The 55,036-nt window shown below is 38.2% G+C and overlaps 1 protein-coding gene across 1 annotated transcript; it reads left to right on the plus strand.

Moving 5' to 3' along the window:
• The first annotated feature begins 19,161 nt into the window (after positions 1–19,161).
• LOC113028238 (melanopsin-A-like) lies at positions 19,162–52,498 on the plus strand. The gene is made up of 11 exons (XM_026178350.1): positions 19,162–19,587; positions 25,998–26,134; positions 26,272–26,405; positions 31,867–32,070; positions 34,106–34,277; positions 34,511–34,672; positions 35,419–35,526; positions 38,305–38,476; positions 38,572–38,760; positions 43,755–43,826; positions 49,822–52,498. The coding sequence occupies exons 1-11, from the start codon at positions 19,465–19,467 to the stop codon at positions 50,020–50,022; spliced, it is 1,674 nt and encodes a 557-aa protein (XP_026034135.1). The 5' UTR covers positions 19,162–19,464; the 3' UTR covers positions 50,023–52,498.
• Positions 52,499–55,036: the final 2,538 nt, after the last annotated feature.

Genomic DNA, 55,036 nt, shown 5'->3' on the forward strand with positions numbered 1-55,036 from the left:
AGAAAATTTGAAGTTTGTGGTAAACTTTCAGCAATAAACAAAAGTTTTACTATGATTATTACTCGTTGTGTTCTCAGACAATATTAAACATATTCAGTGACTGATGTTTATTGGATAAAGCAGCAAAAATGAGAAAAAAAAGCAGTCGAAAAACAGGAATTACGCAATTCTTGAAGTGCCAAGTAGCACCATATTTCAGTTTAAAGAGGTGAAGCATAACTAAGGCTGCCAGTGTAACTGATAATTAATTTGCATATGTGGCCCCGATGAGTGTGTTTGATTGCTCTTATTGTTCATGCCACCTGTGAAGCCTCTCAACCCACCTACAACTACATTTACATGACTGAACTAGAGCAGAGGTGGTGGCACAGAGCAAGGGGAAGCACGCTGAAGTGTCTTTGCCCATTTGCTCTGTGAGTCTGAACGTGGGGAATAGCAGCAGTGAGCTATTATCCACACCTGGACTTTCCTTTCTATTGCAAGACAAAGCGTGAAAAATGTGAAAGCCTCCAGGCAGATGTTTGCATCATTGTAGCTCTGTAGCACCGCTGTAGATTAGATGCAAATTAATAATTTAAAGTTGCTAGAGAACAAAGAAGCCATTAATAGAGCTATTATAAGAGAGAAGCATGGCACTTAAAGAATCCTAAACAGAAATGTGTAACGAATGCCAGTTCTAGATATAGCCATGGGTGACAGCTCATCTAAACCTATTCTAACCCCCCAACGTAACGTTTGACTGGGTGGAAAGTCTACATCTGTCATGGTCTCCGTGCCTGCCCGGTCGGCCCCACAAGGCTACATTTGCTGTTTCGGTTCTCTCCCTCTCTGCCTGGGCGGAGCTCACTGTGGGCTCCCGCCCTTGGCCCACACACCTGACAACAATCACCTGTCATCACCGGGAGCACTATTTGAGGCTGGAACACAGATCCTCTCGTCGCTGGATGATTGTACTACTGACGTTAGTGTTCTCACAGCTCCTGTGGACTTGTGCTTCGTGATTTGTGATTAGTTTGTGACTTCCCTTCTCTTCTGCTTCAGACCTTCCCCCCCGGACCTGCGACCTCCCTGCCGTGTGAACGTGTGTGAGTGTGGGCAAGAAGAAATGAGCGAGTGTGAGAGAGCTACCCTGTGATTCCCTGGAGTTTTGGATTCCCTTCACTGTATATATATTGCACTGGAACTGTAAATAAACTGCATTTTGGAGACATCTAACCGCTCTGCGTTTGAGTCCCTATAACCAGATCGTGACAACATCCAAACTCTAAAGTATCCCACTAGCTCAGTCTTAATGAGATCTGAAGTACAAGCTGTGTCTCTCGGAGCATGCAAAGGTGTTCAGCTATGAGCAGAGAGAAATGCAACAAGTAAAATACCTGCACAGTCCCACTACTTTTATATATCTTAAAACAAACAACAGAATTAGAATGAAACAACGGAATTTGAATGAAAACAACGGAATTAGAATGTATAGAACAGAGTTTGAATGAAAGCAACAGAATTCTAAAACAAACAATAGAATTTGAATAAAAAGAGTGGAATTAGAATGAAAACAACAGCAATTGAATGAAAACAACAGAATCTAAATGAAATGAACGGAATTAGAATGAAATGACTAGAATTTGAATGAAAACAACGAAATTGGAATGAACAGACCAGAATTTGAATCAAAACAATGGAAATAGAATGAAAAGAACAGAATTTGAATGAAAACAACAGAATTTGAATGAAAACAATGGAAGTTTAAAACAAACAACAAAATTTGAACGAAAACAACGGAATTAGAATGAAAACAACGGAATTTGAATGAAAACAACGGAATTAGAATGTACAGAACAGAGTTTGAATGAAAGCAACAGAATTCTAAAACAAACAATAGAATTTGAAGAAAAAGAGTAGAATTAGAATGAAAACAACAGCATTTCAATGAAAACAACAGAATCTAAATGAAATGAACGGAATTAGAATGAAATGACTAGAATTTGAATGAAAACAACGGAATTGGAATGAACAGACCAGAATTTGAATGAAAACAACGGAATTTGAAAGCAAACAACGGAATTTGAATGAAAACAACGGAATTAGAATGTACAGGGGTCCGTTCTTCGTACCTCGCTATAAGTTAGCTGGATCGTTCGGTTCTCCGAAGCCCATCCGGGACTTGCTGTCATAGCAACAGATCCGTAAGCGTAAACCTGCTTGGGAGCAGGCTTACTTTATGTAAACAGGATTAGATCGCGGCCACTCAGGTATGTCCGCTTCATTTATACGAAAGCAACAGCGATATTTTACCACTGTTTTTCCATAAGTAAATATTATCAATGTAACTAAAGATAATGCAGTACTTGATTCTTTTATTGATTTCATACAGATACATACTGGTCATTTCCTAAAAAAAGGGAAATGTACTATTAATCATTCTATTTCATGTATTTGATTCTTTCAGATGTAATTCATATTTTAGAGTTGTAATAGTAAATTACTTCATGTAATCAAGATGAGAGACCACGGCTATAAAAGCGAAAGTGGATTTGGGAAGTCTGTCGCAGCCATGTCCTGTCCGTATACGTGAGCCACCCATTGCGGAAGGTGCAAGATTGATAAGGAGAGTTTTCAGAATTCAGCGTATATTGCGGGATACACAGGATCCTTTAGCTCAGCGCGACAGTGTGCTCATAGAGAGATATCGATTTTCCCGTGAGGGTATTATTTACTTAACCAACTTGTTGGCGAGGGGGTGCAGGACCACCACCTGTCTTTTTTTGCCCTGCCCTTTTCTTGGTTGCTGTTATAAACAAACAAAGAGATTATTTCAGGGTCTCTTTTCAAGAGACTAAAAGCAATATAAGTGATAAATATTACCATTCTGTAGAATATTCTTATATTGCACTTTTACTTGTTCCCATGTTCTAGTGGGTCCTGTTGTGGCTCTAATGTGAAAGAGGATATAATGTAATATAATATAATATGATATAATGTAATATAATATAATAAATTTACCCTACCGCCTACTGGTGTTGGCCAGAGGGGCCGATGGCGTGATATGGCAGCCTCGCTTCTGTCAGTCTGCCCCAGGGCAGCTGTGGCTACAACCGTAGCTGCTTCCACCAGTGTGTGAATGTGAGAGTGAATGAATAGTGGCATTGTAAAGCGCTTTGGGTGCCTTGAAAAGCGCTATGTAAATCCAATCCATTATTATTATTATTATTAAATTACTTACGAGTTTAATTTGTCAGCACCTTTCTGCCAGCCCTCTCTCCTTGCTTTTGGAGCCTTTGCAGTGTTCCCTTGCGTTTTCATTAAACTCTGAAACTCCTGAAATCCCTCAATCAAGAGTTCTTGCTCTGCTGCCGAAAAATACTGAGCGCGCTCCTTCGACATTTTCGCCGACCAATCACAGGGTTGCCAATCAATATTTATACTATCGATGCGTAGCCCCTGTTAAGCCACCCAGTGATCTCACATTACTTCATCCAGCTATACTAATCGTCAACAACAGGTGTGTTCGGAGAACCGGAATAGCGAGCTCAAAGTTGGCGCGATGATTTGATCTTGGATGTGTCAGTTGATCTTGGATGTAGTAAGCGAGGTACGAAGAACGGACCCCAGAACAGAGTTTGAATGAAAGCAACAGAATTCTAAAACAAACAATAGAATTTGAAGAAAAAGAGTAGAATTAGAATGAAAACAACGGCATTTGAATGAAAACAACAGAATCTCAATGAAAGGAACGGAATTAGAATGAAATGAATAGAATTTGAATGAAAACAACGAAATTGGAATGAACAGACCAGAATTTGAATGAAAACAATGGAATTAGAATGAAAAGAACAGAATTTGAATGAAAACAGAATTTGAATGAAAACAACAGAATTTGATCAAAAACAACGGAATTTGCATGAAAACAATGGAATTTGAACGAAAACAACAGAATTTGAATGAAAACAACGGAATTTGAAAACAAACAACAGAATTTGAATGAAAACAACGGAATTAGAATGTATAGAACAGAGTTTGAATGAAAGCAACAGAATTCTAAAACAAACAATAGAATTTGAATAAAAAGAGTAGAATTAGAATGAAAACAACAGCATTTGAATGAAAACAACGGAATTTCAATGAAAACAATGGAAGTTTAAAACAAACAACAGAATTAGAATGAAAACAATGGAATTAGAATGAAAAGAACAGAATTTGAATGAAAACAACGGAATTTGAATGAAAACAACGTAATTTGAATGAAAACAACGAAATTAGAATGTACAGAACAGAGTTTGAATGAAAACAACGGAATTAGAATGTATAGAACAGAGTTTGAATGAAAACAACAGAATTCTAAAACAAACAAAAGAATTTGAATAAAAAGAGTAGAATTAGAATGAAAAAAAAGTATTTGAAAGAAAACAACGGAATTTCAATGAACAGAATAGAATTTGAGAACAAACAATGGAATTTGAATGAAAACAACAGAATTTGGATGAACAGAACAGAATTTGATCAAAAACCAAAGAATTTGAACGAAAACAACGGAATTAGAATGAAAACAACGGAATTTGAAAACAAACAACAGAATTTGAATGAAAACAACGGAATTAGAATGTATAGAACAGAGTTTGAATGAAGGCAACAGAATTCCAAAAAAACAACAACAATAGAATTTGAAGAAAAAGAGTAGAATTAGAAGGAAAACAACAGAATTAGAAAGAAAACAACAGAATTAAAATGAAAACAACGGAAATTGAATGGACAGACCAGAATTTGAATCAAAACAATGGAATTAGAATGAAAAGAACAAAATTAGAATGAAAACAAAAGAATTTGCATGAAAACAATGGAAGTTTAAAACAAACAACAGAATTAGAATGAAAACAAAGGAATTAAAATGAAAACGATGGAATTTGAATGAAAACAACAGAATTTGAGAACAAACAATGGAATTTGAATGAAAACAATGGAATTCGAATGAAAACAACAGAATTTGAGAACAAACAATGGAATTTGAATGAAAACAATGGAATTTGAATGAAAACAACAGAATTTGAATGAAAACAACGGAATTAGAATGAAATGAATAGAATTTGAATGAAAACAACGGAATTAGAATGTATAGAACAGAGTTTGAATGAAGGCAACAGAATTCTAAAGCAAACAATAGAATTTGAATAAAAAGAGTAGAATTAGAATGAAATGAATAGAATTTGAATGAAAACAACAGAATTTGAATGAACAGACCAGAATTTGAATCAAAACAATGGAATTAGAATGAAAAGACCAGAATTTGGATGAAAACAACGGAATATAAAATGAAAACAATGGAAGTTTAAAACAAACAACAGAATTAGAACGAAAACAACGGAATTAAAATGAAAACGACGGAATTTGAATGAAAACAACAGAATTTGAATGAAAACAGAATTTGAACAAAAACAATGGAATTAGAATGAAAACAATGGAATTTGAAAACAAACAACGGAATTTGAAAACAAACAACGGAATTAGAATGTACAGAACAGAGTTTGAATGAAAGCAACAGAATTCTAAAACAAACAATAGAATTTGAAGTAAAAGAGTAGAATTAGAATTAAAACAACAGCATTTGAATGAAAACAACAGAATTTGAATGAACAAACGGAATTAGAATGAACAGAACAGAATTTGAATGAAAACAACGGAATTTGAATGAAAACAACGGAAGTTTAAAACAAACAAAAGAATTAGAATGAAAACAACGGAATTAAAATGAAAACGACGGAATTTGAATGAAAACAACAGAATTTGAGAACAAATAATGGAATTTGAATGAAAACAACAGAATTTGAGAACAAACAATGGAATTTGAATGAAAACAATGGAATTTGAATGAAAACAACAGAATTTGGATGAACAGAACAGAATTTGATCAAAAACCAAAGAATTTGAACGAAAACAACGGAATTAGAATGAAAACAACGGAATTTGAAAACAAACAACAGAATTTGAATGAAAACAACGGAATTAGAATGTATAGAACAGAGTTTGAATGAAGGCAACAGAATTCCAAAAAAACAACAACAATAGAATTTGAAGAAAGGCAAGGCAAGGCAAGGCAAGGCAAGTTTATTTGTATAGCACAATTCAACAACAAGGTGATTCAAAGTGCTTTACAGAGACATTAGAAACAAGAACAAATAAAAAGCATGATTTAAAATTTAAAAAGAGTAGAATTAGAAGGGAAACAACAGAATTAGAAAGAAAACAACAGAATTAAAATGAAAACAACGGAAATTGAATGGACAGACCAGAATTTGAATCAAAACAACGGAATTAGAATGAAAAGAACAAAATTAGAATGAAAACAAAAGAATTTGCATGAAAACAATGGAAGTTTAAAACAAACAACAGAATTAGAATGAAAACAAAGGAATTAAAATGAAAACGATGGAATTTGAATGAAAACAACAGAATTTGAGAACAAACAATGGAATTTGAATGAAAACAACGGAATTTGAATGAAAACAACAGAATTTGAGAACAAACACAGGAATTTGAATTAAAACAATGGAATTTGAATGAAAACAACAGAATTTGAGAACAGACAATGGAATATGCATGAAAACAACGGAATTTGAATGAAAACAACAGAATTTGAATGAAAACAACGAAATTAGAATGAAATGAATAGAATTTGAATGAAAACAACGGAATTAGAATGTATAGAACAGAGTTTGAATGAAGGCAACAGAATTCTAAAGCAAACAATAGAATTTGAATAAAAAGAGTAGAATTAGAATGAAATGAATAGAATTTGAATGAAAACAACAGAATTTGAATGAACAGACCAGAATTTGAATCAAAACAATGGAATTAGAATGAAAAGACCAGAATTTGGATGAAAACAACGGAATTTGAATGAAAACAATGGAAGTTTAAAACAAACAACAGAATTAGAACGAAAACAACGGAATTAAAATGAAAACGACGGAATTTGAATGAAAACAACAGAATTTGAATGAAAACAGAATTTGAACAAAAACAATGGAATTAGAATGAAAACAACGGAATTTGAAAAAAAACAACGGAATTTGAAAACAAACAACGGAATTAGAATGTACAGAACAGAGTTTGAATGAAAGCAACAGAATTCTAAAACAAACAATAGAATTTGAAGTAAAAGAGTAGAATTAGAATTAAAACAACAGCATTTGAATGAAAACAACAGAATTTGAATGAACAAACAGAATTAGAATGAACAGAACAGAATTTGAATGAAAACAACGGAATTTGAATGAAAACAATGGAAGTTTAAAACAAACAAAAGAATTAGAATGAAAACAACGGAATTAGAATCAAAACGATGGAATTTGAATGAAAACAACAGAATTTGAGAACAAACAATGGAATTTGAATGAAAACAACAGAATTTGAGAACAAACAATGGAATTTGAATTAAAACAATGAAATTTGAATGAAAACAACAGAATTGGAATGAAAAGAACAGAATGTGATCAAAAGCCAAAGAATTTGCATGAAAACAACAGAATTTGAACGAAAACAACAGAATTAGAATTAACACAATAGAATTTGAAAACAAACAACGGAATTTGAATAAAAAGAGTAGAATTAGAATGAAAACAAAAGCATTTGAATGAAAACAACCGAATTTCAATAAAAAGAATGGAATTAGAATGAAATGAATAGAATTTGAATGAAAAGAACGGAATTAGAATGAACAGAACAGAATTTGAATCAAAACAATGGAAGTTGAATGAAAACAACAGAATTTGAATCAAAACAATGGAATCTTAAAACAAACAACAGAATTAGAATGAAAACAGCGGAATTTGAATGAAAACAACGGAATTAGAATGTACAGAACAGAATTTAAATCAAAACAACAGAATTTAAATGAAAACAACAGAAGTTTAACACTAGGTTTACTAACCTGCGCTGCTTGACTACAGCACAGTGCTGTGCATAAAAGCAGACTGACCCAGATGGGAGAATCATTTCTTATTCGCATTTCTGAAAAATGCACATCAGGATGGCCTCCGTATCACTGCCACGCAGGAAGAACCTCTCCGCGCAACAGGCTTTGGCCTTGCTTCAGGAAATGCATGAAGCAGATTCTGATGGAGGAGAGGTTTCATTTGTCCAGCAGGCCACTGATACCTCCTCAGAAGAATCTGAAAAGGAGACGGAACAAGAACCCAACATGCCACCACAGAAGAGGCCCCGTGGTACTGGGAAGCCCAGCAAAAGACGGCAAAAGACGGCACTGTGTGGGTTGAAGAGGACATTGGAATGCCCAGTGCAGTAGCAAATCGTTTGTGCTTCACTGCGCAACCTGGACCCACAGAGTCTGCTAAGGTTTGTCACAGCCATAGTAGATATGATATTGATATAAACCCATTTAGAGTGAGATTCATGTAAATTTACCATTCTCTATTTGTTTATCTTCCGACAGCGTAAGATTACAAGTGTGCTCCAAAGCTTCCTTTGCCTGTTAGATGTGGGAATGCTGCAGACCATCAGAGAGTGCACGGTACATCAAGCCCGCAGAACAGAGCCGGACTGGAATTTGTCAGTTCATGAACTGATGGCATTCATTTCAATCCTGTTTGTAAGAGCAATCATGTGTCCTGTTGGTGCCATTGTGGATTGCTGGTCAGAAGGATTTCTGGTGCCAGTAATCAAAGAGACAATGCCCCGAGATAGATTCATTTCAATTATGCAACACCTTCGATTTGATGACAGGGACACGCGGGCAGAACGGGTGAAAACAGACAAATTTGCGGCGATCTCCGACATCTGGACAAGCTTCAACGAGAACTGTGCTAAGAGTTTCACTCAAGGAGAACACATGACCATAGATGAACAGCTGTTCCCTACCAAGGTTCGTTGTCCATTCACACAGTATGTTGCAACCAAGCCAGACAAATTTGGGATCAAGTTCTGGATGGCCATGGATTTGGACACCAAATATGTCTGCAGTGCATCTCCTTACTTGGGAAAGGACCCCAGTCTTCAGAGGGGAGAGAGGCTGGCAGAGAACGTGGTCATGAAACTGATGGAGCCCTTTTTGGATGATGGGAGAAACGTCACAACGGACAATTTCTTTACTTCACTGTTACTGTCGCACAGACTGCTGCAGCGCAAAACAACGTTACTGGGCACGGTGAATAAAGTCCGGCGTGAACTTCCTCAACTTACAAAAGATACTGCAAAGCGAGAGGTATTCTCCACTTCAGTGCTTAGAAGTGGCGGTGTCTCCTTGACAATTTATGCACCTAAAAAAAACAAAACTGTGTGTGTTCTAAGTTCCATGCACCAAGACGTGATGATCGGTGACGGCAAAAAGAGGAAACCCAACACGATAACAGACTATAACCACATGAAGGTATGTGAATTTGTGTACAATTTTACACCAGTGCCACAATGTTTTCTGATGTGTGCTATACAGGCCTATAGAAAAAAATAGATACTCATGACTCTCTCTCTCTGCTTTTACAGTGTGGTGTAGACGTGTTGGACCAAATGGCATAAGAGCAGCAACACGCAGGTGGCCAGTAGCGGTTTTCTACAATATGCTGGACCTGGCGGCGGTGAATGCCTACATTTTGTACAAGGCATGTACAGGGTGGACAGGCAAAAGAAGAATGTTTCTGAGTCTTCAAGCTCAGCAACTTCGTTGCCGATTCATGCAGCACAAGGAAATATTAGCACAGAGGCAGGCTGTTGAAGCTGCTGCAGCTGCTGTGCCAGGGACTATAAAGACAACGCAGTGCCAGGTGCAAAAGAGCTGCAACAGGAATCGCAGCAGGTTTACCTGTGCAACATGTCAGAAATTCACCTGTGCCAAATGCAGGGATGATGGACACTGGGTCTGCAAACGCTGTAAAGTTTGAAACACTTTGAAATAAAACAGACTTGTGTACCCATATATTGTGAATGTGTGTCTTTTGTATGTAGGTTGTAACACAGAGGTTTGGCCTGCCTTGGATCTTAGTAAAGTAAGTAAGTAAGTAAGTAAAATTTATTTATATAGCGCTTTTCACAGATAAAAATCACAAAGTGCTTTACAACACAGAAAATAGGAATATAAAAACAATATAACAGTAAATAAAACAATGTAAAACAATAAAACTATAAAAACAGCATAAGAAGAAATTAATCAAATGCTTTTCTAAATAAAAATGTCTTCAGCTGTTTCTTAAAAGAATCAATGGAGTCCGTGCAGCGAAGAGACAGTGGGAGAGAATTCCACAACCGTGGTGCCACAGTCTGAAAGGCCCGATCACCACGAGTTTTAAAACGAGTGCGCGGTACCACCAGCAGTCTCTGATCTAATGACCTTAAAGCCCGAGAAGATGTATGTGGTTTCAGCAGGTCAGATAAATATTGAGGAGCCTGACCATGCAGGGCCCTAAAGGTTAGAACTAAAATTTTAAAATGAAACCTAAAATTTACAGGCAACCAGTGAAGGGAGGCCAAGACTGGAGTGATATGCGAACAAATGCCAATGTTGCACAAACACACACACACACACACACACACACACACACACACACACACACACACACACACACACACACACACACACACACACACACACACACACAGCAAATCTGCATTTATTTGTCCCACAAGTGGAAAATCTGCATTGTCATTGCAAAAAAGTGGACAGTGCAAGACAAAAGCAGCTAAATAAAAACTGTACAAAGAGCACGGTATAGAAAGTGCACTATACAAACAATCTGGAAACATAAATATGGACACGTGTATTCAAAAATATTGGTGTGTGGATACACACACACACACACACACATCTATATCTACATATATATATATATATATCCATCCATCCATCCATTCGCTTCCGCTTATCCTTTTCAGTGTCGCGGGGGGCGCTGGAGCCTATCCCAGCTGTCATGGGGCGAGAGGCGGGGTACACCCTGGACAGGTCGCCAGTCTGTCGCTGGGCCAACACACAGGGACAGACAACCATTCGCACTCACATTAACTTGCACATTCACACCTAGTGGCAATTTGGATTAATCAATTAACCTATCCCCACAAGCTGCATGTCTTTGGACGGTGGGAGGAAGCCGGAGTACCCGGAGGGAACCCACGCAAACACGGGGAGAACATGCAAACTCCACACAGAAAGACCCCGGCCTGATGTTGGAATTGAACTCAGGACCTTCTTGCTGTGTGGCAACAGTGCTAACCACCGTGCTGCTATATATATATATGTATATATATATATACACATGCATATACACATGCATATTATGTAAGGTGTGGCTATATAAATATATGTACAACTCTGTGTATATGTGTTTATGGACAGGCATGCAATGTAGTGACAAGGATTGACAAGAACTAACATGGTGCAGTGTACGCTGTGAAAATCTCAGCGGGGTGCCAAGAGGTGTTAGGGTCGGGGGGAATTTACGCAAATTTGCGCAGGCTAGTAAATCTAGTAGTAGGGACTTGCACCAGGGAAAAAAGGCTCAGTAATTCTAGTGTTAAATAGCTTGTACTTTGTTTAGAGATTTTTGTTGACATCCTGAATTTCTGTGTAGCTTTGGTTGAACTGTTGTGGCAGCTTTTCTGCTGATTAGATGATGTCCTCGCTTTTTCTGTCTCACTTTCATTTGTTTGAGTTAACATGTAATGATGTAATGGTCACTGGGTCTGCAAAATTTTCCCTCAATTACATAATTTCTGACTAGCTAAAGGTCACTGAAAGAGTGCCTACTGCTGCTGCTCTGTGCATCTATTAACTTTTCAGTTAGATAAGTGTTATGATGATGAATTGTTCTTAATAATATTCTTGTATAGTATTATGGTAGGACATCAATCGAGCAACCTGTAGGTTACTTAGACAGCTGCTCTAACCTAAACTGCCCACCTAATTATTAAACTGCGCACCCACATACCCACACCCACACATGATCTAGATCTGACCCTGTGCATAATGGTAAAGATGGCGACTGTCCTACCCCTGCCCTCAAACAGCCAATCAGAAGCCAAAGTGGGAAACATATGAGCCATACTTTTTGTTACACTGATGCACATACACAGTAAAAGGTCATAGCAATTTGACTTGTGGATGGTTGATATATATAATAATGAAGTCAACTGTATTTTGTTTATTTCACGTAATGTATCCATGCCTTGAATTAGCACGGCATTTGTTTTGTGTGAGGCTTGAGGGACACTTATCATTGCTGGTGCTCATTACAGTGTAATGTATATGTAGTGTAATTCTTGCATGTGTACCAGGATATTAAAGGTTCTTAAATTTCATTTGTTGGCAGAGTTAGCGTTGATAAATGCAAAGAGATTTTATGTCCTCGTGACCAATGATATTAAACTAAATAATATTTGGATAGGGGCTTTTTAAATAACTGACATGTGAGGCTTTATTTTTTCTATCAGGATTTTGCTCTATAAAAGGTAAATTAACTGGTAGTTATATAGCACTTTTCTACTCAAGTATTCAAAGCATTTTAAACCACATGTCTTGTTTCCAACATTCACACTTAAAAGAATTCACACACCCAGAGAGATTTTCTAAATATCAGTCATTTTAGATCTCTCGTTTCAAATGACACCAAGCTCAGGTGTGACCTTAGACTTGGGCACTTTCAACACACCTGACTGCAGTTTTGTGTCGGTTGCTGTCTTCTGAGTTTGTAAACAAGCGCCGACGTCTCAGAGCTGTAATTTCTTTCCTCTTGAATCGAGAAAAGAAATTATTTCCCATGGAATCAATTTAGCAGGTCCAACAGGGAACAGGGAGGAAGGGTTCTCTTCCATAACCCTCGAAATATCAAGCACTGGGTTTGAACAACATGTCAAGAAGCAGCCAGAATTTGGCTCGGTTATGTTTGACAGAAGTGGCTCGTTGTCCTCTGTGGTTCTCCCTCCTCAGCACTGCAATAAACATTTTTCATTTCTCCATCTGGAGGCTCCTCTGTTGGACAGAAACAGATGAGAGCATCTAGTAATCAAACTGTCAGGCCAGTGTTGCACAAAAGCCCCATCGTACAATATGTTGAACTAAATGGCCCACATGATCATTGGTCATCCTATCGGGTCTCTTGTCACACACTATAAACAAGAGATCTTTAGGACCTTATACACATACTCCTCTGCGCTTTTCATTGCTTCTGTTCTATCTTAATACACTGGCAGTTTGTGTATCTCTATTTATCATGTATTCCTCCCTAATCTATAGCTGTTTAAATTTTCAATGCATCTCAATCCTTTTACAGAAAATCTTTATTTTACTTTAACCAGTGTTTAACTGCCCCTTAGAGACAACAAAGACTCAGTTTGGAGGAAGTATCCTTGCCGTTTTTCAAGGAGATAGATCTTTAATGCTTTTCCTTTTATCCATCTGACGTCTGTATACTAACAGACTTCAGACTTACTGTGCACCATCAAAATGAGGACCCAAACCTGGTGTCAGCAGGTGAGGCAGACAAAGGGAACTTTAATGGCACTTAAAACAAAGTGGGAGCAAAAAATGGTTCAGAAAATTGGCAAAAAACCCAACTGAAGACTAACTACAGTTTATCCAACAAAAAGATGAAACACAGAAAAGGGACTTTACTAAAGGAAGCAAAAACAAAGTCAAAAGGAGGTATGGATGGAGATGTGAATAGCAGCTGGTGAACAGACAGACTGTCAAAGCAAGCAGGATTATAAATATGGTCTAAGAACAAAAAGGACACAGATAAAAACTAATTAGAGTGTAGCAACCAATTATAAAAAGCAGGAAGGAAACAAAGATGGGAAATAAACCCATTGGAGACCACATATATTCTATGGTGTGTATAGTCCAATTGTTGCTGTGAATTGTATAAATAAAGCTGATTGGCAGTTATTAGCTAACAAGTCTTGCCACACTGAAGTCATCTTGATGAAGCCTCTGGGCAGTTATTTTGAAGCTGCTGTCTCCAGAACCATAATTGTAAGCTACAGCTACAAAACTGAAGGTCAAGTCTGATAAAGAAATGGTTTTTGGTGATTTTTCCCCAGAATAAGGTTTAAAAAGCCCTTTTTCCCCAACACTTAAAATTCTTCCTTTTAAGATGTACCATTAAGAGAGGACTCAAAAGCAGCATGCAGAGGAAGGCTAAAGTGATAACAAAGAAATAAACTTTCTATAGCTTCAGTAGAAAAAGAATACAGTAAGAATAAAATGCAAAGTTAAGTAAAAAGCAGTTTTGTCCAGCTCAAAATGAACTATAGACTAAAATCTTTTTTTAACCTTCAGATCTGTAAAGGGTCATGCTAGATTTTACTATTGTAATGCACTGTGTACTGTTGTCAGTCAATTGTCTCTTGCTCGTATACAATTAGTTGAAAATGCTGCTGACAAATTATTATAAATATAGCTTTAGGAAACTGCTGATCTCTGGAACTGTGGTTGGGAAATAGGTTGCTGTTGTTTTATTTTATGTAAATATTGAGAATGTGTGTAGCATCAATCTCTAGTAAATGTAAACTCCAGATGTGACGAGGAAGAGCTGACTTTAAATGACGCAATCATTGGGGAACAATTTGTGATTGTGAATGAGCGCTCTTTACCGGTTTCACACTACGGATAATCCTCCATCATAAAACATCATACGGCCGAAATTGACTTACTTTTTAATTCAGAATGACCCAGAATGAGTGAGTGACCCCATAAACTCACCAGAAAAGTGTTCAAGGAATTCAAGAGAGGTGTTTTACGCATGGACTGTAGACATGCGACCACTGTGCATGTGATGCTAACTTGTCTGCCATTTTGAAAATGCAACAATCATGGTGATTGTTGCAAGTGGGGTAAAGCGAATAAGATCCCAGTAACACAGGCATAGAAACCGGTCTGCAACCATCTGGCAACCACCAGTCATCATAAAGGAACAAATGAGTACTCTATGACTGATTGCAAGTGGAGATTTATGGCAGTCGCTGGGAAAATGATTGCTAAAGTCACAGTTGTACAAGCTTGCAAACCAGACCGTAAGCCCCTGGCAGCCACCTGGCTCTAGGAAAAATGTGTATTCACTGGTTGGCAAAACCTCCTTGGTCACAAGCATGTTATTGAAGTTGTAGTTTGAATGAAAGAGGCAGATTGTCTACAAACACTGTCTAGTTCCTCTCAGAGCTGCAGTGAAAAATGTGACACTAACACATGGAGACCGCTTCGTTTGTTAAAAGTTGCGCCCTTTGAAATATTTAGAATTTTCAAAAGGCATTGAATTTACTTTGAAGGCAATCTTTCTCCATTTATGTTATACTCTTCCAATCTGTACTACTGCTCAGCTAGTAGTTAGCTAGCATTTGCTGGCAACCAAACTTGGAGGTATTTTGGTGAAGATCTTTTTTGTGTCCAATTTCATCCTGCAAGAACCAACCTCCACAAACTGCCGCCAACCACTTGGGGAACACATAAGGAACCAGCCTTAAGTGGGATTAGAATAACTTTGGTGATTAGAATATTCTTTCTCGTGCTTACGACATAAAGGTATTTTTTATCTTTAACTATTTTTAATCATTTTTCATACAAGAAAGAGAAAGTGAACCTTGAACCAGGGTAATAAACACCCTTTTTGACTTACTATGAAATGAAATAAGGTCATTGCTACAAGCTCATTTTTATCCATCTATTTTCCGCCGCTTATCCAGGTTTGGCTGTGGGGGCACCAGTTAATCTAGTTGTTCCCAAGCTAGGCAAGAGACATGATCTCTCCAGTGAGTCCTGGGTCTTCCCTGGGGCTTCCCCCTGAAGGACATCCTTAAACAACTTATCTAGCAGATGTCCAAGAGGAATCCAAATCAGATGCTCAAACCACTTCAACTGACTCACTATGATCTGGAGGAGCAGTGGCTCTGCTCCAAGTCCCTCGAATGACCAAGCTCCTCCCCCTATTTCTAATGGACAGCCCAGCCACCTTTCAAAATAAATTAATTTATACTTGTATCTGTGACCCCATTCTTTCAGTCACTACCTAGAGCTTGTGATTATAGGTGAGGGTAGGAACATAGCTCAGCCATTGAATTGATAGCTTTGTATTTACGCTCAGCTCTCTCTTTACCACAGCAAATCAGTAAAGCGTCACTCCTGATGTTGCACCAGTCCATTTGTCAATCTGATGCTCCATTCTCTCCTCACTCATGAACAAGACCACAAGATATTTAAACTCATTCACTTGGTGTAGTAACTCGTCCCAGACTCAGAGTGGACATTTCAGCCTTTTCCACACGAGAGCCTTGGTCAAGGTGAAAGTGCAGATTCTCATTGCTTGAGCCACTCCTGTGCAAGCTGGAAGCTACCACCTGATCAAGGTCGAGCTAAGGATGAACCTCTTTGCCACTGAGCACTTTTTTAACTAATCAGTCATGCCCCATGTCCTTAGACTCTGCTTCCATTACAGAATGGATGACAGTGGGACTGAGGAGATCCTGGAAGTGTTACTTCCACTGCCTGACTATATCCTCAGTTGAGGGCAGCAGAATCCCACTACCACTGTATAGAGTATGAGTAGAGTGTCACTTCACCCTCTTGATTTTTCTAATGTTTTATGAGAATCTTTTTGAGGCTAGCCAAAAGTCTTATTCCATGGTCTCACCAAACTCCTCCCACACCTGTGTTTTTGCATCAGCCACTGCCAGACTTGCACTCTACTGGGAGCACCTGTCAGCAGCCATTGGAGTCTCACGGGCTACCCAACCCTAACAAGTCTCATTTTTTACCTCCAGTGTCTACTATCTGGTTCTAAGATTACCGCCACAAAAGGCACCACCAACCTTGAAGCCACAACTCTTGCAGCCATCTCAGCAATGGAGGTGGGGAACATGGCACACTCAGACTTAGTGTCCCCAGTCTCCATGGCGGTATCTGCCAGTGGTTCCCAGTGCACCATCACTATATGTGTGGGTACGCCAATGCTGTCCAGCAAATTGCTTTGATTTAGCATCACTCTTTGTCTTGCCCCCCACTCAGGACCAGTTTGCCTTGAAAGACCCTATAAAGGCCAAATAACAGCAGAGCTCCTTGGATTACTGGAATGCACAAACCCCTCTATCACGATAAGGTTGTAATTCATTGAGGGAGCTTATGTTTATACTTTAGCTTATTGTTGCACTAGCAGTTAAATTATTTGTGTTTGCTTATTTGCAATGTACTGAGTTAGGTTTACTTTCACTGGATGCTGCCTAATAGGATTTTGTGGTTGTCGAAACTGATATATTGTTTATTTACATGTAAAACAACAAGCAAATATGTAATATATGCAATATCCTGGATACAATGGGTTGCCTGATCTAAAACCAGGTCATTTTAATGTAACCTAATTATTTTTGCATGTGAGGAGCCTAATGGATGACGTGGAGAAAGAATAACCTGTATAACCTGAGCAGGACTGAGCAAGAGAGGGAGGAAGGGCAAGGATCATGCCACACAGAGCGGTACTGTTTAGTCCTGTGTATTAAATGTGTTATTTGTATAATGCTACTGTTGTGTGAGTCCAGACCCACATTCTGATCCTCTTAATATCAGCCAGTACTCTGAATCATGGGACCAACGATTCTGTGGGTGTTACAGCAGCCAGAGGGCCTCAAATACACTCTCATAAATACACACGGTACACATAAAATCAAAATAAACAGCAAGTATGCAGGAAGGATGAGTTTATTTGTTAGAAAGTTCAGTGCAAAGTCTAGAAGACAGAAGTAAAATGTTTAAACATCTTGAAACCCTAAACTTGTATGTTGTATGAATGTGTGTGGACACTTGGTTGCAAAGAAAGATACAGAAATGTATAAAGCATGATGCCCTCAAGCCACAGACGTCCGACCCGAGAGAGGTGGTAGATACTCTTCACATACAAGATTGTGGTATAACAGAGGGGAGTTAACGTAAGTAGGGTTAAGACAGTTAAAAGGGCACTTATGGTGTATTATAGAGCATTAAAGGGCTTTAGTAAGTATTTTCAACATGTTATTGTTGAGAAGTAAAGACCGCAGCAAAGACAGTTATATAAATGTTAAAATGGGTTACAGGGGAAGGATTTAGTCTGCCTTAATGTGCTAAAAAAAAATTAAAAACAAGTCCAAAGGCAAAAAGGGCAGTTGAGGTAAAGAGAACAAAGGGAGGAAGAAACTATTTACAGAGATCAAGACTGGTTTAAATGGTATTTAGGCATTTTAATGTTATACTTTGTGTGAATGCACCTACTTTTGGAGCTACCCTCAAATGGCCAATGGATAAACTTCAGCTTTTGGGGCTTCCGCACTGGCTTCATCTTTCAGCTCAAGACTTGAACAACAACTCTTTTAGTAACATTAGTAAAATAAAACAAAAAAATATAGCTTTATAGCAAAATAAAGCTAAAAGGCTTCAATGAAGAGACTTTGAAGCAACTGCAGAGCAAGCCTCCAATCGCTTTCTTTATAAAATTGCAATTTACAAATATTTCTTGAAACAATGATCTGTAAGTCATAGCTAAGTAGGCTAATGATAGCAATACACCTCCTTAGTTCACTATTTCCCAAGTGCACAGGAATGTGCTTACAGGAAACCAACCAGCCAGTAAATCCAAACAATTCCAAGTGTGATTCACAGTAGGATTGGACACAAAAATGAGAAGATTAAGAGGCAGTCCCAAAATCTCTTTAAGTCATCATATTTCTTTAATACTTCATTTTTGTGTGTTTTTTTTACTTCACTTCCTTTACAAGTACAACATTAGAATGAAAATCTAACAAGATCAACTCAAATACATTTTTCTTTTCCTCATCGATTAATGTATCCCTTCATTCTTTAGTGTTTGCAATTGGGTCATTCACAATGAATCATTTCTCAGCAACGCAATAAATACAGATTTTTACTTAATGTTACCTAAATGCATGTATTTTGCGAGCTGTAGCTAGCCAACATAAAACTTGGTTCTCCCCAACAAGAAAAGCAATAAATGACCATTCAACGCCATATGTGGAGGAGGCAGCTAACAATCTAGTGAATAATTCTTCTTTTTGTTTTTTCTTACTTTAACTCTTACCAGTAGGAACGACATATAATAATTCCAACCCAGGAGGGAGTAGGAAGAGAAGCTGTGCAAACAGGCAAATCTGGAGAAACACTACTTCACTCATTCCTCGAAGTTAAATAAACAAACAAAAACTAAAGCCCGCTTGTGTTCCTGTACATATGCAGACCCACTGACACACTCCGAGGCAATCCCGGGAAGGGATTGGGCGAGACACACGCACAGATAGAGAGAGAGCAGGTCTTTCCCACCCTATCAACAGCTGCTGTACTAACAGCACATTTCTGTTAGAGTGGGATATGAAAGCAGGGTAGGAATAATGACTGGCCACTTAGACTCTTAGACCACCTCATATATAGAATCAGCAGTTGACAATTCCACTTTATCACACACACACATCTTTATTTTTTCCATTAACCACCTTGGATCTTTAATGGATTCTAAGCTCCTAATTGGACCGGTGTTCCCGACACCGGACCCGACTTCCCGTACACCCTGGAATATCACCTCCATCAGCCCTCGCCGGCCCATGGAGCTTTCATCGATGGCTACAACTGTAAGTATCGCGCTACAACTCTTGATTTCTCCTTTCTTGTTTAAATGACTATCCCTCGACTGTACTGGAGAGCCCCTGCGCGTTGCATCGATGCGTAAAGGAGGCGAAAATGTGAACCAACCCACCCAAATGGGGGAAAAAACGGGCAAAGGAACTCGCTATTTTTTTCATTCAGAAAACGTGAGATGTTTGAGAGTGAGAGTGCGCGAGGTGTCACCTCTCTGTGAATGAATGAATCGCGGGATCCTCCCCATGCATGCGTATCTGCGCTCTGTTCATTCAGCGCGGGACCTGAATGAAAGCAGGAGCGCAGCGCAAATCCCGTCATCACCGGTGGTTCTCTGGCTTGCTCCGCTGAGGCTGTAAAGAGATGCTGTGGGTGTATTTAGGGTTTAACTTCTGTGGTGAGAGCGCGAATCAATTTTAACCTGCTCCTCGTGTAGTTTTCTTATAATAGTCCTCATATACCAGTTTGCAGGGACATCATCCACTTAATAATTAATAACAGTTCTTTAATATTCCAGGTGACTTAACGTAACTTTACTGGGGTTTTTTTTGTTTTTTTTGTAAATTCTGTCCGCACAGAGGCACATGGAAACAAACCGATAAGTGATTTTAATTGTTTTCTTGTAATTGCTTTAGAAATTTGTTTTAAAGTCGTCCACACCTCTGTTACCTTATTTACAGTTATTTTCAAGCTGGAAAGCATTACCCAGCCTCAAGTATATATCAGATTCTATTTCTCTTTGTCTCCCTCTCTGATTCAGAGTAGGATTAGTTTACCCACCGCATCCAAAAAATCCCTTTAAACAGATCTGTAGCATCGTGATCGTCTAGACGATCTGTGTGTACTGAATATAGAACACAAGATACTGTTTAACTTTGCCCCACATGAGCCCATTTTGACCTTGACTAAGAATGATTTATAAAAGGAGATTTAAAGATGTACTGAGAAACACATGGGTGAAGTGATACACTGGATGTAGTTCAACAAGTGGGAATGGTATAGTTTGGATTCTGAATTTGAAGCTCAGACTTGCAGCCTTTAACCACTGTATTTATGTGGTCTGGTGTTCACGGGAGTGCTGGGAAAAGCTGATAACAGAGCCGTGCCTGGGGGTAGCTTCTGGAGAAACAGATGGGATCTTCTACTCCGGATAAAAACGTGGTTTTCATTTTGATCTTCCTCTCTAGGATTCTCTTTTCGTCTTTCCACTGTTTGTGGCATTTTGTTAATTATCTATCTAATCCGCAATCTCTACAAGGACATAAGCCAGTTTAAAATGTCCATGTGTGTTAGTGCGCATGGATGCACATACATTTGAGCACAGCTCGTGTGAGTGCTGATATGATACGTGCATGTGGCTTTGTGTCTTAAAAAGGAGACTATGATAGAGCATGAGTGAGTGGGTGGCCTTTTGTAATCGTGTTTTGATACCTGGTAAACACAAGAGTTTGCCTCTGAAGACGCAGAGAACCTTTTCTCTGCCAACATGCTGATAGGCTGATTAACAACTTGCTCTTGAGGTGTGGCAGATTCAGTGAGCAGATAATCAGCTGAGCAGTTACTGCAGCATTTATCAATCCCGTTAAGCCTCAGAACAACTGAAGGAAAAAAGGCTATTACCACTTAAAAGAGATAGAATAGGCTGCTGGATTGCTGTTACTGATTATTTGTTTATGTTTGCATTCAGTAGATATGGGAGTGACAGGACATGATTAAAGTTAAGTCAACTAAGCCCTAGAATAAATCCAGAATATGAGGTTTTAATTGTGCAAATATACAACCTTAACATATTTTTTAAAAACTGGATGGACGTTCCTTGCAGCAGCCTGTTGGTCAGTTGTGGTTGTGAATGTCCAACACACATCAGTGCACTAACATCAACACAAAACAAAATCCAATAACTAATTTTCTTAGATGATCTTTTATTAATTCCTGACAACCAGATTTCACCCAGATATTTTACTCACAGAAAAAATCTTTTAAGGGATTATGCCAATATTGTTTTTCTGAACTGCTAAACAAAAGCATCAAAGGCGCTTGATTAAAGATGAACTTATAGTATTGAACTGACTATAAGATCCTCTTTAAATATAAGAGATGGTTCCTATTTCCTAATATGTGTAGAAGTCTATAGCTCACTGATATCTGAGTGGCTACAGAATTGTTTTTAATAAAAACATAGAATCTCCTGCAGTTATGTTTATCATATATGGCTGCATCAGAAGGATGTTGATTTAATAATTTTTGCACACAGATTCATCAGTGCCTGTGCATGTGTGTGGGGAAGATACTGAGCTTGAAAACTCTTTATGTTTACAGATATTTAAGAGGGACCTACAGTGCTTTTTCTTATTTTCGTCAGTACTGACTGTTACAACTTCACATTTTCAAATTAAACAAATCTTCAAAATTGAGGTTAGCATTTGTAAGTAATCGGTGTGAGCCAAAAGCTCATGCTTCAGAGCTCAGTTTTTTCTACTCTTCGCTCATTGTCAAAGAGAGGGGATATCCCTAATATGGTCATCTGGAGCACACAGCTCTGTCTGTGAGCACAGCAGCTCCACCCACCTGCTGTTCAAACATTTTGTTTGTATGGAGCGCCCAATCAGAATAAAACAAATACTGATATAAATATGAGCATCTATGTTCTTCTTATTTTTATTATTATTAAAAACAAAAGAAATGTCTTAATTTCATTCAGATTCAACTCCTATAATTTTTCTTCTTCGTGTTCCTCTTCTTCGATGTCTCTCACAATCTCATATATCCCTTATCTTAATTTTATGCTTCACTTCATTTATTTTTCTTTGCCTGTCTTATCTCACTGTTCATTAAACAGTCACTAGACCACTACATTTGTATTAGCTGTTTTTCAGCGATGAGGAAAAACTCAGCGATGCTGGTGCGTCTGGCTTTAGTATGCGTTCACAGACATATTAACTATCAAGAGTATAAAGATAACATTTTAGTCTGTAAGTCTCGTAGGAAAATGCATAGAGGACGAGGAGCCTTCCGTGCTATGCAGCTCGCTGTTTCCTTCCTTCCTCGTCGTCATGTGATCGGCATTAATCTGGTCCTAAGCTGCTCAAACTGGGAGAATGGTGACATCAGAGGACATCAGAGGGAAAGAAAGGAGTGATTGAGAGATTTGTAGGAAAAGTCAGGAAGGTGAGAAATTATGCAAATTGGGAATCATCAGTGGCCATGGAGGAGAAGCAGATCCAGCAGAGAAAAACTGAACTGTGTTATCCAACGCATCCCTCATGACAGCATCATGCATGCATGCAAACTTCATTTTCCACCACATTTTCACTCATTAGCCTCCATAACTGTGCCTCAATTTTCTCACTCTACTGTTCCTCCATTTAAAAACAAGAGCTTGTGACTCTGCAAAAAACCAAACAAAAAACAGCTGAAACAGATGTCAAATAAGCAGAAAAAAACAGATGCACACTTAAATGTGGCATCCAGGATTAATGAAAAAGATATGCGTGTTCCAGTTGACCGGTAGGGCAGCTGAGGAAGATTTAGTTCAGCAGAGCTAGTTCTGGGGACCGTGTGCATATGTGTGTGGGTGGGTGTGCATCTGTCTAAAAGAAACACAGGGAGAGTCAAAAGGGAAGTGTTCATGCAGGCGGGTGTGTAAGGATTTCTGATATGAATTCTGAAGTGGAGCTGTGTGCTCTCAGGTGAAACAGCGTCTCAGAAAAAATAAGGTGCTGTCAAATGAAAACCTTTCATTAACACGCAACTTCTTCTTCTGAGGTAAAAAAAACCAACAACAAAAACCCCCCAAAACCCAACCTTGGTTTATTTCAGTTCATTTAAAATGCCAAGTGGTTGAATATAACTAAGTGCATCTTTTAGGGATAAATTTGTGGCACTTTCTTTAAATTGATTCTTTGTATTTGACTTTAAACCTTAGGACTCAATGTAATGTATTTTAATATAGATAAAAGGGCATCCAGTTTTGAAGATGCACTGACAAATTTTCCTGCTAATAAGTGCAAATGCAATGTTATCAGTTAAGGTACTTAGTACTGACCAAATCATAGCCAACCGTGGCATGAACTGAATCATGGATTTGACCAAAACCCCATAATTCTGCATGCACAGCACTGTGCAAAAGTCTTTAGTCTCTTTCATTTCTTTATATTTAGCTTCCAAAGAGCCCAAATTTTGGGTCATTTTATTTTTAAAGTGGTCTTGAGAAATAGTGTCAAGGCTTTCTGATGCTACGCTAAGTTTTTCTTTAGACACTGGCTGCTTTTCCACCCATTTTTAGTCTAGTCCACGTAGCTGACCATTTTCAGAGGAATACATTTTATTTTTTTAAAGTCATTTAGCACTGACCTATGGATTATTTAAGAAAGAAAGAAAGGCACTTAACTCACGTTTTGTACACACACACACACACACACACACACACACACACACACACACACACACAAAATCAGGTTGAATCTGTCATAAATAGCAAAGATATAGTAATTTGTGTCATGGCCTGTGATTCAGCCATTTTAGGTTCTTAGTTTCAGTTCTTGATTATATTAAAGTTCAATAAGGAGCGATCAATAGAAGAAACTGAACATGATTTATTGATATACAGAATTCAATTAAGGTATTTGTTGATTAAACTCTGATGGCCCATCATAGCAAAACAGAATCCCAACAGTCATATCAATTAGGGCAGGACCCCCGTGTCAAGTTTACCTTTGTGTCCAAGTTTTTTGATTTAATTGTTGTTACTCACTTCCTGTTTCACGTTGCTGTCTAGTTTTCTTGTGTATTGTATTCAGTCTCACATTTTCCCCTGAGACTGTGCTGATTGTGTGCACCTGTGTCTTCCCCTCAGCTGTGGTTCATTCCCTTGATTGGCTCTTTGTGTGTGACAACTACATCATCCTTTAGTCCTTTATTTAGTCCTTTGTTAAGTCATCTGTTTAGTCTCCCAGTGTGCTACTTTGGGTCACTTTTCTTGCTGGATTTATAGGAGTTTATGTGTTTATGGACTTCATTATTGAACTTTTATCCACCAATGAAGGTGTGCTTTTTGTTTATTCCACCTGTCTCCTATGTCTGCATTTGGTTCCTTAACCTGCAAACGGTAACAGTTCAACGGGCATAAAATTTTATTTTTGCACAAGAAAAGTAATTCCCTTTTGGTGCATATGTCAGCATGGTGTGCAGTGTGTCTTTAAAGAATGAAGGCAGCTAGAGAAGTGGAGTACAAAAGAACAAGAAGAAGAAGAAAAAACTATCTACAGCAGGTGAACAGCATCTAAAAGTCACGTTCTTAAGAAATAGGAAAAACATCTAGCAAGGACTTAACAGCGGATATCTGGCCCCTCAGCTGATCCATCTACTGTTCACTGAAGCCTCACCAGAAATGGTTTCAGTAAAAGAGACACTGTCAAGCAGTCCGTCTTTAAAAGAGATAAAGGGAGAAAAGATGGAGATATGCCAAACTACATAAGAACTGGACTGAAAAATAGTGGCAACACTGACTTTTTATCAATAAAAATCAACAATTTGAACAATGTTTAGTCCAAATTGTTGCCAATATGTACACTGAGTGTCTGCAGCCATATGTAAAACACGCTGGAAGCTCTGTCATGGTGAGTGGCTGCATTTCAATCAGTGGTGTTGGGGATCTTTGTCAAAATCTATGTAATTGTGAACAAAAAAAGGGTGCAGCAACATTTTGATCAACCATGCAATACGATTTGGAAAGACGTGTCGTGGCTTCATTTTTTTAACATGACAATGACTTTCTACCAATGCAGTAAAAGCATACCTGGATAAAGAAAAAGAAACACACATACACACACACACACAATAGAACACTATCAGTCAAGCATGGCCACCTCAGAGCCCGGACCTAAACATTTTTGAAGCATTGTGGGATCGTCTTGACAGAGAATGGAACAAAAGGCAGCCAACATCCAAAGAAGAGCTTTGTCCTTCAAGTAACCTTGGCAACTGTTCGTGAAGACTTCTTAAAGAAATGAAAAGAAAACTTTAAAGATTTCAGCCTGTGTTTAAAAATGTAGGTGGTCGTACCAAAAATGTATTTCGCACATTTTGTGCCCATTTCCTCCTTTCTAGCAATTTTTTTTTTTTTAAATGAGGGGTGGCTCAAGACCTACTGTATACATAGTTGTCTATATTAATTACAGCTGAATAACAGCTTAAGCCCATTTTTTACATGAGTATTTGTTTTGTTTTCCTTTCCACTGCAAGCTTCTATTCCTCTCCATTTAAGATTTAATGAGATTTAAATCATCCCAATTACTACAATAATTATTATTTTCCTTTTCTTTTTCAGTTTTTCTTTAGATTTTGAATTCTTCACTGTCCTTTCATGAATTAAAAGCAATTGCTTCCTGTTGTCCTGTTGCAGGGTTCCATGGTCAGAGACTACCCATTTCCAACCGTAGATGTTCCAGACCACGCTCACTACACTATTGGTGTTGTCATCCTTGCTGTAGGCATCACAGGCTTGCTGGGAAACTTCCTGGTCATATATGCTTTTTGCAGGTATTTCTTTTCTGCTTATGTGACTGATTTAAATGAATGTCCCACAGTTACTTTTGCATATCTCTCTGATAATAGAATATGTTGTGACTTATTTATTCCCAGTTCATTAAGCATGACAGCTTTATGTTTGTATGCAGGAGCCGAAGCCTGAGGACACCATCCAACATTTTCATTATTAATCTGGCAGTCACAGACTTCCTCATGTGTCTCACGCAGACGCCCATCTTCTTCATCAACAGCATGCACAAACACTGGATCTTTGGGAAGAAAGGTGCAACACTGTGCACATACAAAGCTTAACATTTTTAACTCAATTACGTAACATGTTGCACTTACAGACTTTACAGACTTTAAACAGTCTTTTATATGTGCAGGCACGCACACTTTGAATTCCACCTGTAACCTTAACCTTTTCATTGTGACATACAGTTCAGTGAATGTTCTCACACAGATACACACACAGAAACACAGCTGTCACCCCGTATGATTGCTTTTCTGTCACAGTTTAAAATAAAAAACACTGTGCAGTAGGGTTACTCATAATCAGATGTGCAGGATGATAGCGTGTTTTACATGAATGCATTCGGAGGGAGGTATCATTCATTAGCAGATGTCGTATTGAGAGGTTTTTAAAGAGGCAACACACTCCACTGATCAAACACTGGTAGTCGAGGCGCCTTCAGGAGGTGTCCTGACCTTGATGAAGACAGCCAATGGCTGTCAGAGCTGGAGCTCAAGTCTCAGCGGTGGTTACTGCAGGGGGGCGTTTGCTTCCTTTTTTTTTAATTCTAGCCTTCGCCATCCTCCTACCCAGTTATCCTTTGTAAAAGACAGAACAAGATTCAGATTATGAAATGAAAAAATAAAGCAAGTAAACCGGGTGAGTCTTGCAATTTATGTGTGTTTTTTTTAAGGTGCAGTAAGTCATTTTTTAAGATAATTTCACGTGAATAGAATATCCATGTAAAATTAAACCTAATGTGTTCTAAAATAAAATAAAATGAATCCATTAAAAATACATATGAGTGAGCACCTGTTTGTTGAAGCCAAATCATTGCCCCATCATCTTAAATATAGTGAGGTGGACATTTTTTGGTAATAATGTTTTATGTATGTGGCTAGAGAATCGAGCACATACATTGAACACTTAATACGTTTATTTTATTTTAAAGATTACAGATAGCTCTGTTAAACTGTATATGAGTTTTTGACATTTTTACATGTATAGTTTCATCATCGCTTTCTCATCACGGTTATTTCCTCCCCCACCATTGCACTCTCTTCTTCCTCATCCTCTTTCTCGTCAGCTTAAGCCTCATCTCTTGAATTTAAATCAGGGTTTTAAGACATGACAATGTGCATGAACATGCTTATTTGTTCTCAATATTTTTGCAATTACATATTGTCAGCAGAAAGCTAACAACAAGCCAGCTAAACAACAACAGCTGGTTATAAGCTAAAGAAAATATAAAAGCTAATGTTAGGCTTGAGTGTCCCAAAGATTACATTTTCCATCTGATAAACACATAAATAATTTTATTACATTCTCACATCATTGAGAGTTTATTTGCTGCAAGCCAGAGTCCATCAATGTTAGATCCACTTCAAAGAAAGCTGGCTAACAGTGTCAAATATACTCAACAACTCATCTCAGGATTGGTGTCACTGGTCAGAAGTGAGCTTCACTGATACATCAGCTCATATCAGATTGCTTTCAAAAGGTTTTATAGTCTCCTCTGAAGTAAATATACCGGAACACATATTGATAGCTGAAGTAAACAGTGGCCCAAAAACCTACACTCACTGCAGATGAACAATGGCTAGAGGTGTTTGTCCCACAGCAGACACAGTAGCTAAGATTATGCATTTGACCTGGGAGAGGTAAGAAAGCTGTTTTTATTTTGGGTGCAATCTGTAATGTACTGACATCTAGTGGCAAGATGTTACACACTGTACCTTTAAACAAAATCTCAATACATTAATTAATAATGGGATTTTTCTGTTGTGCCTTAGGGCAGATGCATGACAGATGTAATTGGGAGAGGTTAAATTAATACATGGAGTACATTTATTAATAGCGTTAGGGTTAGCCCGAATTGTAATCTGTTTAGCTGTTAAAGAGCCATGGGTTGCCAACCTCTGCTCTAGGGATTCTGTGAGTGGCAGTTTTAGGAGGTTAGGTGGATGATCTGTCAGTCTGTCTATTGCAGGGACATTGATTTTCCTCAAAGAATAAACTTTAGTGACCATCTGGTTTCTTCAGTTCAGGCAACAATTATACACAATGAAATGATGCCATCTATTAATTCATTTTCTTAATCGCTTGTCAGGGTAGCAATGTGGTACCCTGCCCATCCTGGGCTGAGAGGCAGGGTACTCCCTGGACAGCTCACTAGTCTATCACTAAGAAAGATCTAAGATAGAGACACAGACACTGAGTAACCAATGTGTCTAACAAGCAGGAGGAACCCACACAGGCCCATGGATAATGTGACCCCAGCCAGCTGCTGGATTTAAATCCAGGACCTGCTTGCTGTGAGGCAAACACTGCCCCACTGATGAAATGATGTCACATAGATTTGATTTGATTTACTAGAAGACCACAGAGGTTGAAGTTACCCATATTATTCCAGTATGTTTATATTTGACACACATTTATTGACAAGCTTTCAAATGCAACATTCAAAATGTTAGAAACAATAGCACATTTAATTTCTTGCACACGATAACATGCTGAGTGTTTGCCACTAAGCAAACCACAAGTCTTCAATGTTGTTTGGACAGATGATACCAAAGTAATGATGTTTGGTCATAACAGTTAACAGTCAGCACCAGTAACCAGACTGAAGTGTTGTGGCAGAACCTTAAGAGAGCAGTGAATAGACAAATGCAAACCCCATGAAAACAAACGGGCTAAAATTCCTTACCAGCGATGTGAGAGATTAATAAAGTTATACAGAAAACAATCACTTCAAGTTATTGCTGTTAAAGGTGTTTCAGCTAATTCATGGGGTGTTCTTGGTTTTTCACAAGATTGTAGGAGACCACCTACTTGTGTCAGTCAATAGATCGATAACATTCAAACTGGGTGGTATTTTTAACACATTTACCCACAAGTGTGGGTGTAGAGTCGCTATAGTTTAGGGCTATGTAGCTATCACCTGAAGTTTAAAACTGCTTCACAAAGACTGATCCTATACAGCTATCAAGGCTTTTCAGTTTCTTGTTATCGATTTAATAGCTTTTACTGGTGTTTGTGACATGTTTTTATACATGAATGAATGAATGAATCCAGGGGCTTAAATATGAGAAATATGAAAAATGTGACTGATGGTATATTTTGATTTGAGTATCCTGTGATATAAATAAGCTGCTAGGGGAAAAAAATCAAATGAAAACAAGAAGAGCAAATGAAGTGAAACTCAAAGCAAGCAGGTTTTACATTTGATGGACTGTTGGCTGGTTGTTAGAGTGAATTGTTGTCTGTCTCTCTGTGTGGAAACCTTATGATTGACTGATGGGTGTTCCTTGGCTATCGCCCAGTATCAGCAGGGATTGGCTACTGTACACCTGCAACATTATTTGGTGAAGCGACAAAGAAAATGGATAAAGATAAAGTGTCACAAGATGCCATAATTAAATGAGCTCCAGCCAAATTCCAAACACTGCAAAACATTTTAGATATCATAGATTATTCAGCATTTAAAATTGTTGAATGTATTTATTTGTCCACCTTGGTTCTAATGAATCTGATGCTTTCACATGCCATACTTTTTCTTCTTCTGGATATTCACTGGACGTTGTAGTTTAATTTATCTACCATATGCAAATGACAATTTTTATTATTTTGTTTTTAGATTTAAATGTCGGTTTTTGTTGCATATTTTCACATTTTGCATAAAAACAATCTCATAAATTTTTTCCCCTCTTATAAAGCATTTGGACTTCACTATGCTCTCAGCATTGTTGTTACAGCAAATGCCTCAGGACTTAAAAATATTGTTCTTCTTCAGAAAACATCTGCTGTTTATTGTGAACCAGTCTGGAATTTATTAGCTTCAGTAACTTTGGCTTTTGAACACACGCACACACACAGATGTGTTGATTTACACTATATTAAACTGCCTTAATCGCCTGCATTTGTTTGAGTTTCATCACAAAGCCAGCACAGAGTTTGTCATATGCTTGGACTTGATGTTGTGATTATATGACGTGTGACAGGTCAATGGTAATTACAAAACTAGAGCCTGGAGGAAAAACAGCTGATGAAATGATGAGTGAATGCTTGTCGTTTGTCATGCGTGTCATCTGCATGAATATATTTCCACAAGTGTATCTATTAGATTTCCTCATGGATACATTAAGTGTAAATATGCCAACAATGTGTCTCTCTAAAAAAAGACAGCATGTTAAAATATTCTGACACATTTTTCATTATATAAACATTAGGTTTCACACTCCCTGCTTTCTATTTCCCTCACATTTTCTCTCATTTCTAATTCACCACATACACTTGTCTGCAAATGATGTTAAGTGTAATCGCTAACCTAGAGCTCTTTTCCAGCATTTCATATCTCATTTATCTCATTATACTTCGAAATGTAGCATGAAATTAAGTGCCAATCAAATTATTTAAATAAACTGTTTTGGGTCTTTTTTTACCGTGATAATTGAAAAAAAAAGGATCGAAAAACTGAATTTCATGCTAACGCTGCATGTGACAACAAACTGTACATAATAGATGGAAATAGCCATCATGATGTCAACCACCTGTTTGTGAGGTTCCCTTACTACCTACTGCTGCTTGTGTTGGTATCCACTTGTTAGTCATAGCGACCCTTAAGACATTCCTTATCTTTCACCTGCTCCATCACCAATCAATCACCTGCCTCCATCTCACCCTATTCCTTCATACGCTCTGTACGTCCTCCTTCACAACATCCAAAAACCTTCCCTGTGCTCTTCATTTTTTCCTCCAGCCTGCCTTCAAACACGCTGTCTCCTCTTTCTCTTTACTCAGCAGTATCCTAGTTACAACAAGCACCTTGCCGGTCAACAGCACTCGTGTCTGTCATTGCTAACACAACAATGCCTGCATGATAATGGCTATTTTTGATTTGGCAATTATTTTATACCAAATGTTCTTCCTGATGCAACTCTCTCCATTTATTCTGCCTCGAGACCGTCACGAGGAGTACATCTGTTTGCAGTCCTCATGGCTAGGTTGTGATGTGGAAGTTCCTTCCCACTGTTGCAAAGTTCTTCTTCATAGGGTTCACTATAGGGCCTATATAAGATAAAGCACTGTGAAGGAACTTTTGTTGCAAATTGGTGCTATACATTTATAAAAAGGGAACTGAACACTTTACATGTTATGAAGCTGCAGAGCTTTTAGCTCTTTTCCTACTTGTACCATGCTTTTTGGATTATTAATAGCTGGGAATTTCAACAGGGAGCAAGCCTCACGTGGTAATTGAAGAATGCAGTTTTTGTCACTTGACTCTAAGAAATTCTTACAGTCCAATTGTATAGACTATGAAGCATAGATCTCAAATGGTCAACCAGCAAAAATGTTCCCCTTAGGAATAGAAAGCTAAACCTAACTAAACATTGCAGTTAGAGAGTTAACCACTTTGTCTGCTATCACTGTAGTTTTTACTACAATTATTTGTGATTATACAATCAGATGTGGTCAGTATTAACATGAGCACATGTTGACATTTCCTACCGAGGTTGTGAGCTGTACGCCTTCTGTGGAGCTCTCTTCGGTATCTGCAGTATGATGACACTGATGGTGATTGCAGTGGACCGGTACGTGGTGATCACCAGGCCTCTGGCTTCCCTCGGGGTGATGTCTCGTAAGAAAGCATTCACCACTGTGGCTGTTGCCTGGCTCTATTCAGTGGGCTGGAGTCTGCCGCCCTTCTTTGGCTGGAGTGAGTACAATTTTATTCAGTGACCTGGATGTTTAATAATGATTATCAGTGTGATATAGCGATATAGTTTTTGAATCTCTGTCTAGCTACTTATTTCCAACTGATCTAACTAATGGCAGCATTTGTATTTCCTGATGAAAAGTGTGGCATTATTTCAAAGAGATCTTGGTTTGCCTTTTCAGCATGGAAAAAAATGAACATTTCACGTGAATCATTAAAACACTTGATGGATATGATAGTGGAACAGTTTTACTGAGGCTCTGCAGCCTCACACGTTTTATGGTACCACATTTGCATCTGTTTGTGAAGGTACTCGCATTTGCAGAGTACACACAAAGGGGGATGCTACCAATGCAAATATGCTTGTGTGCAGTCCTCCAAGGACCTGACACCTTAACATTGATTAAGCTATGCGAAGGTTAAACGCTGACTGGTTGAAAAGTGGACCATAACAAGAAAAAGGAGCGACAGCCGAGTTCAATACAAACAAGAGAAGAATGGGGGAAAAAATTTAAGACAAAAAGTTCAACGTGAGAGGCACAGATGGTGGACACTTTCCACTGTTTTTAGCTGTTTCACTATTTTAACTCTTTGCATGTAACTTCTCTGGCTAGGCCCAACAACATCCCAAGCAGAAGTATGGTTGCTTGTGACATTGCCACCTGGTGAGAGTAAACAGCTACAACATGTAGACAATGGTCTGCAAAGCTGTGTGTACCACCACAGAGCTGTGTTTGAGCCATCGCTCTCATATTAGCTTTTGGCTTTTCCTGTACTGTGTTTGATTTAGGGGAGGGGTATTTCTGTCCACATCTTGTTCAAGTATCACAAAGTACAACTCCAGCTGTGAAAGCAACTGCTGCAACCCATGAAGAACAAGTCTACATTATTAAAATCATAGACACTTAAGCTTAGGCCTGTCCAGAAAGTGTGTGAGGACTGATTAAGACAACAAAATACAGCTAGCAATTATGATTGATAGAGGTGTAGGGTAAGAAAAAAAACAAACAAATAAATGCATACAATAGTAAGATTTAGACACTTACATAGCCTGTCACAGCATGATGTCGCCTCCACAAAGGACTCCATGGTGGTAGTACATAATGGGTTACATGGCAGCACCATTGAAAGCCTTCTCCCTTTTCTTAATCTCAATAAATCCAAGCTTTTTCTGAAAAGGTTGAAGGTTTTAACTTAAAATCTACAACATGGCTTCTTATTAAGCCTAACCATAACATAACCATGGCTGGAAATAAAAGTAAACTCGAACGTGTCACTAATACTGATTGATTAAAAATAAAGGTGCTTTTGGACAATGTGCCAGAAACAGTGGAACCACAGGGGAGATGTGTTTGACTTGAATGTGCATTGACTCATTCTTTATCCAGTGCCACCACCACCAGGGAGTGTGTATACCATGGCAAGGCTCTTAATTGATTTTCCATTGGTATGTTATGCATTCTTAAGAAGCTGTGGTCATTTTACAAATTCAAGTCTAGTCTCAGGGAGTGACAATCAATGGAAAGCCCCACAAACAATGGCAAAAAAAACCTCTTCAGGATTTCAAAGAAATATCTCAGTGACTCCAATAAAATACAGTGAGAGAGGATAAATTACATAAACAGTACAAACCAGTAATGCAGCTTAATTCTGTATTCCCTATTTATGCTTTGTTACCTGTATTTCCAAAGGCTATTGGCTCTTTCATTCATTGTCTTCAAGGTTGTTTAGGTGTTTAGCAGTTATAGGATGGATTTCCTTCCATACATCTTATATAAAACAGTGTTTTCTTCCATTTTTCTGTCCACTGAATAGACAAAATAAATCAATGTGTTAAAAGGTTGGCCATATAGTAAACTCCATTCATACAAGACTCACATACTCTACCGGCAGCCCTTTATTGAAGTAGTAGGCACAAACATGTTCAAAATGCAGAAGTATGAAGTCAAAGACTTTTCAGGAGCAAAGAGGCAGGAGAGAAATGTCAGATTTAATGATGTGGAAAATGACCAAAAGAGTTTATGTCCTCCCAAAGGTGCCTACGTCCCGGAGGGTCTGATGACGTCTTGTTCCTGGGACTACATGACGTTCACCCCTTCCGTCCGCTCCTACACCATGCTGCTCTTCACCTTTGTCTTCTTCATCCCTCTCTTTGTCATCATTTTCTGCTATTGCTGTATCTTCAGAGCCATTCGACACACAACGCGGTTGGTACTGTTCATGCACACACGAACATCAACACCATTTATGGCTATTATTCTCGAAGGTCTCCTCCTGTGACACACTCCCACAGCTGTGTGAATATCAACAAGTTAGCCATAAAAATGAATTACAAACGAGGGTCTGTTATCACAGTAAAATTACAATTTATATTATTTATTATAGACGACGGCTTTCGATAACTATTTTTACTGGTGGTGGGCATGTCTGTGCATCACAGGGCAATAACAAAGATCAACTGCGAGGGGACCAGAGACTCTGCAAAGAGGTTCCATAAAATGAGGAGCGAATGGAAGATGGCTAAAATTGCACTCATCGTCATCCTCCTGTTTGTCATCTCCTGGGCCCCTTATTCCTGCACAGCCCTCACTGCATTTGCTGGGTACGTGCACAAGTGTGTGTGTCAGTGTCTGCTAAAGAGACATCTTTTTTCACAGTCCAGTGACGTCTAAAATTCTCCATTAGGACGAAAAAACCCCAAAGTTGAACACTTTACTCACAATAAAGTACTGAGTTTATGATTGAAGATGCCATTAAAGCTGTTTCAGCCAAAAGCTATTTATCTATGGCTGCGTGGTTTTAGTCGTAACAAGACTGTCAATATTCCTGTAGGAAGTGAACTCCCGTGATGGATTACCTAGAACAGAGTATTCATCAATACACATGCATGACAGAACCAAACCTTTGGTTTTTTAAGTAGATTTGTTCCAAACCACCATATTTCTCTCAATACTTGGTAGACCAATAAGAAACTAGGAAAGGCTGCATACTGGATTGATCAGGTGGACAGTGACACAACTACCTGCTGCCTGTTCTTTTGCGATGGACTGTGCTGCCTGTCCAAGAAGTACCCCATCATTGTCCCAGTGTCACCTGAAGTATAGCCTCCAGCCCACCGTGACCCTGGCTGAACAAGCAGTTAAGAAAATGTTGGGGTGAAGTGAGGGATGAATTGAGCACTAAATGCAAGCCCAACTGTGTGTCCCAGTCCTGTGTCTCTGCACTAATTCTGCACAAGACAACACACGCCCACCCATGCCCTTGTCACACAAATGTGTCTCATTTCCTTGTCTCATTTTTCTTCCTGCCACCATCTGTCTCATCTCTCTCTCCCTCTCTCTCTCTCAGGTATGCAGACTTGTTAACTCCTTATATGAACTCTGTTCCTGCTGTGATTGCCAAAGCATCAGCTATCCACAACCCCATCATATACGCCATAACACATCCTAAATACAGGTAGGATGTAGCTGCAGTAACAGTTAAAAAATAATGGTGTTCTTTCTCAATCTCCTCGCACACAACAGCGGTGAAGAAGCAGACGTTACACAAGGTGTCAGAGTAATAATTAAGGACATAAAAGTAAAAAACTTTTTGCAGCTTCAGTATGTACACAATGGCACACCACAGTAAGAATGTAAGAAAAGAAAGAAAACATCAAGCTACAAAAAGGAATAATAAAGCAGTGTGACAGAGAAGTATAATTGGTATACAGAGAAAGTAAAGAAAAGATACAAAATAATCATTTTGAAGTATTTTAGTAAAGGTTCATGTTGTCTCTGTGTCCCCCCCCCCCCCCCCCCCCCCCCGGCTCAGACTTTTTTAAAGAACAAATTTAGCTGCTTCCATGCTCATGTTAGTTATCTCTCCAAGTAAATATTTCATCTTATTTGGTTTGAGAGTGTGTCAAATTTGGTATTGCTCTCTCTGCATGTGTGCATAATTGATACTATGTTGCCAGGTTTGTCATCGTCACCCATATAAATGGCTGGGATGTGTTTCCTTGGTCTATAGTCAGTTACATCTGATCAGCTCTGATTAGAAAGGGAGATTATTTTTGGAGTTTTAGCAAAGATGTTGCTCAGTAGTTGATACTTTAACCGATGGCACAACCACAGAATGATTAACATGTGTGGTTTACATTATATCAGAATAAGGTTTCATTGTTCTTTAATTATTTTAAAAGGGTATAATTTTAGCTTGGGGTGTGAGAGGTCAGCCCCCAAAAATCTACAAATCTCTCAGGAGCCCAGCATATACGATGTCACAAAGTTTCTACAGTTCAAAGAATTTTGAAGAATACAAAAAACAAACATTAAAAAAGACAAATAAAGGAGATTGGAGCGCCAGAAACAAACAAACAAAAGAAGGTTGAAGGCCACCCACCCAGTGTGTGATTCGATTAAATCGCCTTATCTAAACTTGTGTTAATAAACCAAACTAATGAAATTAAAACGGAAAACAAGACAACCCACAACATTCAACTCAGTAGAATATTGAACGTTTACTAAGCAGCTGAAGTCAAAGGAGGCCAATGTCAGACCAGAGAGAGAGGCACTCCAACCATCCTGACTTCATATGCAAGCAGATGAGTCTTCATAGCTAATCACTACTCTGCATGAAACAGAGAGTGCTAGAAAGCAGGTTAATAAAGATGATCAAATACAATAACCAGAGGGTAAATGTGCCATCGCACAGAGGCGCATGACACTCCCAGTGACTCCTTTGCACTTCTTTAATCACATTCTAATATAAAAAAAATTGCGAACAAGCTACAAGTCTGGCCATGAACACTGGCCATGTGTTCGGCACCTCCTGCAACCTCCTGCAACACATGACACTCACACACACACACACACACACACATACACACCGATCCCACAAGAAAGTCCGATGCAATAACAATTTGGAGGGATTTAGATATATGTTACTCTGTAGAACATTTCAGTTCCAATCCTATTTTTCAGACTTTTGACCATATTTTCTGATTTGTGGGATGGTAAAAGCAGAAATTCAAAATCTGTACAAGAAATGAACAATGAAAAAGAATGCAAATGACTTCACTTTTGTAAAAATTTATTTAAATATTCAACTGGGGAAAAATTCTGATAATATTCATTAGCAGGCTATACTTTCATGTACACAATGCGCTTACTTTTGTTTTTGGCAGTAGTACGAGGACATTTGGCAGCAAATATCCTTGTATTTTGGAACTTTTGGAATTACTAACTTTCCAATTAGTAGATGACCTGCACTACCTCCTGATTTACAGCTGCCCCTAAAATTGTTGCCATGCTTACCATGAACATGCCTATGCACTAGTGAGTGTAAGTTCAAGCAAACTTGATCTGAGCAGACACTATGATCCCGTCTCCCCTTAAAGTACTCATCATGTCCATTTTATCATAACTTTGCTCCTTATCAAATTATTATTTTAAAGCTAATCCTTACATGGGGATTCATTCTGCACCTTAGCAACGGAGCCAATTCGTGTTGATTTTAAAGACACTACAAAGTGCTGGGTGAACATCAGCCTCAACCTACTTTATAATTTATTATCATTATTTTATTACTACTGTTTATTATTTGATCCTGCTTTTGTGTGGTAGTTGGCACATTCGCTTAACAATCAAAAGGTTCCAGCAGGAGACAAAAATCCCTTTCAGGTTTTATCAGGGAGAGAATTCCAGGTGAAACCACATCAAACATGCCAAGCTACCTGCTAACAACCCTACCCCACCCCTCACCCCCAAGTGAATAAGGCTGAAAATAGCTTATTTGGTTTTGTTTTGTGTTGTTACATGAATCACCGAAGCAACTAGAAACTGAATAGTAGTAAATGCATTAGTAAGGCAATAATTAAATAGTAGTAAAAGAGCAGTACACTGAAATAAAGGAAAAAACTGACTACAGTGACAACATGGGCAGTCTTGGTAGTTGTACCACAACCCCTTAAATGCACAGCATTAATCAAACTTGTATAGTGTAGAAAAGCACTATACTGTATATATATCTAGTTCATTTACCATTTACCAAACTTTAAGGAGCCAAGCCTCATGACTACTTTATTTTTTGTGGTATTCTCATCTTGATAACTTTTTAACATCCTAATTAAAAGCTGACATTTGTCTAATTCAGCTCCAGCTTGTAAGGATGTCATGCAGCCCCACACTTCACTATCATGTAATTAAAAAAAAAAAGCAATTATGGATTGGAAAATTTCTCTGTCTCGTTCAGGTCAGCAATCAGCAGGTACGTTCCTTACCTCGGGGTATTGCTGTGTATGAAGAGCAGAGACCGTTTCAGCAGCAGCAGCTTCCAGTCCATCCGCCGATCAACCCTCACCAGCCAGTCAGAGTTCAAAGGCCCCAGCAGGACTCACAACTCTTCCCAGTCTGAGAGTGAATCAGTGAGTGTGGCTCATATTTAATATGTTTTGTATTTTATGTCCTTGTACAAAGGTTTAAAATATGGATTGCTGATTTCAGTCCTTTTCCATCTCAGGCCCAGTTCTCAGACACGGAGGAAGACTACTCTTCACGAACTCCTGTTAGTCGTCACTTGTCCGGTGATGCCAAACAGGTGCGTCACGCTAGCCAGAGGTCAAAGGTGAGAGGGTATAACACAGAGTACGAGAGAACCTCTGCTCACAACGCCACTGATCCAGCAATATGTCACCTGTCACCAATCACTGTGAGTATAAAAGCCTCACTTGTGTAAAGGTATTGCTGCTAACACGACAAAAAGTTCCATGATTCCAGTCTACTTGATTTTAATTAGCTTTGTCTCCCCTTCATTCTCATCTCCTTGTTCACTTTGAAAAAACCTTTCAGTGCTCAATAAGTGGAAGTCTCTTTCTGATCACCTGCACAGTGTCCTTCATTGTATTAAAAGCCTTCAGCCTGTGTTTATTTTGGGGAAGAGAGTTGCACAAGGTAAAATCTGTAGAGTAAGGTAGGGAGTCATTGCAAATTATGTTTGGCTCCTGAAAGAAGTAGAAAGAAGTTTTGATGCATTTTGAATGGGTGTACAATGGCCGGCTGACACAACACCACTGTTGAGGTACTTTGTATTGAATATTCCCTCTAAGTAAAACTGCACTGAAAGTCTTTCCCTTGCAGATGAATTCATAGCACACAACCCGTCGAATGACAGTTTAACTGCTTCTGTGCTTGCTTGTGACCAGATGTCCCTGTTATTGGTTCAGACGTAACAAACTCGTTCACTGACACAACTGTTTGGACACAGCTCTAATCACCAGAACTCTGATGTAAAAGTTGTTTCTCGAGGACAGAGTTTACTTTCTGTGCAAATTTGAGGTCTGCTGTGAAACTGCGGTTTCTAAATCCTCTTAAATTGTTGTTTGGGAGCTCGAGACATCGTCGATGTCATCATTGTTTAATTGCATATAACTTAAAGAGGACATATTGATGGGAGTCCACTTAAAATCCAGGCTAACTCAATGTTATGACCAGGGACTGTGTAATTGTGTTTCTGTGGTGCCAGAAAATAACGCTGATCTTGCTGGTTTGACTTTGCATTTCAGTATCACTCATATTGTCTGGTTACCAATGGGAACAGCTTATTTGACTTTTTAAAACAAATTCAAACCACAGAAAGAATTTCATAAAGAACAAGTACCTCACGGACTGCTATTGCTTTTAAATGACTCTCTGAAGCTGACATTTGCGAACTGTCTCAGTCTGAAATCTTCATGTCTGGAACTTTATTGTGATCACAGCTACTTTAAAATCAACCTGCATATAAACTCTGCCATCAGAAATACAGTAAAATGAAGAAAAGAGTGTCATGTTGGAATCAGCATGTATTGATGTCTACAACTCTGCATTATTACTCTATCACTAGTGACAAAAATGTAACTCACAGTTTCTCCACTGAGGGACATATGGTGTAAACAGCCAAGTGAAAGTGAATGTAAACCCACATAAAGTTTGTTTTTTAGACAGTGAGGGAGAAGCCAGCGACATTGAGGATAGAGAACAGGGGAAGATAAACAGTGGGTGTCATTGGAGCGGATTCAAACCTGGGCATATGGGTCGCTTGTTCAAGCCAGTGAGCTAAATTAGCACCCCACAAAGTGCCACTTTTAATTGCAAAACTCAGTAAATGAACAGCTGTAAGAGTTCACAGTGCAGGCAAATTTCTAACAAATAGGCTGTTAAATGGACTATAAACTCTCACAGTTTACAGCACATAAAGAACTCAAAGGAAAGTTTTATCCAAAAGTTTAACCTCCATCAATGTATTTATTGATTCAAAGGCTGGAAGTCACCTGTGGGTCAATCCATGTGGTTGTCATAGTTACATACTGTAAGTCGATCTGTTTGAGAGTAATAAACTGTCAAGGAGCATAAACAACCACCAGGTCACGACTCAGTTATACCACCATGGTTTAAAGAAGTGGAACATGCCTAGCATCCTCTTCTTCTTCTTCGCCTTTTTATTTATTGGCTGCTTCCTTTAGGGGTCACCACAGCGGACCGTCTGCTTCCATCCTGTCATATCCCTGTTAACCCTACCTTCACTGCATCCATGAATCTTCTCTGTGGTCTTCCTCTTCCTCTGCTGCTGGAGAGCTCCATCTTCAACATTCTTTGCCCAATATATCCACGATCCCTCCTCTGCACATGTCCAAACCATCTCTAACTCTAACTTCCTCTGACATACCCATTTCTAATCCTTTCCCTTCTGGTCCTATCACCTTTATTTTGGAAGATTGTCACTAGTACATTATTAATCCTCTGCATCTTTCCTCCATCCTCGAAGCACCCCTACTATCTTCTCAACACACCCTTCATTTGTTAGATGTCCATCTCTCTTGTACATGAGGGAATACTTGTATTGTCATCATATTGGTTTTATACTCTAATTCAAACTAGGGAACAACATAACTGTGGGAAGGCATGAAAGGAGTCAAATGTTGATGCCTTTGTCACGTGAACGATTGCAGAACTGGGAATGGACCATTTTCAAAAACTATTGCATCTCCTCCTCTCTATAAAACCCTGCTTTTCTCTGTGCCTTTGAACATGTCAGCCTAGAACGTCTATAAACACTTTGGATTTCTGATGTGGACAGACAGCATAAAGCGGCCCTCACAATGCCATTCACACATCCTTTGACAGACAGCTCAAAATCCACAGTTTATGAGTAATTTGTGCTAACCCACATGTGACCTCAAATACTAAATGCCTGAGCCTCCCCACCAGACAATCACAGTTCTGTAAGCCTTTCTCTCCCCCCCCCCCCCCCCCCCCCCCCTCTCTCTCTCTGTCTTTTATTAGTGAAGATCAGCTTGCAATGGCATTTTGTCATTTTTAGCTGGCTGTGACCTAACTAAAAATGACAGAAGTTGCTGGCAGCAAGTGAAATTGGCTGTCGAGTATCTTAAAAATATACCCAGCATTAGTTTTCATTCATATCACATCTATAATTTAAGCTTTATCGACTTAGTCACTTTATCAGCCCCTTCAAGCGTCACACATGTGTTTAATTTGCATTTATGTTGTTTAGGATGTTAGAGTAATGTCATAAAATTTGTCCAATAAAATTTGAACACGAGTAGATAATTTTGCATGGTAGTGTTCACAAACTAAGAAACCCAGCGTACACAGAAGTTACCAGGTGTGTAATAGTTTCTGGTACTGGAGGCCATCCACACCAGCTGTCAGCGATTGCTCTAGCTTTTGGCAACTAAGTGGCAGAAGCCAACTGATCTTTTTATGATTGATCACTCTTAATGCACTCACATGCACAAGACCACCTTGAACTGAGAGCTTCCATTGTCCTGTGTTACCCAGTGTTGCAACTGAAACCACCATGTAATTGAATCATCATGAAAATCTATATTTTAACTCATAAACCATTTTAAACCATTTTTAATTAAAATAAATTAATGTTTAGTGTTTAGAAATTAATGGCTCATTGGCTGGTGTAGGAAAAAAATTATAAACCTCTCAATTCTGACATGTTCAGAAGCTAATTAACAACAATTTATTATTTAACAGCTTGTTCTGAATAATTCCTCAGTATCATCTCACATTCTTGTGTCAAGTGTCGCCCAGACATTTTATTTGTTTCATAAAAACCTGAAAAAAAGCCTCATGCTGTTGACAGGCCAGTGATAGCAACAGGTCTTTTTATGTGGGACATGCAGTATATGGAGCATTTCCGTCTCCCTCTAATCATCTTAGTTCACAGGAATAAAAATAATACAAGCAATCCACATGTATGCATGATGCAAACACACACATGCAGGCAAACCGCCACGCAGGTCAGGTTCACTGAGGACTCTGATACAGAGGGTGCAAACACTAATCCAGTAATCTGGGACTTTCAGACTTAATCCACAGTTTGCATGATGCGGCCCCGTGTTTAAAAGTACTGCACTTGTTGGCAGTGGAAGAAAGCCCCTGACTGCTACCTCCATCTTTAGTCAGTAGTTTGTATACATGTTTACATGACATATACACTCACACACTGTTACCTATACACAGTCATCATGACTGTCAATTTCAATTTATGAGAGTGTTTAAGAGGGCTGGCATTTTAACTGTACGATTATTTTTGTTGATATAGTTTGTTGTGCTGTTAAACTGCACTGAATTAAACAAGGTCCTGTTATTTAACCTAGCATCAGTCAACATAATAAAATTTAAGTAAAAGACTACTTTGAACAGATAAGTATAAAGACTGAATTGTTTCTTCCATTTTCCTATTGAGCTAGCCAACCTGCTGTTTTACTGAGACATCATGAGCATCCAGCTCAAATTAAAGATGTGGATTAATTTTGATGGTGAGAAAGAGCATTGAAAATTACAGGGTTTTTAATAATTTTTGAGACATTCTGATGACACACTGATTCAGATTTCAAAGGGCAATAAAAAAAATAAATAAATATATAGATAGATAGATAGATAGATATATATAGATATCTATATATATAGATATATATATAGATATATATATAGATATAGATATAGACATATATTTATAGATATATAAAATGTATTAAAATTTCATAGCAATCATTATATATATCCAAACTTTAAAAAAAAAAGAAATTATGAGTTTCTTTTTTGCATTGTTGTGAAATATAACGTTTTCGCATGTTATAAAGACGAATATTCAGAAATTCTAAATAAGAATAATAGTTTAGTGTGTGTGCACAAATATGTTAAATTGTAGGAGTGATGGCCTTTTTGTTCATATTTTAATGAGCTAATACTTGTAGATTATTTTATGTATCTGTCTCAAATTACAGATCCTGATTCAATATTCATGGCAAGAAAGACCAGTGAAAATTTTAGGAATTTATCTGTGATCGTTTTTGTGTTATTCATTTTCTGAGTGCAAAAAAATGGTCTGAAAGTGGGTTGTCTGACCATTTTTAAAATATATTTTTACCAGTGGTTTGAATATTTGCAATTCTGGTTTTATATACCCATATTTAGACCGACTTTAAAACTTTTTTTATGCAATTGGGGCTGCTTAATTAGAAGACGTTCTAATAATTTGCTGATTTGAGAGGGACCGATCCTCATGTTTTCCTGCTTTTTTGGGGCGGGTCTGCATTCAGTAAAAGTTACCTGAAGGCCCAAATAGCACAAAAGCTGTTGTGAGTATAACTGATAATAAATGGCTGTGTTTATGTGCACACTCTTCAGGCTCTGACAGAACCTGAAGGCATCTCCATGTCGGACATCAGTCTACAGCCAACCAGCAATCTGCCAGCTTCTGTAAGAATCCACCGATCACCCTTTTTCTTTTTGCCACACATGTAGTAAATAGTTTTTTTCTACTAATAAATAGTATCTGTGTACATTAAACATACTTAAACAACCTCCATGATCCAAAAACTTCTAGAAATGTTCTTTATCCATCCTCTCAGAATAACTGTAAGAACATCATATAGTACAAATCATTAGTTCACCTTTATTTTTTAATGTTGTTTTTTCTAGCATGTGTACTTCCGTCCATTATGGTTTGGTCCAGCTATTAATTTGGTTTATCACAAACTTCAAACTAAAGTACTACAGTATGAAGCACATTCTCAGGGCAGTGGATTCCTGCCAACATAACAAAAAAAGCAATCTTCATGTTTTTTATTAAACATGTTCCACATTATATTGAAAAATCTTGATACATACTCTGCTAAATTATTTCACTTTACCAAGATTCCTTTCCTCTTACATCACATTAGCTTTTCATGTTGCTGCAACAAGGACAAGACACAGTCAGGATGTTTTTGTGTATCATGGCTTTGGACTGCTTTCATACTCTTTTGTGCTCCTGGAAATCATTATTGTGTTTGTATTTGATGTCAGATTAGATCAGTGGCTATCAATGGGAAAAGGATCCAGTCAACACATCAGTTGCTTTCATCAGATTAAGTCTGTATGTTGTTACAAGCACAAGTACTTATAAGCTGAAAATGCATAACAGTGCTGCATGTTTCCCTGTGCCTGGATTGTTTTTTCCCATGTTAGGTTAATTGAGGTTCTAGGCTGTAGGTATGGATTTGAATGTGAATTAACAGTCTCTGTGTTGTTGCTGTGATGGTCTGGTGATCTGTCAGACTGGCATTCAGCAGTTCAGTACGGTGATTAGTAAATGTACAGTTTTCTTTTGTCTGCTTGTAAACTTTTCACTACATGATTCAGTAGCCGGTGCAATCACCATTAGCAGCAATAACTTGAAGTAATCATTATTTTGTATTAGTAATTCGGTTTTTCACATTGTTGTGGAGGAATTTTGGCCCCCTCTTCTTTCCAGCATTGCTTTAGTTCATTGAGGTTTGTGGGCATTCATCCACAGATCTCTTAATGTCCTGCCACAACATTTCAATCGTTTTAAGTTCTGGACTTTGATTGGGCTGTGCTGCCTTCTTTCTAGAGAAAAGATATTACTTTTGGCAGTTCTTCCAAACAAGACATACTTTTTCAGTCTTTCTAATTGTACTGTTATGAACTTGAACATTTTACATGCTAACTGAGTCTGAGTCTGAGTCTGAGATGATCTTTCTCTGAGCATTGAATTGCGTATCCACTGGTCTGAATGTTCCAGACATGCAAACTGCTAAAACTTCAGCTGCTATAGAGGTGTTCACACTGATGATCAATTAGTTGTGTACAACTGATTAACAGCGCCTGACTGACACTTACTTTCCTAATTCCTACAGAAGAAGTAATGGTTTTAAATTTTCTTTTTCATCGTGGGGCTGACTAGATTTGTTGCAGCAGATGTATTTTTCTGTAAGTTACTTCAGCATAACAGTATTTCACTTAACATTGTTTGAATGTATGAATATACACAGATTAAACCATAAAATGACATTCCTGCCAGTGCCAGTGTTTATGCACAACTTAACCTTGTTCAAGGAGTTTTCAGTATTTGTTGCTGTTGAATGAGAAGCCACTTCTTGCTCAATAACTTTGATTTAATTTTTTTTTTAAGTTTTAAGAAAATCAAGAACGCTTTGTGTTTTAGCCTGACCTCTCAACAAGTAACCTTCACCATTTAAGCCAACTCTGCAGTAATGAGGGCGGAGGACAAGAGACGCATTATGCACAACATCAGTGTGCATGCTTAAGTATGCTTGGGCAAGATCTGAACTCTGAACAAGATCAGCAACTGTGTGTGAAAGTGGCCGATAGAAACAATTATGAGGCATTTTGTCTAAAGTGCTTTGATTTTTTTCAAGCCGAGTAGCAAAGCACTTTATAAGAACCAGTTCATTTACTGTTTACAACAAAGGTTATTAAGGTTCCTTAAAGTGAAAAGCTCACTGCCTAATTAGGAGGTATCGCTCTGCCTCTAATTTCAGCTTCTCTCTTGGGCTGTGTCTTTGCATCAAAAAGGTTCTAGTAATTTCCTGGCTGGCTGGGGCTTTTTCGTGCTTTGGTCAGTTGGGTTAATTGGTGATTCTAAATTGGCTATGGATGTAAAGTAGATCAAGTGGGTAGACCAAAGTCCTGTCTGTGTGGGTAAATGTGCATTGCACTCCAAAGACCTCTGGCAGGTCAGTAAGACTAAATGTCAGTCTATTTCCATTAACCTCTGCTCATTTTGTAATGAGAATGAATGCTCTATTCACAGAAATCCAGGAATCGGAATACTTTGAATCAGGCTTTGAAAAAGTAAATCGTGGCCAGTGTTTCAGTTAACAATGCAGAGGGGCAGTTGTGTCCTAATTTCACTGTAGTTACAGTGTAGACTAGCTGAAAGCAAATGGCATATATTGGTACAAAGATTGTGGATGACTGTGTTATGTTAAGCTCATGGTCATGTGATCACCAAAATAACTCTAATGGTCCATCCATCGATCTCTTATCCAGCTTGTGTCAAACTGAGGCTGGAGCTGAGGCTGAAGCTGAGGCTGGTAAAGAGGAGGAAAACAGTACGTCACTCTATCAGAGAGACATCAACAAGTTACCTAACATCCACGTCTTTGGTTTGTGGGGGAAAACCCACTCAGGCACTGGTGGATGTGCAACCTCCTGCTTGGCAGATAACACAGGAAATCTTTAACCCAGCTGGACGTTCAAATCCCACTGGGATGAAAAGGAAACATTGCTAAATTCTGCATAACTGTGCATCAATGTAATAATTAGTTTTTGGTTACTTAAAAGGAATGATATTTGGTGTACATAAAACAGAGCTACTTTTCTTTCCAATAAATGCAAATCATTGTATTTGCTGTGTTTATGGATTTTTTAAGATATTTACATATTTTAACATTTATGATCTATGCATTGGAAAATTGCTGGTTTACACAGGTATGATATAGACTAGGGTATTTTTTCACAGCACGTTTGTAAATTATATGGAAAAGGAGGAAAACTGTAAGGATAATCAATGCCGTTAATGATAGCTGTATTCCATTTAGATGAGCTAAATAAGGGGATGGTAATGGTACATAGTGGTTCACTGATGAGAGTCTGACTTAATAGAACAGTGTTATCGTTAACATAGCACCACTTGTGTTTTTCCTGCTATAATGAGTCAAAATATGTGCAGAGAAGAAGGTTTGTTGGCAATAGTTTGATTTTTTGTCACCACTTTAACATTTAAATAATATTTTCTATCAGTCTTTCCCAATTGTCTGCACTAATTTTTTTTTAGGTTTAGTTTTAGGCTGACTGTGTAGCTGAATAGGCCAATAACTTAAAATAAGAGGACAGTAATTTAAAATGATTGGCAAATATCTTTAGAAATGTTTTCTTTTGCCGAGTCTAGGAGATCTAATTAGCCGTGCTTTCTGTCCATTCATGGTTAATTCATTTCCTGCTGCTATGACGCTGCTTTATTAATCGAACCTTGTAGAATATCAAAGGCATGAAGGGTGCTTCTTGTCAACCTTTCTCTCACTATACACACCCAAACCTATAATTAGAATATAACATAAAAATAAGTCATATTTTCATATTATTAGCACTTGTGGTTCATAAAGATGAAGATGAAAAAATATTGCCAAGAACAACCTGAGTTTGAACAAGTTACTGAATTACATTCACAGAGAAATTTTTAATGGCAACTTTACAACATAAAGTATATAAAATGTCTAAAATGATTTACTTGTTACATGTGGTGTAATTTGAGTGTATTTAGCTCTTTCTCATGTTGTAGGTGTCCAATACAGCTATTTGGTCAAAAGTAAGGTACCCTTTGGCATTTATACTGCATTTGGACAATGTAACAACTTTTTTTCCCCTGAATCATATCTATCCTATCAAAGTGAAAGTAAAAATAGACTGACTTGTTCCTCCAAAATCCTGCTAATTTTGTATCCATTTAACCATTACCAAATTTTATGGATACAGTAGAGAAAGTGAAAAAAGAAAAAAATACTACTACTATGAGAAATATAAATGCTCGATTCAATTCATTTACTTCAAGGCACTTTACATTGTCAGGCAAAGACCCTACAGTAATACTGAGAAACTCCTAAGAATCAAACAAACCCTTATGCTAAAGCACTTGGTGACAGTGGGAAAGAAATACTCACTTTTAAAAGAAATAAACCTCCAGCAGACTCAAGGGTGGACAACAATCTGCCACGACCCTTTTAGGGGTGAGGAGAGGAAGACAGAACAAAAGATATGCTGTGAAAATGCACAGAGGGGTATAAACACATAGAAAACAAAAAAATTGGAGGAAGAAGAAACACTCTGGAAAGTTCCCAGCAGCCAAAGCCTAATGCAGCATAACTGAGTGAAGATTAAGGGTTACCTGATCCAGTTCTAACTATAAGCTATATCAAAAATCAAAGTTTTAAAACTAATCTTAAAAGTAGAGAGGCTTTTTGTCTCCTGAATCCAAAGAGTGAACTGAAAGCTGAAGGCTATGCCTCATATTCTACTTTTAAATGCCCTAGGAATCACAAAAAAAGCCAGTAGTCTGGGAGCAAAGTGCTCTATTGGGGTGATGTGATACAATGAGGTCTTTAAGATAAGATGGAGCCTGATTATTCAAGACCTTTTATACGAGGAGAAGGACTTTAAAATACATTCTGGATGCAATAGGGAGTCAGTGAAGACAAGACAATGTGGGTGAAATGACCTCTCTCTTTCCTGTCCCTGCAGCAGTTTTGATCAACTGAAGGCTTTTCAGGGAGTTTTCAGGGAGTTTTTCAGCACAGCCGGATAATAACGGATTACAGTAGTCCAGCCTAGCAGCAACAAATTCATGAACTAGTTTTTCCTTACTATGTTACTGGAGCCCAAGGTAATGCCAGAACAAGTATCTGGTTAGACATGATATCTCCAAGTTTTTTAGGGCCAAGTGCAATAACCTTTGTTTCATCTGAATTTAAAAGCAGGAAATTTGAGGCCATTAGAGGTCTCTGAAACAGTTTAACTAATTAGTGTGTGTTTTCTGAGTTCATGGATAGATAAAGCTGGGTTACATCTGCATTGTAATTCCTTTGAATGACACTGCAGATAATCATTTAGAATGCAAACAGAACTGATCCTCACATAGAACCCTGTGGGACTCCATAATTACCTTTTGTGTGTGAATATACCCCTGTGGGTAAACTGCCCTATTTTCTGAAAACACTTTCCCGATGAGTTTATGAGCCCCGTCGCGCTCTTCAGATAATACTGAATAAAAAAACAAGTCCATACAGGTCTACTCAATTGTCAATTCTGCAGTACACACACAGGATTGAAACATTGTTTCCCCCACTTATGGTGTGCAACTACAAATTAAAAGATCTAATCAAGTCAAGAGCTATAACTGCTCTGAACCTCTATTGTGCTCCTGGTCGGGCTATTGCTTGGAACAGGAACAAGACAACTGCTATCTTTAGTATTACAAAATTCTCCCATTGATTTCTTTTTAGTAATAGTGTGCACTTCCTATACAAAAGCACAATTATACTTAAATATACTCAGCTACACTACTTTGTACCTCTAGAGAAGAACTATTGATTTCGTGAGGTTGACCAAGTTAAACTATCAAACTTCATTAAGGGCTCTGTCAGAAAGCCATTCATCAATCTATCCAATCAATACCTTTGATCAGCCGTGTTGCTCTAGCAGATTAAGTGGAAAAGAGCTGTGTTAATGTAAACTGGACAAACATCTGATAACATTTTATTCAGTGCTTTCTTAACTAGCAACTCTCTGTTTCATTCCGTTTTTCAAATTTCCAACCACTGACTGACAATGGGAATGATAATACGTGAACACCTGAACACCTCTTCTTGTCTCTCGCTCTCTGTTTGCACAGCTGGACAATGTCATGAGGGAGTCAGGGCCAAGGACTGTGTGCAAGACCACATCGTCTGTCATCGTCACCTCCATATCCAGCCCGTCAATATTGCACAGTCCCCCAGGTTACCATGGCAACTTCAAATTGACCAAAAGTCACAGCCCAGTTGCCAAGGAGACCCTTGACATAGCCATGCTGGAGACAACAGCTTTACCATGAACAGCCAGAAAGGAGTGAAAGCGTGTGAAAGTGTGCGTATGTATGCTTCAGTATTTCTCCCCAATTGGGAACTTTTCTTACTAGCATGCTGTTTGCGGGTTATGATAACTGTGGACCCTAGCATTGTTTTTATGCATGCAGTGTACAAGTATGTGTGCGTGTGTGCCCAGTAAATTTATGCATGTGTTTGCACTCATTTGGATTTTTGTCATTTCTGACATATCATGGTGGCTGGAGATTGTTTACCTCAACTGTAAGTAAACTAGCCTTAAACACAAAATGTGAAAGGTGGAGTCGCACTCGGATCACACCTGACCTTTCTAGACATGCTTTCCGGTCATACTTTGTGAGATTTGCCATAAACGGAGATGTTCTTTCTGAATTATTTCAATTTCAAAGTGAAATGTGAATATTCTTTATCTTTACATACAGAAGTCGAATGGCTACTGATGTCATCAGTTTATTCTGCGGTGTTACAACTGAAAGTTTTAAAAAATGTTGAGATTTTATTTTGTGCATAGCGTTTATGTTAATGCGTAGCTACGGAAAAGTGTCAGAATCCTACTTTTGAATTAAGAACCTATTCATGCAAATGAAAAGCATGTTTTCAAACCAAACCAAAATAGAATCAGAGTTCTTGTTTTTCTTTTACAGTGTTTGCCGATTAAAGAATGTACTCTAAATGATGTATCTAGTATAAATAATGGACCAGACATTTTGTATATTAAAACTGATTAAAATGACTGCTGATAATGTGGAAAAACTGGGCGCACTACTGATCTCACACGTTACCTATTTAAGTCACGTTAAAATTGTAGTGTTCAGCTCCTGCTCCATCTGTACCCACACAGTGTTTGCTGAAAAGCTCTACGTGTTGAAACCTGCTGAAATTTCAGAATGACAGAAACAAAGTACAAAACTTTAATGAAAAGTGTAAAAAAAGATATACAAAGGTCCTCCACAGTTAGGAATTCACCTATGAAGATTAAAGCATTTTTTGTGACTAATCAAAATTGAAAACCTCGCCCACACCCACCAATATTCCACTTCAAGGTTATCCCCCTTGAGCACCAATGGATGGCTTTGAGCACTTCTGCTATTTTTAGATTGCTCTATGCAATTTTTGTATGCCCACACTAACTAGTTAACCACTTCTATTGTTCAAATTAAATTTCACTTTGAACAACACAAGTTCACAAAAAGCCAAATCTGCTGAGTTAGGCCTCACGCCGAGAAACTGCTAACAACTGTTTGGCAACCAATGGAAGAGCAAAATAAGTAACCTGGCAAATACTTGCCAGGTTAGAGAATACCTACCTACTTTTCAACCAGTTAAGTGAAACTGGTTGAACAGAGATATATGGTACTGCAAGAAAACCTCCTAGGAACTGCTAGCAGTTTTAAGTCAAAGATGTAACTTTTGAAACGTGTTGATTTCAACAGTAAGGCACAGCTTTAACTTTGAAGATGAACATTCTTTGTTTCTCGTTTGCATTATAAGGTTCACTGCCACATGGTTGTTAGTTAGCAAGTGTTTGCAGGCAAATCAGCGCAAAGCAGCAACAAGGAGGTTTTTTTTCAATCAAAACCCTCTTAACAATTTATTTCACCTAACAATTGCTAGCAACCACAAAGTCATTGGGGTAGTACAACCAAGTCTGAAAAGTTGAATGTGGCTTGTAGTGTAAAGTGCTTTGAGTGGTTAGTGAAACTTAAAAAGCACTATTTAAATGCCAACCTTCTCCACATGATAGCTAGTTTAGTTTTGCACAGAATTTGAGGTCTGCTGTCTCGAGGCCGTCAAAATTTGATTTCTGGGGACAGAATGTAGCAGGAGTGCTGGAACCCATCTGATTGCACACAAGGACATGGCCTTAGAAGGATTAAATTAGAAACCGATTAATTAAAAAACAAATTAAAATGCACCTGCTGGATTTGTACCACTGATTACATCTTTATCTGACTTAACATTAAAAAACAAGTAACAAAACTTTTATTTGACATGTTTCTAGACTTGGCAATCAGACACACATATACACACATGTAACAGGACAGAAGAGAAGAGTAACTTTGTCATTGATTTTTCCATTCATGGTGACATCAAGCAATACAGATCATACTCAGCAGGTCACAAATGGGTTACAACAGAACAGCAGGTCACCCAACAACACAGTATGAGCGTGTTTGCACGTGTACTGGATGTCCTAGTGTATTTTGCATCACCCCAGATGCCATAATTTAACATATAGATGTATAGGTGACAGTTTGTGAAATCATTCTTTCCCCTAAACATGTTTAGTTCACTTTAGTTTAGTACCGTTATCTCACAAATACAACACTGTTTGTCCACCTCCATACGTGTCCAGTTCCTTTTGAGAGTCCTCAGGTTGCTGCATCATTGACTATGATTGTAAAAACCTTTTTCTTCATGCCTCAGCATAAAATCTAACTCTTGATGTCATTTCTGTCAAATAATGTATTGCGTATTCAAATCTTAGCTAAAAATGCAAGACTTTTTAAAATCTGTTTTCATTATTGCTCATTTGTCTTGTAGTATCTGTTAATGAATGTATTAAAAAAATACATATTTGAAATATTATGACATGAAAAATGTAAATATTATAAATATGTTGACTTTAAAATCTGCTTTGATGAAGTGAAGGTAAATTTGTTTTCTTTGTATAAAATGTTTTGTGTTGTTTTTATTTATTTTTCTAAATAAAAGATCTCGCTAAATTCTGGAAGGTTGGTTTTGTGATCTTTAAACTTAGTATGTCTTAACTCTTATAGTAAACCATATGCTCTTAAAAATTGCCATCACCAAGTGCTGAAGTGATTTTGTTCAGTTTGTTAAATCTCCAAGCGTCAGATGGTTTTATTCAGTTTTAAAAACTTGGTCTCAAAAGGCAAAACGTTTGTAAGATATTAAAGGTATTTCACATGCATTAATATGCCCATGTGCCCATGTTAGTCTTTTTTCAGTTTAATTTCAGTTGTCTTTAAACACATTACTTAAGTCAACATAAGATGACAATGATGATGATGGATACTTTATATATCATATATTTGTGAAATTCTTATGTTAAGTGAAATTAATGATTAAATGTGGGTTAAAAGAGTTCCGGAGATCTCCCTGTGGACAGTTACCAGAACAGGAAGTGGTGTAATAAAGGTGCTCTGTTGCCTGTCCACTAGGTGGTGCAGTGGGTGGTCAAGATTATGCATGATGGACAACAGTTTGTTCCGTGACCTCTTCTGCACCGCAGCTTCAAAAGTGTCCACTGTCCAGCCAATCACTGCTAATCCTGATCAGTTTATTAAGTCTGTTGGCATCATCAGCTCCAATGCTGTTCTCCCAGCAGATTGCAGCAAAGTAAACTGCACTCACCACAACAGACTGACAGAAAATCTCCATCATTTTCTGGACATATTGAAGGATCTCTGATTAGTAAACAGAGCCTGCTCATCCCGTCTGGTATACAGCCTCTGTGTTGTTCATTTTAACTCCACTTAAAGACTTAATTTTGTCCAGTTTGCCCAGAATTTCTTGTGTGTCGGATCTCTCAGGTGTCTCTTAATGGTGCCCTTCAATGTGTGTCTGTAAGCTGTTGTGCATAAGTGGTATGAGAAACAAACAGAACAAATGAGCTTCAATGACATCTTTGCTATGTGATCATGCTTGTTATTCATTGCAGGAAAGTAATTTCCGAAAAGTGTTCACACTCATGTGAGTGTGTGTTTCACACTCCTCTGAGACATTCTTAGTCAGCTTGTTTTTCATTGCTGACACATGCATAGGATTCATCACACTGTAGATAAGCCCTAATTATACAGTAACAAGTGTATTTACAGCTCATGCACATCAAGAAAATAATAGAATACATAAATGCGCACACATTTGCATGACAAACTAGCCAATCCCATTCACCCATTCCAAATACAAGAACGTTCTCCAGTGGCATTTAAGACACACTGCACAGCCAACAACACTTCACAACAGTATAAAAACACTTTTGGTGTAAAGTACTCTAAAAACACAATGAATAAAAATACATTTATAACAACAGCGGGCAGTGAGAACCCCTCCAGAAAAAAAGTGTGTGTTCAGGTCACTTTAATTTTTTTATATAAATGCTGCAAAAGCCAGTATATTGAGATTTATTCTGAGATAAGTATACTTAAACTCTAGTGTCTCTTCCATGCCCATTGAGGACATCCATCCATCCATGCATGCATACTCTTCTGCTTGTCCTTATCAGGGTTGTGGGTGGTCTGGTGCCTATACCTGGTATAGGCACCAGACCGCCCGCCAGAGTTAGGCCCTCTGACCACCGTATACTGGTGGCAGTATAGGAATAAAAGATCGCTGACTGAAAACTCTTCCCTGGAACTGAATGTGAGCCCAAAACCTTCAGCTGTTTTCAAATATCTTATTTCTCTTTTTTGGACAGGTGTCTGGGATAGATTAAAACCAGGCGTGATTGTGCTCTAATTCTATCAGAGAGGCCCAGTATGTGACCACGCCACATACATGACTAAGAAATATGATTTAATCAAGTGGTGTCAAAAATGTTTGACAGATTTGTGCGAGTATCATCAAGGTGAATCCATAATCACTGCTGAGCACTGCCTCGAGGAGTAGATTGGCCAGGCTGGCTCAACTTCACTTATTGCTGTTTTTCCACACCACATGCACATGAAACCAGGTGTTTAGTCTCACACCACTGCAAAAACCCTGCCAGTTTGAAGGTGTGTGACTCAGAACTGATTCACAAAAATAATGGGATGTGGTATGTGAAATTAGAAAAACATGCAGTCTGTCACGACCTATTTAACAATGCCTACGTCTGTTGTTTGTGTTTGGTTGTGAATTAAATTTCTTTGTATCACACACACACAAACACACACACAGAGAGAGTGTCGGCAACTTAATCAACTGGGTTGGTGTGTTGCTAGAAAATTGGCCTTTGGTAATTTGTTGTTTCCTCTCTCAAACAAAATGAAAGACTGAGAG

This window comes from Astatotilapia calliptera, chromosome 8 (genome assembly GCF_900246225.1).
Source record: "Astatotilapia calliptera chromosome 8, fAstCal1.2, whole genome shotgun sequence".
NCBI lineage: Eukaryota > Metazoa > Chordata > Actinopteri > Cichliformes > Cichlidae > Astatotilapia > Astatotilapia calliptera.

What these genes read in the sequence shown, in the direction of transcription:
- LOC113028238 (XM_026178350.1), top strand. Translation starts at nt 19,465, where the DNA reads ATGGATTCTAAGCTCCTAATTGGACCGGTGTTCCCGACACCGGACCCG. An exon ending in TTTCATCGATGGCTACAACT is followed by an intron (nt 19,588 to 25,997) that starts GTAAGTATCGCG and finishes GTCCTGTTGCAG; the next exon opens with GGTTCCATGGTCAGAGACTA. An exon ending in GTCATATATGCTTTTTGCAG is followed by an intron (nt 26,135 to 26,271) that starts GTATTTCTTTTC and finishes GTTTGTATGCAG; the next exon opens with GAGCCGAAGCCTGAGGACAC.